We start from the raw sequence: 71,040 nt of genomic DNA, 5'->3' as shown, positions 1-71,040 counted from the left end.
GCAAGGCACGTAGCAACCTATTCCTCTCTCCTAGAGACCCCCTCCCCTAATGTATCCCTTTGACCTAGTACTTTTCCACCGACATTACCACTTTTAGACTGCCATACAAGGCCCGCTACTGAAAATTATCCAATGAACTTACGCCAGCCTATAATATGTTAATTTTGTGGTTTTGCCCTTTAAAAGCTGTGTGAGGGGCCAGCGCCGTGGCTCAATAGGCTAATCCTCCACCTTGCGGCGCCGGCACACCGGGTTCTAGTCCCGGTTAGGGCGCCGGATTCTGTCCCGGTTGCCCCTCTTCCAGGCCAGCTCTCTGCTATGGCCAGGGAGTGCAGTGGAGGATGGCCCAGGTGCTTGGGCCCTGCACCCCATGGGAGACCAGGAAAAGCACCTGGATCCTGGCTCCTGCCATCGGATCAGCGCGGTGCGCCAGCTGCAGCGGCGGCCATTGGAGGGTGAACCAACGGCAAAAGGAAGACCTTTCTCTCTCTGTCTCTCTCTCTCACTGTCCACTCTGCCTGTCAAAAAAAAAAAAAAAAAAAAAAAAAAAAAAGCTGTGTGAGATAGCTGCTCGGGGCTCCTCTCGCTTGCTTGCTGCTTGCAGCAGTAGAGGGCCCATTTGTACAAATGAAATAAATTACCTCCTGTTCTATTGCATCGTCTGGTCTGGAGTCTGTGTTTCTGGGGTCGTCACAAGAGGACACCGCTTTTGGGGTCCTACACTATAGGCTTCCTAGCCCAGATACAGGCCTAGATGCTCTTCCACGTGGCTGGTTCCTGGTGCTTGGTATGACCCCCTATTCACCTCTCTCTCTTAAATAAAGCTCTCACTCTCCTATGCATCTTTCTCACTAAATAAAAGCCTAAAATGTACCATGCTGCCTCGTTTATCTGTGCCGATATTTAGAATTCTTCTCTAAATATTAGGCAAAAACCCTCTTGGGCTTATTAATATTGGGGATTTAGTAATAAGCCCGTGGTGAAATCGTATGCCACCCCAAATTCCGGTGGCACATCTGGCACCCTGGATAGCGTTTCTAAGGAACTTTAAGGGGCCACATTTCAGTGTGAATTTTAGGGGGTCTTGTCCACTTTCACATGGTATGAATTTGTACCATCAGAGATGGAATATCAGAGATAAACAGGAACGGTGCATTAATGACAAGTGAGAGCCTTATACCCAAATAAATAATGTTCATTGCTGTGCATTACCCAAGAATTGGTCACAGTCCAGAAAAACATGTCTCCTGTGAATCTAAACAAATAGTGACAGAGCTTCCTTGCCTGGAAGCAGGTCCCCTGCCCTGAGGCACTTCTGAGCCCCTGCGTTCTCTCTATAACCAGCTCAGTCCACGCCTGTATTCCTTGCCTCTGCATTCTTTCCCAACTAACCCGGCCCACAAAAACCTGTGCAGACTAGCTCAGCTGCACCCACTGCCCTCCGCTCCAGACTTTTAGCCTAACCTAAGCATTCTAAGACCCAGGCTGCCGGAAGTCTGGGCTTCCAGCCTCCTGCTCCCTCTGGGTGCAAGCCACCAGTCAGCCACCTCCGCCAATTTATTACCCTTGGATAGATTCATCCGGGCTGTGAGTTTTTATCCCACCTCCTCTCTGTTCTGCCCCTCTGTCTTTACAGAGTAGGGGGAAAAATAAAACATACAGGACTGTTAGAAATAACCATGGAACTTGTAACGTCCTCTGCCTTGAAATCGTGGGAAGTGTAATTTCATATTTGAGGCACAAATGAATCAGAGTCTTTACCAGATTCCTTCCTCGTAATGACAAGACAGGAAAATGTTTTTCTTAAGTCTTGGTTTTCCATTTCTAAAATGCATATATAGATATAGACCACTGTGTTGCTGCGCACAGTGTTTCTTTCTGCTGTCCTTGGCTCTCTCTCCTGAGTCTCTCAGTAACAATTATTTGACAAGAGTTGAAGGAAAAAAAAATGTCATTGTGTCCACTCCAATCTAGAATATATCTAATTTGTAACATCCGCATGCAGATTGAGTATGATGTACAGTCTATCAGGCTGCTTCTTTACCAAAGTTTGGAGTAGAATAAGGCAAGATGCAATGATTTATTGCTGTTCTGTAGTGACTTCAGTGTGCTAATTTCACAGCTGTAAATGAGTGGGAAGATAAAGGATGGGTGAGAAATATATATCTTTATTTAGAAAAGTGGAAGAGAACAACTTAGGAAAGGGAGTGTTGGAAAGGAGCGCAGGGTAATCCCAGATGCCCAGGCGGATCAACCTGAGGAGCACAGTGGACTGACTCAACGTCCGCCATGCCTCCTGGGAAAGTCTTCAGGACACGCACAAGCTGCTCCTAACTCAGTTTCAGGAATGCAAACTTACTACAAGCCCTTTAGTGAGATCTCTTCTGTTTAACTACTAAAGGGATTTTTTACGACATGATTCTTTTAAAGGGAAAATTAAAAGGGATTATGAGAGGAAAGCATTGATCCTAGTGGCTAAGAAGTACATGTTTCACATTGGAGTCTCTAGGTTCAATTCACAGCTCCAGACTAGCTTCTTGCTAACACAGAGCCTGAAAGGCAGAAGTGATGGTTCAAGTCACTGAGTTCTTGCCACCAATGTGTGATGACTGGGTTGCCTCTGTGGCTCCCAGTTTCATCCCTAGTCCAGTCCTGGCTGTTGTATGTATTTGAAAAATGAGCTGGAAGAATAGATTTCCCTCTCTCTCTCTCTCTCTCTCTCTCTCTCTCTCTCCATTTCAAATAAATAGGAGGGAACACTACTATAATTCAGATGTAATTGCATCAAGATGCAGCTGAATTTTATTGGAACTTGTCAATCCACTTGTGAAATTCATATGGAAATTAAAAGACTCAGAATTGACAAGGCAATCTTGTAAAAGAAAGCAGAGGAAATGGAGGGTGTAAACTTAGATAATTCAATTTATCCTAGAAGCATGACAGTGTAGCATAGGTACAAGTCTAGAAAAATTGGTCAGTTGAACAGAAACACATAAACGTCATCTGTAAGATAACACTATGGTCCAGTGAAGGAAAGAATGTGATTTGTAAAAACTGGGGCTGCGCAGCTCTGTCAACTTGGAAAAAAATTATATCTTGACCTCAATCTTCTACTACACACAAAAATCAATTCCAGATGAATAATATATCCAAATGTGATATACAGAAGAAAACATTAAAATAATGTCTTCCATCACACTGAGGAAGGCAAAAATATTTTAAACACAACAAAAATGTGTCGATAATAGAGGAATGAATGATGAATAGGACTATACTAAAATGAACTCTGTTCATTGAAAAAAAACTCTTAAGCTAGTTAGAGGGGCTGACACTGTGGCATGGTGGGTAAAGCCGACGCCTGTGGTGCATTGATTCGAGTCCCAGCTGCTCCACTTCTGATCCAGCTCTCTGCTGTGGCCTGGGAAAGCAGTAGAAGATGGCCCAAGTCCTTGGGCCCCTGCACCCGCATGGGAGACCCAAAAGAAGCTCCTGGTTCCTGATTTCAGATCAGCGCAGCTCCAACCGTTGCAGCTGTTTGGGGAGTGAATCAGCAGATGGAAGATATCTCTTTCTTTTTCTCCTTCTTTCTATATCTCTGCAGTTCAAATAAATAAATCTAGAAAATAATGTTCATGATAGCAGAACTCTACCTGACAGCCCTCCAAGGATGATTTTCACATGTTTACCAGTAATTTAAATAGATACATTGTGGTATATTTGTCATCTGAAATACAATACAGCCATGAAATTTGGTGAACATCAAGTTCAGGTCACAATATGGAACATTCCATAAGCACTATATCGAGTAAATGAAGACAGACATCAAATAGCCAATATCTCATTATTCCTTTAAGCTCAAAAGCACCGAGAGTAAATTTTGGAGGTTGAAGTTGAAACAGCAGCTACCTCGGAAGAGGAAGAGAGAATCAGCCAGGGAAGCGGACAGGGAGGCGCTGCTGGAGTTCTACCAGGAAATGCTTACTTCTGCACCAGGGATGAGCCGGGTCTCCGTGTCCATGTGATGGAAATTCACTGAGCTGTGCATTTATGACTTGGGGATGTTTTCATTTGAATGCCAAACATCAAAACAGCTTAGTCATTTTCTAAAATTCAAATACATATGGGAAGAGTTGGATTGGTCTGCATTTCAAGTATTCAACATCCTTGCGTTGTCCAATTAGCCAAACCTGAAAATTTCTAATAAAGAAATTTTACTTGTATAGCTGACTATAGTAATGTCATAAACATTTACCCTATATTTGCTATTAGTCCTTCATCTATAGAGTAGAAACTACAAAAATAATTCAAAGAGGGCTAGCAGTTCAATTGCAAAGATGAAACAGAAGCAAACTTTTGGTTGGTCAGCATTGTGCACGGTGGGTACAGCTCCTGCCTGCATGGCCAGTGTCCCACATTGGCTCCAGCTGCCCCACTTCCAACCCGCAGCAACTACATGCTAGCAAATACAACTGAATGGATTTGTGTGAAATGTGAAATAAAATGTTTGTTAGCTCCATATTCTAAATTCTTTTGATGCTCTTATGTCCACTGTTCTTATTTTTACATAAAATTTTAAACATAAAAAATAGAGCAATTATCATGACGCCTTGCTAGCGAGGAAACCAGCTTGGAGAGAAAGGACCGCAGCAGAGTGGGTAAGCCCTGGTCTCTCCAGGTCCCAGGTGAGTACTTCCACGTCTCTCTCACAGCTGCCAGAACAACACATGCGTTCGAGGTTCTTAATGAAGACACTGAGGGAAATAAAAAGGGAATAAACACCTAATATGGCCATACTCAGAACAGTTTCAATGTTGTTTGAAACCTCAGCAAGTACCTCCTAACTGCATTCCAAGCTTACAACGTGTGCACTCACAGCTCAAGGGAAGCTTTCCAGCCAAAGCAGCGCCCTGTGGTGCTTTCTCTCCAGCCCTGGCTCTTTCCAGGTTTGTTAGTGGGGGCAAGCCTTTCTTTGCTTCTGACTTAGATATGTTTCTACCACATTCTGATTTTATCAGAGAGGAACCAAATTATCCATACACAGGCACAAACTTAAAAAAGCAGCTGGTTTTAAAATGCTTTATTACATTGGTTTTAGTATCCTTAATAAATACAAGTAAAGTAACAATATGGTTTGGTCGTCAAGGAAATAATACATTTCTGAATCCTCACAAAATCGTCTACACTGTGTGCAGACTGGAACTCGTTATGGTTTCATTTCTTCATGCGCACCCACCGTAAGCAGGAGGGTGCGGCTGCTCTGCAGTCTGAATGCACAGGGCAAACTAACCTTCAAAGTGAAGCCCAAGCTAACTGCAGTCAAACACCACCTGGAAGACCAGAGGCGTAGAATGGCATTATGGGAAAGCTCACAGTCGTTCAAGTTCAGGGCTACTGACATCCACATTTTTACATTGAAATTACAAGGAAATTCACATTCAGTTAACTTACAAGGAAATTAGACACGCTTCAGAAACAGTAACCTCTATATTTAGAGCCCCAACCCAGACAGTTATTTGTAGTCTTCTCAAAAAACTTTGTGTTAGGTGGTTATTTTTCCTGAAAATTTTATAACCTATTTTAATAATTCAAAAATGAGAGTTACATTTGTTTATATAGTCAGCTTAACAGAAAGGTAGTTAACTTGAGTTTTTGAGTAGGAATGAAGGGAGGTATTTAACGGCTTCACTTTTTTTTAAAAGCACTACTGTATAGGGAAAACGGTTTTCGAACAGTGAACATAAACACAGATACCAGTCCTACAACGACACCGCCAGCCGACTCGCCTTTGTCGATCAGTTGTTTTCCTGCATTAAAGCAGCCTTCACAGCGGCCACGATGTGTCCGGCGCTGATTCCAAACGCATCCAGCAGCTCCCTGGGCCTCCCGCTGCGAGGCACGCCCGACACCGCCAGCAGGTGCACGCGGACGGCGGGCTCCCTGGCGACGGCCGCACACACCGCCTCTCCGAGGCCGCCCTCGCGGTAGTGATCCTCCACGGTGACCACCCGGCCTCCCGTGGCTCCGGCGCTGGAGATGATGGTGGCGGCGTCCAGGGGTTTGACGGTGAAGAGGTCAATGACCCGGACGGAAACCCCTTCTTGAGAAAGCTCCTCGGCGGCCGCTAAGGCCTCGTGCAGGGTGACCCCAGCTCCGACCACCGTGACCTTGTCATCGGCGCTGTGGCGGACGACCTTGGCCTGTCCAATCTCGAAGCGCTCCTGCGCGGCGTAGATGACGGCGGTGTCCGGGCGGCTGGTGCGGATGAAGCACATCCCTTTGGCCTTGGCCGCCAGGTGCACGGCGTGCTCCGTGGACACGGCGTCGCTGGGGTAGAAGACGGTGCAGCCGGGGACGCTCCGGAACATGGCCAGGTCCTCCAGCGCCATCTGGGAGGGCCCGTCTTCCCCCACGGACACGCCGCAGTGCGAACCCACAAGGTTGATGTTGGCTTGCGAGATGGCCGCCATCCTGATCTGATCGAAGGCTCGCGTCAGGAAGGCGCCAAAGGTGCAGGCGAACGCGACAGCCCGGCCCCGCGCGGCGCAGCCCAAGGCCACGCTCACCATGTTCTGCTCCGCCACGAAGCACTCGACGAAGCGCTCCGGGTGCTCCTGCTTGAAGAGGTCGGAAAAGGTGGAGTTCTGCGTGTCGCCGTCCAGGACGACCACCCTGTCGTTGGCACGGCCCAGTTTGGCCAGAGCCAAGCCACACGCCTTCCGGGTGGACATCTGGTCGCCGACCCGGTAAGCGGGCGGGGAGGGCATCCGGATGTCCGCGATGCTGACGGGCGGGGAGTCCTCCACGGGGGGCCGGGGGCTGCAGGGGCCCTGCGTCTGCATCTGACTCTCCAGGCGCGCGATGGCCGCCTCGGCCGCTTCCCTGGGCAGCGCTTTCCCGTGCCAGCTGCCGGCGTCTTCCACGCTCAGAACGCCCCGGCCCTTGAAGGTCTTGGCGACGACGGCCGTGGGCTTGTCCTGCACCTGACTCGCGCGCCGGAAGGCCCGGCACAAGGCTTCCACGTCGTGCCCGTCCACCAGGCAGGTGTTCCAGCCGAAGGCCTCGAGGCGCCGCGCGTACGCGTCGGTGCGGTGCCCCAGGGCCGTGGCGCCGCTCTGCCCCCAGCGGTTCACGTCCAGCACGGCCACCAGGTTGTCCAGGCGGTAGTGCGAGGCGAAGGCCAGCGCCTCCCACACCGAGCCCTCCGCCGTCTCCCCGTCGCCCAGCAGGCAGAACACGCGGTAGCTGGCCCGGTCCAGGTACTTGCCGGCGTAGGCCATGCCGCACGCGGCGCCCAGGCCCTGCCCGAGGGAGCCGGTGGCCACGTCCACGAAGGGCAGCCGCGGCGTGGGGTGCCCCTCCAGGGCGCAGTGCGCCTGCCGCAGGCGCAGCAGCTCCGCCTCGCCCACGGCGCCCGCCTCGGCCCAGGCGGCGTAGAGCAGCGGCGCGGCGTGGCCCTTGGACAGGACGAAGCGGTCGTTGTCCGGGTGCGCGGGCTCCGCCGGCTTGTACCTCATCGTGTGGAAGAACAGCACGGCCGCGATCTCGGCCGCGCTGCAGCACGACGTGGGGTGGCCGGAGCCGCAGGCGCACGTGGCCCTCAGCGAGCGGACCCGCAGGCGGCTGGCCGCGTCCCGCAGCGCCTGCACCGTGCCCGCATCCGGCGCGGCGTCGCGGGCGGCGGCCATGGCGGCGCCCTCGGCGGTTCCCGCACAGCGAAGGCCGTTGGGGCGCTCCGTCACGTGACCGCCGCGTCCTCGCCCCGCCCCCTGAGGGCGGAGCCCAGCGATCATAGGGCAATCGCAGCTCGAGCCCCGCCCCCCTCATCGGCGCGTGCGCAGACCTTCACACTGCGTCTCCCTCCACGTCTAGCTATATATATTAATATATTCAAAAAGAAGATAATTATTTTTCCCTTTCTATTTTTTAAACTTTTTATTAAAATTTAGCAGACATAAAAGTGTGCATATTTATAGGGCGTAAAGTAATCTTTTGCTGCATATGTACATTGCAAAGTGTTCAATTAGGGTAAACCTATCAAAAAAACAGTATTGCATTTGTGTTATGGGGAAGTGTATGGTACATTATCTTTGCGATAGAAACTCAGAACTTTCTTTGATCTAGCTATAACTTAATGCACTTTTTAAAAATTCTATTTATTTACTTATTTGGAAGGCAGAGGGAAAAGTGGAGGTGGGGGGAGATGAAGAGGGGCAGGAAGGGAGAGCGAGCTTGGTCTGCCATCCGCCAGTTCACTCCCAGAAGCCTGCAATGGCAGGGGCTGCTTCAGGCCAGAGCCACGAGCTGGGAATGCCATCCGGCTGTCCCACGTGGGTGGTGGGGCGAGGACTTGGGCCTTACCAGTCCATCAGCAGGGAGCCGGGCGGAAGAGAGGCAGCTGGGGCTCTAGCTGGGGCTGTGACTGGAGTGGGTGCTGACCTGGCAACCTGCTTCGCCAGCTGGGCCTTCAGCTCAGTACCCATGTCCAGCTTTTCCTTTTCTCCCCTTCTCCCTTCCCTCTCAGGCCCTTCAGCCTCTGTGAGATCACTGTTCTTTTTAGAATCCACACGAGTGAGACCACATGGCACTCGCCTTTCTGTAGTTGGCGTCATGCACGTGACATAATAGCCTCCAGGGCCTTCCATGTCGCTGTGAGTGACAAGATCCCAGTCTTTTTATGAATAAACAGTATTCCACTGTGTATATGGACCACATTTATTTTAATCCATTCATCACTGAATGGGCACTTTACTTTGTTTCCAATTTTTAGTTAATGCGAATAGTGCTGCAATAACCATGGGAGTGTAGCTGTCTCTTCAAAAGATTGATTTCATCTCCCTTGGGTATCTGCACAGTATTAGCATTGCTGTATGTTATGGCACTTTTATTTCCGTTTTTTGAGGAACCTCTGTACTATTTTCTACAATGGTTGCAGTGATTTACATTACTACCAGTAGTGATTATATATAAGGGGCTATTTATGAGGTCTTTTATGCAGTAACACTATAAATGAAATATCTTTGCTCTTTTATTTCAGAAAATTAGTAGAAAGGATCCACAATCACTTTTAATATAACCAATATCTCAACAGTCTTCAACAGAGCAACTAAAAATTCTGAATTTGAGACTTGAAAATAGAAAGACAATGACTACTTTGGACAAAAGCTACAGAAGAACAAGTCTACAACCACTGAATGGCAGCGTACCTAGAGTTGCAGTGTTCCTAGTGGGCCCTAAAGTACTGTTATCACGTAAAACTAACCGGGGGCTATTATATGAGACAGCTCCAGCTTCCTACCTGAGCACAAACAGAAGTCTAACTCAACAAAAACAATGAAATGAAACTTAAGATTACACAACCTGAAACCACCAGGGAACTTCTAACTGGGGAACTTTCCATTCAAATGACCCAGATAAGGTTAGTGCCGTCCTTTATCCAATAACATAATTTCTTTGCCTTTCTTCCATTTCCACCCTATAAAAATCTTCTCTAATGGCCTTTTGGGTGGATTTTGCAAGCTGCTTGTGGCCTGGAGCTGCCTGATTCATAAATTACTGAAAGCTCAAATGGACTCCGGTATATTAATGTGCTTCAGTTCATATTTTACAAATACAAACTGAGTTCTAAAATAATTTTTAAGACAAAAATTAACTTAGTTATAAAACTAAATTTGTGTCACAGCTTGTCATAAAAAAATAAAAAAATAAAAACCAAAAATGAAAGCCCAATGATAGTACATCATATTCTGCCACACTGCTAAGTTAAATATCTTGGTTCTTGAGCAATGATTTCTAACTTGGACTTCACAATCCAATCACATACTTTATTTATTTGAGAGATAGAGTTACAGAGAGAGGGAGAGACAGAGAGAAAGGTCTTCTATCCGCTAGTTCACTCCCCAATTGGCCGCAATGGCCAGAGTTGTGCCAGTCTGAAGCCAGGAGCCAGGAGCTTCTTCCGGGTCTCCCATGTGGGTGCAGGGGCCCAGGCATTTGGGCCATCTTCCACTGCTTTCCCAGGCCATAGCAGAGAGCTGGACTGGAAGAGGAGCAGCCAGGTCATGAACGGGTGGCCATATGGATGCCAGTGCCGCAGGCTGAGGTTAGCCTATTACACTACAGCACCTGCCCCTGCAACACATACTTTAAAGAAAAACAGAGCAGTGGCTGCATTCTACCCAAAGTTAATTCGAATTTCTGGAGCTGGAGTTTAGGATGCTACACTTCTAATGTATATATTAATTTTAACCAAGGTCATGGTTATGAACGGATAATCTAGGGATAAACGTAGGCTGATGGCTTTCAGTATTAGTGTATTTTAGAATCACCTGGAAAGCTCTTCAAAAATATCCTACCCAGACTGACTTCCATACCAGTTAAATTAATTTCTTGGCTGGCGCCCTGGCTCACTAGACTAATCCTCCGCCTGCGGCGCTGGCACCCCGGGTTCTAGTCCCAGTCGGGGCGCCGGATTCTGTCCCAGTTGCCCCTCTTCCAGGCCAGCTCTCTGCTGTGGCCCGGGAGTGCAGTGGAGGATGGCCCAAGTCCTTAGGCCCTGCACCGCATGGGAGACCGGGAGAAAGCATTTGGCTCGTGGCTTCGGATCAGCGCAGCGCTGGCCGCAGCGGCCATTTGGGGGGTGAACCAACGGCAAAGGAAGACCTTTCTCTCTCTCTCACTAACTCTGTCTGTCAAAAAAAAAAAAAAAAAAAAGTCAATTTCTGTGTGATGGATACAGGCAGTAATTTTCAGGTCTCCCTAGATGATTGCAGTCTTCAGCAGGGGTGGTAAGCACCCAGCTCAGGGACTGTTGTTACTCTTTATATTTGTTGTCTCTTGACAACGAATTGTATCTCAGGAAAATATGTAAGTAGCATGTGCTGTTTCAACTAGTTCTGTCATTTTAATTTTTAAGGATGCATGTCACAATAAACAGTATATGTGCTGCAGAAGCGAGCGCAGAAACAAGATTCTAAGCCTCGCTGAAGGAATGTTGGATGTGTACAGACCTCAAGAGGTCATCCTGTAGTCATCTCTCCCATGCACTTTGCAAATTAATGTTTTCTTATCTTTTCAGACAAAATGAGAGAACATATAAGTAGTCTACAGTAGAACTGGCAGTAGAGAAGGTTGAAATTAGAGGGGAAAAATAATCCCAGCTTCTTAATAGCAAGTTAGTAAGGGTTGACAGGGAAGCAGTTAATATAAACAAAGGTAGCTCACTATTGCTTTGGCTGGAGAGAGCTCTAATAAATCCACATAACTAGTAAAACATGATAATATAAAAATTATCTACAATTCACTGTTCACATGGGAAAAAAAAGATGAGAGAAATAGGAATTACTTGACATTTCTGTCCAAGCTTCCAAATTCTTTTATTTATTTAAACTGTTGCACAACTATTTCCTAAAATATTAAATAGAAAACATTTTTAACATTAGTAAAGGTCAATTTTGTTAAGAAAAGAATGTGGTCTTGGATTTGATGTGAATGTGAATTTTTCTCCGTCATTCTTTGAGGTGGTGGATATTTTTGCACTATATACAAAATAATTTTTAAAGCATTTGTTAAGTATGAAGAGTTTTGATACTGTTTAAAGGGAAGGGTTGGAAGTTTTATATATATAAGTTATATATATATATAAATATATATGCACATTATTAGTAATTAGTTTCTTTGAACATTTTAGCCTTTCAAAATATATCTTAAAATATGCAATTGACAATAATCATTTAAGTATAAAGTATGCATAAAAAATTTGGTAAAGAAAAATTACCCAATGTGGCTGTGAACAGAACTCAAATAAATCAAAACATGGCATTACCTTCTTGTTCTCCTATTTAGAATTAGAGACCATTACTGACAAAAGGCCAACCCAAAACTGTAAGCCAGCATGCCAAAATTGAAGTTGTGTTGGAGAAAAGTCCATTATTCATTTTTCAGATCAGTTTGGAAGCCAGTCAAATATTTCCTGCAAATAGAAAAAATTACTCTTTTATTAATCTTGGTTTATTTGCAGAAGTCGGGCATAGCAAACTCAAGTGCCTGTGCGGCTGGAGGTTGAGTAACATGAATGTGGGAACATTGGGGGTAATGTAAGAGGGCTGGAGGGGCTTGTGGCAAACTCAGGAATACAGCTCTGCTAAAGGCATTTGAAACTGAGAAGTGTGTGAACATTTTGTTGGACTAATAAAATAGACCTTCACGCTGCCCATTGTAAGCCCTGATTTAAAGCCTGTTTTAAAAACAACAAATTTCTTATTTTTCCTTCCTTAAATTTTCCACTGTAATTTTTATAGTATGGCATTTTGTGGTGTTTATTTTTATAGGACATATTTATTTTTATAATATGTATTTATTGTACTGTGTACTTCTAATGGAAGCAAAACCTAGCAGGTAACTAATGAAAGTAGCTATGGAGGGGAAAATATAAATAGCAGGAATTGGAAGTACAATTTCTACTGGCTGCAGAGGAGAAAACATAACACACAATTACTGATTACTCAGGAAGTCTGTTCAATTTGGGAAAACATACATTTTCACTAGGTAAAGGTGAGTAACGCTGAGTGGAGCACTGAAGTTTTAATTACATCTCATCTGAGCTGTTGAGTTTTGTTAAAATGGAATGATAGAACATATACTAGTGTTGAATTCATCTTTTCTTCCCATTGATGCAGAAAAAAAAGTGTTATACCTTTCTGGATTGTTGTTTTGAAAATTATACCAGTTGTTATTGCTACCTCTCTTACTTTTCCCATAGTTTATATAAGCCCTATTTGGAGGCAGAGGATGAAGGGAAAAGGAGAGACAGCAACATATTTAGGAAACAAGGATCAGCCCCCAACACCAGGGAATAATCATAACTGCTCTAAGACCAAAATCACACCACCATTTCGTTTTTTTGGTAACAGGGTCGTATGCATATCAGTCCTGGACAACACAACATTATTATTATTTTATTGTTATTGTTACATTGTCTCTTGGAACATTACAATTTTTAGGCTTGGTACAGGGAGTCAAGAATAGGAAAGAGTCAAATAATCTACCGTATTTATCTGCTCTCTGGCCTAGTTTGTTAAGTATGATACAAATGTAAAAACAATATCATTGGATATATTTCCCTATAGAATAAAAACATTTTCTAAAATTTTGTTTATTTGAAAGGCAGAATGACAGAGAGAGAGAGAGAGAGATCTTCCATCTGCTGGTTCACTCCCCAAATGGTTACAATGGCCAGGGCTGGGCCACTCTGAAACCAGGAACCCAGAGCTTCATCGGGGTCTCTCAAATGGGGTCTCCCAAATGGGTAGCAAGGGTCCAGGTACTTGAGCCATCTTCTCTGTCTTCCCACGCACATTAGCAGGAAGTTGGATCAAAAGCAAGGACAAAAAGACAAAAACACTTTGGATTATCTGGGACTCGAGTTGGCACTCCAGTTTGGGATGCCAGAGTTGTAGGTGGTGGCTTAACTCACTGTGTCAAAGCCCCAACCCCAGATTAGTAACATTTTGTGGAGACAATTCCTGTCTCTAGCTGTAGCCTGTTTTTTTGTTGGTTGGTTGGTTGGTTGTTTTTTTTTGTTGTTATTATTATTTTAACTGAAATACGAGGAGCTTTTTGGGAAGGAGAGGTTTATTACAGCTTATGGTCTGAGGTGACAGGATCATGTGGTGTCCGATCAAGGCTGGTCACGGTGGGTGCAGAGCCATGGAGGGGCAGGAAGCAGGGAGAGAGAACCTGCGCTGAGTTGGAACTCAAATAATGCTACTTCTCAAGAGAATACCCTCCAAGCACACCCCGCCAACATCCCAAAGACCTCCCATCGGCCCCACCTCTCAGATGCCATCATTACGTCAAATCTCCAGTGCAGGCGTACACCTTCCGGATAGGTTAACGCCAGGGAGACCTCGGAGACACCAGACGCGTTTATCGGCTTTTCAGCTTCCACTTTATTTTTCAGCAGACTCGCGTTACATGTCGCGAACGCCCGCCCTGTTACCGGCATTCATTCACAACTCCTTCATTCACCACTCCCGCTTACTACTCGCATTCATTCACAGCTCCCGCCTGTTACCAGCGTTCATTCATAACTCCCACCTGTTTCCGGCATTCATTCACAACTCCGCCTGTTACCGGCGTTCATTCATTACTCCGTCTTTTACCAGCGTTCATTCATTCCTCCCTCTTTTACCAGCGTTCATTCATCCCTCCGTCTTTTACCAGTGTTCATTCATTCCTCTGTCTTTTACCAGCGTTCATTCACTACCCCCGCCCACCGTCCACCTATTTATATATATCATTCACGGAAAACATGTTACCAACTAAGTGTGGGAAACATGCAATAACAGGATGCTTAAAGTCAAAACAGGATCTTGCAATTAGCAACGGGCAGGGTGGAAAAAGCCCAGCACTAAACTTCTTGTGCTTGTACATGTCGGAAGGGGCACAGCTGGCCAGGCTGTCCCGTTCCCCGACACTCCAGCCTTAATCTCATTAACATTAAGACATTCACTTCAAATATCTTCATGAGTATTGGGGAGACAAGTCCTATTGTAATAAAACTACTGAAATAATAATAATGACCTAGTACTAGACTGCTACAAGCATCACTAACTTTTGAAAAATAAAGATAATGAAAATAATAGTAGATTAATTTTTAAAAATTCAAAGTACTGGACCTGGATGTGTTACTGAGGGTGAGTCAGTATGATGAACTTAAGTCTATGGGCAGAGCACCTTAATTCATTCTACAAACTCTTTTTGTCTAGAAACTACTACTGTGTGCACTAAGCACTGGACGTGTACTTGTGCCACATTCCACTTCACCCCTTCCCACCCCCAGAACAAACTCAACCCTCAGCTGAGATTTTATTTTATTTTACCTCAGTAAGATTTCATGAGTTACAAGTTGCAAACAATAACAACAGTTACGATAATGTACTTAATCAACACATCATTGCGTTCTGGTACATGTGTGCACTTTACTGCCAGGATCCAAATATGCGAGTATTTATGTCAACTCAAAGCATCACTTAGTGCATTTTGCCTTCAGTCACTCTCCTGCTGGCTACCCGAGGTCTCACGGATCTGCTTTCTGCCTCAGGCTCACTTCCTTTGTTTTTCTGTCTCCCCTCTCCTGAACTTCACTTTGAGTGGTTTCTACTGTTGGGCTTTCAGGCTCACTGATACTTCTGCTATAAATCCCACTCACTAAATTTTTCCTCTCAAACATCCCTGGGAGTTTATTTCTTTTTTAATAACTTCCTTTACTCATAAATTTTGTATTTATTCTTGTAGCATATTTTAAAAGCTGTCTTAAAGTTTTTAATTGCAAAGCCTATTATTTCGGTCTCTGATTCTATTGACTGATTTTTTCCTCTATGTTATTAAATTATACTGTTTTGTTTTTTGAAATTTCTGAAGTTTCTTATTATTAAATGCTTGACATTATTGGGGATGCTGGATTTTATTTTATTGCATGCTTTGAAAGAGTGCTGGACTTCATTCTGTAGGCAGCTGTTCCTTTTAGCAGTTTTAAATCTCCTAGGGCCAATCTGGATTTTATGCTTGTCTCTGGTATAGCCGCCGCTCTCCAGGGCTCTGCTGAGTGCCCGAGTCAACACTGTCCTTCCAGGCTGGCGGGTCAGGACTCAGGTGCGCCTCAGCCCTGAGGGAACAATGGGAACTGAGTATTGCTGCTCTCAATGCCCATTTGTCAGGCTCTAGAAGTCTGCTTCAGGCAAGGCTGCCCTTTCGGAGACTTCTGTGCCCAGGCTCTTTTCCCCCTCATACACATTCTGCCTTCACAATGGCAGCCAATTCAGCCCCTCGAGCTCCCGTCTCTGTTCCTTTGTCTCAGCAAGCTCTCCGGGCTGTGTCCCTTATCCTCCCTGTAGCACGGTGCGGAACTGCTTGCAAGAAGAAAGGCAGAAAGATGATATGTTTTCTTATTGCAGAGCTCAAGGTCTTGGGCTACCTGTTTTGCAATGTATTGTTTTGCATGGTTTGTCTGGTTTTATATTTACTTATAGCCTATTCCAGTTACTCTAGCATAGTCTTGGAATGGTAGTATGACATGTGCTGAATGTTATCCTCCAGGGCATATACTCTCCCAATATGCACCACCCTCTGTTGCCTAACACCCTTCCGATTGACATTTGCATTGGAGTTTAGGATTCCTAACAATACCAGTTATTATCAGTCTTTCTGATGTCATTGAAAAAAGGATGTGTCCTTAATAAGTCTTAATTGTTAGAATGATCAAAAAATTCTATTGTTATGCTTTATTAAATTCCCTCGAAAATTTAGATTGCTCTGTTAAGTGCAAAAATCGCTTTCACTTGAATGATTTTAAATTAAGTTCTCTAAAATATACCAAATAACTACCTTTCTTCATATAAAGGGTACATGGGCATTAACCTTTTCTTTGATGACTAATGGTCATCATTATGAGCACAGGTTATTATGTTCTATTGAAATTCAATCAAATAAATCAAAATAACTTTGACACTGGTACTTGAGGAAGGTTATTCCAACATCTTTGTGTGGTATAAATGTCCAGTTTTTATTACTGCATTGTAGTGTGCTTTCAGGTTATATGAAGGTGGCAGAAAAATGGCAAAAAGGAGAAAAAACGGTGGCTCAAGTAAGATTATCTGTGCTTCACAGGAAGTGCAGAGGCTGGGGCTGGGCACTCAGCTTAGTAGTTACGATATGATATCCACATCCCGCCTCTAAGTCTCTGGGTCCTCCTGCCGGCTCTCGCCCCTGGTTAGTTTCCTGCCCATGCACATTCTAGAGGGCACTGCTGATGACTCAGAGGGCTGGGTTCCTGACACAAACACGGGCCACTTGGGCTGAGTTCCTGGCTCCCAGTTTGGTCCCAGCCAGGAGGCCATTGTGGGCATTTTGGGGGGTAACTTAGTGAATGAGAGCCCTCTAATCTATCTATCTATCCGTTTATCTATGTATCCATCTATCTATCTATTTATCAATCATGTATTTCTGTCTCTGTCTTTTTTTCTTTGCTTCTCAGCTAAAGGTCAAGGGGCCAGCAATGTGTGGGCATCCCATTTTGGAGTGCAGGTTCCAGTCCTGGCTGCTGCACTTCTAATCCATCTCCCTTCTGCTGTACCTGGGAAGGCAGGGCATGATGGACCAAGTACTCAACACCTGCTATCCATGTAGGAGACTGGATGGAGTTCCTGGCACCTGCCTTTGGCCTGGCCCAGCCATTTGGGGAGTGCATCAATAGATGGAAGACCTCTCTTCCTGTTTTTCCCTCTTTCTTTGAAACTCTGCCTTTCAAATACTTTTTTTTTTTAATTAAAAAAAATCTGAAACCAAGTTAGAAGAGGAGGAGGAGGAAGAAGAAGAGGAGCAGAAGAAAGGATGAGGAGGAGAGAAAGGGAAGGAGAAGAAAAATAGGAGGAGGAAGAATAAGGAGGAGGAGGAGGAAAAAGAAGAAGAAAGGACGAGGAAGGGAAGGGGAAGAAGAAGAGGAGGAGGAGAGGGAGGAGGAGGAGAGGGAGGAGGGGGAGGAAGAGATGTTCCAAGGCCCTGGCTTGCCAGGCTTATCTGCTCAACATGTTTTACAAGGCCCCAGATCCTTCTTTCTGGTTGCCCAGTGATTGGCTCAGGTGTTACACTCATGTGCAGAGTTGAAGCCAGATACAATCTTGCCTAGCCTCTCAACTCGGGAAGGAACAAAAAGGGGACCCAAGGGGGCAAGCCATTTCTTCTTCAGGAAGTGATCCAAAATGGTAAAATTCACTTCCCCTTTCCCACTGATGAGAATTTACGTGACTAGCCACATCCATCATTAAGGGACATTACACATGTTAAAACGTAGGGTGGGAGTTTATAATAGTAAGACAAAAGCAAAAACCAATACCAGCAGGCAATCCGTCTCCACTGCCTGTAATTATAGCATTAAATTTTTGGCTGTGCTGTATAGACAAATAACCTTGTAACACTGTTATTATAGTGTTTTCAAGTCCAAAACAGTTTATCTTTAAAGCAATGTTTTGCATGCAGTAGAATCATAGTGTTAGAGTTGGATTGCTCTTGCCACCCCAAAAACGCTCCAAGAGACCTTCTCTCATGCAATTAACAAAGGGTAAGGTTTATTGATGATCCGGCATGTCGGGGCCCCGTCTCAGTACAGGCGGGTGGCCTCGAATAGTCTTGGGTTGGGGTTTTTATACACGTTTAAACAAAGAAAACCAATCATTGCATAGATCAGACAGAGGTACAGAGTAAACAATTGATACAAGTTAAGTGATTTTACAACCAGTTGATTTATGAATACAGGATATCGAGTAAGGGCTTGATTAGACATCAGAGAACCATATGGCCTATACAGGGAGGATCAAAAAGCCTCCTATTGCCAAAAGGGAGGGCCACACAACAAACACAACAAGGTTGCAGGAACTGCCTTGATGATACCTAGGAATGCAGCCGAATGGCGATAAGGGACACATGGTGGGGTCAGGGTTCCAGGAGGCAAAGAGATAAACAGTGACTTCTTCTATCTTACTTAGGTGAAACTAAGGTTACCCTTACATTGGGGTAATTTACTGACTAACTAACTTTAAAGAGAATGGCTCTGCAGAGCAAGTCTAAGGAGGTCAGGAAAGTTCACCAGAGGAGGGGAGGGGGAGCTGGAGCAGCTTTTAACTTTTTTAACCCTTCAATAGTCAGTTTCTTCCATTGAATAGCATTTTTCTGCATACTTAATAGATAACAACCTACAGAGGAGTCATAATCATGGAACTCCCGATACTGGATTCAAATCTAAGAGGGAGGACAGGGTAGGCACACACATGATTACAGCAGGCGTTCACGACTGTCGAGTGTGACATCAGGGAGAGGAACAAGTACCACTCTCAGCTTGTGACCAGGAAGGTATCTGAAGAGGAAATCGCTGACACAAGCGTTTGTGGGGTGGGTAGAATTTTGATTGGAGTAAATGTGAGGGCAAGGCAGTGAGGGAGCTGCCACAGTGGAGAAAGGATTTAGGATCGGAAAGGAGGAGATTCGTGCTGAGAAACAGCAAGGGGGAAGCAGGGGGGCAGATTTGGAAACAGATTTTGAAACAGAGCCAAGTGGGTTGTTGCCTGTTTCGTTTGTTCTGCAGTTGGGTTTAGGGTGAAATACAGTGGAAGAATTTTTAACTTCTGAATGTCTTGGTTGTAGTAGTGTCTTGGAATTGTTTTGCAGTACAGGAAAGACTGCTGGAGATGGGGAGGGCGAAGGTAGGAAGGTGAGCTGATTGCAGTAATGCAGAAGTTACATCATGAAAGCCAATGAACTAGGGAATTCTTTCATTGACACCATGAAAATTAGAGAAGTAAATGGCAATACTGAGTATTTAATTTAATGTAAGCAAGTGGAATTATTTGACAAAGAACAAGAAGTGAAGAAAGCGGTAGATATGCTTTGGTGAGTATTAGGTTTCTGAGTCTCTTGTAAAAAGATGCCATAAAGTACATGGCTTAAACAGCAAAATCTTGGGGCCAGCGTTGTGGTGTAGCAGATTAAGCTGCCACCTGCAACACTGGCATCTCATTTGGGCACCGGTTTGAGTTTTGGATGCTCCACTTATGATCCCACTCCCTGCTAATGTGCCTGAGAAAGCAGCGGAAGATGGCCTAAGCACTTGGGCCCCTGTACTCACATGGGAGACCTGTAGGATACTGCTGGTTCTTGGCTTCAGCCTGGACCAGCCCTGGTTATTGCAGCCATCTGGAGAGTGAGCCAGTGGATGGAAGACGTCTCTCTCTCTCTCTTTCCTTCTCTCTGTAGCTCTGCCTTTCTAATAAATAAATAAATATTTTTTTAAAAAAAGATTTGATTATTTCTTTGAAAGTCAGAGTTACACAGAGAGAGATGGAGAGGCAGAGAGAAAGAGAGAGAGAGAGAGAAAGAGAGAGAGAGGTCTTCCATCTGCCGGTTCATTCCCCAATTGGCTGTAACAGCCGGAGCTCTGCCAATTCAAAGCTAGGATCCAGGCGCTTCCTCCAGGTCTCCCATGCGGGTACAGGGCTCCAAGCACTTGGGCCATCTTCCAGTGCTTTCCCAGGCCATAGCAGAGAGCTGGATTGGAACGAGAGCAGTCAGGATTCAAACTAGTGCCCATATGGGATGCCAGCACTGCAGGTGGTGGCCTTACCCACTATGCCACAGCGCCGGCCCCCAAAACAAATCTTTTTTTTTTTTAAAGGAATCTTAGTGACTCACAGAATCTAAAAGCCAAAAGCCAATAGATGAGCAGAGTTGGTTCTTTGAGGAGCTTGAGGGCTGGACCTTTCCCTAGCCCCTGTTCTTGGTGTGTGGATGGTCATCTCCACGCGTCTGCACATCATCTTCACTCCGTACACGTACAGGTACATGTCTCTGTGGCTAAATTTCCCCTTTTGTGGGGCCAGTGCTGTGGCATAGTAGGCTAAACCTCTGCCTGTAGCGCCAGCATTCCTTCTGGGTCTCCCATGCCGGTGCAGGGGCACAAGCTCTCTGGCCGTTCCCAATGCTCTCCCAGGCCTTTAGCAAAGAGCTGGATCGGAGGTGGAGCAGCTGGGACTTGGACTGGCACCTGTGTGGAATGCCAGCACCACAAGTGGAGGTTTAGCCTACTATGCCATAGTACTGACCCCTCCACATAAAATTTTACGTGGATGTTGTAATGTACACTGATGTATAACTCATTTTTCCTACTGCACCTGTCTACAATTTTTTCCATATAGATACAACTAGATCTCACTTTTTTAAACAACAGCAAAAAATCACACCTATGTAACTAGTGTCGCGAGTTCGACGGGCTTCGGAGCTGAGCAAGGGAAACATGTGACCACAAGATGGCAGTAGAACACAATTTTTTTGTGAGGCGCTTTGCCAGCTGTGTGAGTGATGTGGCAAGGAGAGTCTCTTGCAGCGAAGAGACCTTGCCAAAACGTGGGCACAAAGGCCACCACCGAAGAGGAGAGAGGAAGGCTGAGGGGGAGTTTGGAAAGGGGTGATGTGTCCTGGTGAGGCCATGCAGCAAGGGGTGGGCAGAGGCTTGAAGGGCAGCAATGGCTAGACCCTCGCTTCCCTTATCTGTGGTATCTATGCCTAGCAGAAGCTGGGTGCACAGAGCATACAGGCCCAAGATGGCTTACCCATTGCTTTGGGGGGCTATCTTTAAGATAATTAGAGATGTAAGATTTTGAGTACCCGCTGTCAAGCTTCTGACTTCATAGGCTCCAGCCTGCTGTGAACAATGTGAGGCCAGCACACGGGGGCCAAACAGCCAGCTCCTTACTGAAGGCATTTCACTGTTTATTTTTAGCAAAAATAAAATAAAAATAAAAGTCACGGCCGGCGCCGCGGCTCACTAGGCTAATCCTCCGCCTAGCGGCGCCGGCACACCGGGTTCTAGTCCCGGTCGGGGCGCCGGATTCTGTCCCGGTTGCTCCTCTTCCAGTCCAGCTCTCTGCTGTGGCCAGGGAGTGCAGTGGAGGATGGCCCAGGTCCTTGGGCCCTGCACACCATGGGAGACCAGGAAAAATCACCTGGCTCCTGGCTCCTGCCATCGGATCAGCACGGTGCGCTGGCCACAGCGTGCTGGCCGCGGCGGCCATTAGAGGGTGAACCAACGGCAAAGGAAGACCTTTCTCTCTGTCTCTCTCTCTCACTGTCCACTCTGCCTGTCAAAAAAATAAATAAATAAAAAAAATTAAAAAAAAGTCACAGACAAGTGCAAAGAAAAAGTACTGATTTACAAAAGGCTGATTTTATCAACAGAACTGGGACACCTGTTTGTATGGAGAGAGACAGCGACAAGTAGCACCGTCTCCTCCCAGATCAACTCTGAAAAGTGACAGACACGGGAAGGGATTGGCTGCTGAGAGCAAAACTGCAGTTGTGAGAAACGCCCAGGAAGAGGGACACCAGTGGGCGGCGAGGGCGGAAGCGAGTGCAGAATGCAGGGGGAGAGGGGAGCGCGGCGTCTCGCGGGGAGCATGAGATGTTGCAGCTTCGGCTCTTGTCTCCTGTGCTCCACTTTAGTCTTGGGAAATACTGCTGGGCTCCCCGTGCTCTGAGGCACCGTCAGAGGAGGCCAGGTCTCGAGGCCCACCTCGGGTAGGGAGCTGATGGAAACAGGAGCGGGAGGAGCCGTGCCTATGTGCGTCCTTGCCTCCCACCCTCCTGTCAGCAGACGCTCTGGGGCCCTGGTGCTCGCTCCTCCGGGACTGACCCTTCTCTTTCTTAAATTCTCCAAGGGAGACGCAACCAAGTGACTTAGCGCACTTCCCCAACACACAGTGCAGGACAAGACAGCTGATTCCATCAGTGGAATAAATGCAATGCTGCAGGTGCAGAGAGTCTCTCCTTGACCGGGTAACCACCATACAAAGCAGTTTAATCCACACTGAATACCGCATGCCACAGGAGGTCCATTTACTGGAATAGATACTCATAATAAATGCGATATATATCTTAAAGAGTTAAAGAATGTTGGCATGTACAAAAGGATATGACATTGCTTTAAAAAGCAGGTGTAAGTAGTGTAATTAAAAAAAAAAAATGGGTGGAGGGGCCAGCGCTGTGGCGTAGTGCGCAAGGCTGCCGCCTGCAGTGCCAGCATCCCATATGGGCTTATATTGGTTCGAGTCCTGGCTGCTCCTCTTCTGATCCAGCTCTCTGCTATGTCCTGGGAAAGCAGTAGAAGATGACTCAAGTCCTTGGAGCCCTGCACCTACGTGGGAGACCTGGAAGAAGCTCCTGGCTCCTGGCTTTGGATCAATGCAGCTCCAGCCATTGCAGCCATCTGGGGAGTGAACCAGCGGATGGAAGACCTCTCTGTCTCTCTCTGCCTCTCCTCTCTCTGTGTAACTCTTCCAAATAAATAAGTAAATCTTTAAAAAGGGGGTGGAGGGAGGCAGCATGGAGCTTTGGAGTGCCTGAGTACCCTGCCTGGCCTCCGGGCAGGGGGTGTGGAGGAGAAGGGGACTGAGGGAGCCCCCGGAAGTGGAGATAGTTAAGGTCCCGGAAGAGATGATGAGAAGCCGCACGAAAGGACGGGGAGCAGCGGCTCCACTTGGGAACTGCCCTTCCCAGGGAGCCCTTGGCACCACAAGACGGATGTGAGAGGGAGCCCTTTGTCCCAGGAAGTCCCTGAGAGCCCCGGGGAGAAGCTGAAGGAAATGGAAGATAAAGTGACTAGTCCACAGAAAGCTGCAGAAGCAAAATTAAAAGCGAGGTATCCTCATCTGGGACAAAAGCCTGGAGGTTCAGATTTCTTAAGGAAAAACAACTGCACAAAGGGCAAAAATATTTTGATTCTGGGGATTACAATGTGGCCAAAACAAAAATGAAGAAAAAACAACATCCTACTGCAGCCCCGGATCAAAAGAAGGTTGCCGGTGACCGTATTCCCACTCCACGGGACCTTGCGCAACGGGCGCCGTGCCTTGTCGCCAGCAAGCTGGCCGGCTGATTACAAAGCTGAACTGCAGGAATCTTCTAATTCCCGTCACTTCTCCTTATATGTTACCCAGCCACTTACTACTTCCTTTCATTCTCTAAATCAGGCGGGACTGACAACTTTGCGGTTACAGTCGTGTGTGCTGCTATTGTAAGGGAATAGACAGGTGTGGAGTTTCTGATTAAACAGTGCACTGACAAAAAAGACATGTTAGAGCAACATAATAGACTTGAAAATAATTGTATGTATTACCTAACTCGTAGTGTAGGTTCCAACAAGTAACAAGTTTTACAATTTTAATAGTTTGGCCATACTTACTGCATCTTAATTATAGATTTGTATGTTAATCTTATTTAACAGAACCTCTATTGTATTGGTTTTTTTTTTTTTCTGTATTTTTCTTTTGGATTTGTTAGACAAGTTTAAGACCACAAGTTGTAAGGAAAGTCAGATCATTCAAACACAGCTAGATGAGGCTCCGAAAGATTTGTTTTTCTGTGCTTGAACTTATTTGGCCTTACACTCGTTTCAGCTTTTTTTCTTCTTTAAAGAATAATTTATTTGAAAGACAGAGTTACAGAGAGGCAGAGAGAGAGAGAGGTCTTCCATCCGCTGGTTCACTCCCCAAATGGCTGCAACAGCTGGAGCTGGGCTGATCGAAGCCAGGTACCAGGAGCTTCTTCAGGGTCTCCCACACAGGTGCAGGGGTTGGGCCATCTTCTACTGCTTCCCCAGGCCATAGTGGAGAGCTGGATCGGAAGTGGAGCAGCCAGGACTCGAACCAGTGCCTATGTGGGATGCCAGCACTGCAGGCAGTGGATTTACCCTCCATGCCAAAGTGCCAGCCCCAACCTGTTTCACAGTTTTACTTGGGCAATATTTGCCCATTCTGGTGTAACTTTGTTACCCTAGTGCTTAACAGCTGCTGTTGAAGCTAGCATTCTTACTCAGTTCTAAAACTCAGTTCTAAAACAACCTTTTGTTGTTGAAGATGTGAATGACATATGCATGTGCATGGACTGTTAAATTCACTTCTGTGCCCTTTTTGTAAATACAATAATTATGCACCTTTCAAAAAATAAAAATGGCGTGAAGTGGAACATATAGGAGTATGATGTTATCAAAGAACAGAATATAGAGCACAGGATAAAATTAGGAACCCTCTCAGGGGGCGGAAGAAATGAATAAACAGGTGGAAAATAGAAGGGGGAAGAATCGGGAGACCAGAATTATCAGTATTGACCATGTGAATTCCAGAAGGGGCCAGTTAGTACCCACGAAGTGTAAGAAAATATCGGTATCTTCTCAGCTGCAGTGGAACTGATGAGCAGACAACAGGTATTGCTAACTAAGTCCATAAAGACAATTAAACCACCTACAAAGGAAAAAGGTCCCATAATAAAACTGGATTCAAGAAACAATGAGCCAATATATTTGTGATCAGAAAATTTTTTAACGTGTGAAGTATAGCATACAAATATAAAGATGCGTAAAATATAAATGTGAAGCATAAAGAATAATTATAAAGTAAACATCAAGGTAACTATCACACAGGTATTGCTGACTACCTATATGTTAAAAAATGGTATAATTCGGCCGGCGCTGCGGCTCACTAGGCTAATCCTCCGCCTTGCGGCGCTGGCACACCGGGTTCTAGTCCCGGTCGGGGCGCCGGATTCTGTCCCGGTTGCTCCTCTTCCAGGCCAGCTCTCTGCTGTGGCCCGGGAGTGCAGTGGAGGATGGCCCAAGTGCTTGGGCCCCTGCACCCACATGGGAGACCAGGAGAAGTACCTGGCTCCTGGCTCCTGCCATCGGATCAGCGCGGTGCGCCGGCCGCAGCGGCCATTGGAGGGTGAACCAACGGCAAAGGAAGACCTTTCTCTCTGTCTCTCTCTCTCACTGTCCACTCTGCCTGTCCAAAAAAAAAAAAGTATAATTCGGGGCTGGCGCTGTGGCTTTGCAAGTAAAGCCGCCACCTGCAGTGCCGGCATCCCATTTAGGCACTGGCGCAAGTCCGCCTGATCCAACCTTTGATCCAGCTCTCTGCTGTGACTTGTGAATGCAGTGGAAGATGGCCCAAGTGCTCGTGCCCCTGCACCCGTGTAGGAGACCCGGAAGAAGCTCCTGGCTCCTGGCTCCTGGTTCCTGGCTCCTGGCTCCTGACTTTGCATCGGCCCACCTCCAGCTGTTGCAGCCATTTGGGGAGTGAGTCAGCAGATGGAAAAGCTCTTTCTCTCTCTCTTTTTCTTTCTTTCTTTTTTGACAGGCAGATTTAGTGAGAGAGAGACAGAGAGTTATAGACGGTGAGAGACAGAGAGAAAGGTCTTCCTTCCATTGGTTCACTCCCCTAATGGCCACTATGGCCAGCGCACTATGCCAATCCAAAGCCAGGAGCCAGGTGCCTCTCCTGGTCTCCCATGCAGGTGAAGGCACCCAAGCACTTGGGCCATCCTCCACTGCCTTCCCAGGCCACAGCAGAGGGCTGGACTGGAAGAGGAGCGACCAGGACTAGAACCCGGCGCCCATATGGGATGCTGGTGCTGCAGGTGGAGGATTAGCCCACAAGTGAGCCACGGCGCCAGCCTGACCCTGCCTTTCAAATAAGTAAATTGAGGCCAGCCAGTGGGGCAGGGAGTCAGACATAGGTAGAACGTCTTTCACAAGCAAACTGCCAGCGGTGGCTAGAAAGCCTGACTCCAGGCCATCTGGCATCTCCCCCACTAATAGCTTCTGGTGCTGTGTGTGTGACCTGTGGCCTTCTGACACCTTCGGGGCAGAGGCAGTATTTCACTCAGAGCTGGCAGGGGAAGGGGCTGAGCAGCTGGGGAGAGTCAGACTGCTCCAGGAGACCCAGGCTATCTTGTGTGCCCTTACGGCTTTAAAGCACACCTTCAGGGCGGGTGCAATCATTCACCCAGAGCTAGCAGAGTTGGAGGGGGGGCTGAGTCCCTAAGGAGATGGACAGTGTCCAGGGGACTCTGGCTATCTCCATGAGCACCAAGCCAATCAACATACAGTATATGAAACCCCTGTCCAATGGGCACCCCCTATAGGATAACCCAGTGAACAGATAGTACAGCCTTAAAAACCCAGGACACTTCCTCAAAGCCAGTGTCCCGCTCTGGCAGTCCTCCTGGTCTCTTTGACCAGATGCTTTCTCTATCGCTTGCCAATCAAATAAAAGTTTCTGCCTCTTTGCAAATTGTCTCCCGGCTTTATATTTCTATACTAAGCTGAGGAAAAGAACCCATGATACTCGCTCTGGCAACCACCCTCCCTGTGACTGGTGACATAAATATTTTTTTAAAAAAGGTATAATTCATTTAGCCTCATTTTGAAGTTTATATAGATAGTATTACATAGTATTTGCATTTTTTAAAAGATTTATTTACTTGAAAGTCAGAGTTACACAGAGAGAGAAGGAGAGGCAGAGAGAGAGAGAGAGAGGTCTTCCATCTGCTGGTTCACTCCCCAATTGGCCAAGACGGCCGGAACTGCACCGGTCTGGATCAGGAGCGTCTTCTGGGTCTTCCACGTGGGTGCAGGGGCGCAAGCACTTGGGCCATCTTCTACTGCTTTCCCAGGCCATAGCAGAGAGCTGGATTGGAAGTGGAGCAGCCGGGACTTGAACCAGCGCCCATATGGGATGATGGCACTCAAGGCGGTGGCTTTTACCTGCTACGCCACAGCACTGGCCCCGCTTTGCACATATTTTGTATATTGCTTCTCTTAAACTATGATTAAAATCATCTGTGCTGTTTAGCATAACTGTAGTTTTTTCATTTAATTGTTCTATACAATTTAGCACAGTTTGTTGTTATGTTAATGAATTTTTTTCCTGATTTGTTATGAAAATCACGGCTGCTGTTCTTATGTGTATGTCCTGAGACAGGTGCTGGCGTTCTAGGACATGTACCCATGAAGGACACTGCTAGCTTAGAGGACGAATACCTTTCAACTTTGTGGATAGTGCCACAACGTTTCACAAAGTGATGAACAGACTCGTTGTAGTCAGAACCAAGACGTGATACCCACTATAACTGCTTCTAATCCATGTGTTTATCATGTTGAAGTGCTGTTCTATTCTTATTTACATGTAAAATAAAATTTTAAAATTCCGAGTCTGTAATTCTAATGTGGGAAAGTATTTGAGTAACTGTCAGAAGACATTTGGTTCATTTTCAAATAAAGTGTTTAGCTGTGAATAGACAACTAGCTAACAAAACAGCTTGCAGAAGTGTGGAAAGTCACAAGTAGCTCGCTAGCATCACAGCTAGTTACATGCACCTGCAGAGTTCTCAGGAAACAGGATGGTGGGCGTGACCAAAACAGCTGCGGCAAATGCCAGAAGAGTGGAACGCTGTAGTACTCAGCATAAAGGTGCTAGAAGAACAAGTATAGGAAGGAGAAAAATGAAAGTCCAAAAATCTGGAAAGCAGAGAATTTGTTAAAAATGCGTGGGCTGATATTGAATGCCTCAAGGGGCAACAGAACCATGACTTAACAGAGGCTCTAGGCCAGCGCCGCGGCTCACTAGGCTAATCCTCCGCCTTGCGGCACCGGCACACCGGGTTCTAGTCCAGGTCGGGGCGCCAGATTCTGTCCCGGTTGCCCCTCTTCCAGGCTAGCTCTCTGCTGTGGCCCGGGAGTGCAGTGAGGATGGCCCAAGTGCTTGGGCCCTGCACCCCCTGGGAGACCAGGAGAAGCACCTGGCTCCTGGTTTCGGATCAGTGCGGTGCGCTGGCCATGGCGGCCATTGGAGGGTGAACCAACAGCAAAGGAAGACCTTTCTCTCTGTCTCTCTCTCTCACTGTCCACTCTGCCTGTCAAAACAAACAAACAAACAAACAAACAAAAAAAAACAAAAACAAACAAACCAGAGGCTCTCATAAGCTGTGCAGTCATGCAGATCAGTATGTGCAAAAAGGGAATTCAGGTTTGGGCCACTGCTAAGGAAAGCTTTAGCAAGATAAAATCCTGTGAAAGGAGTCTCTTTTCGAAGTGCCCCCAAACAGAAGCATAAGTAAAAGATTAAGTGTTATAATTTAGAACAAGTTAGGGAGGGGTTAAGTGGAGATGGATTTAGCCCGGTATTAGAAAAGTACCTGGGAATCTGCCCCTGCCAAAACCAAAAAGGCAGTTTTTTGGGACAGTTTTTGGGACTGAGCTGTTACTGCAGTTGACATGACTGGATGAAGCTTTTCACGGATGGTTCACCCCAGGTAATAGAGGGCAGAATGTGAAGGTGGAAGGCTACACAGGAGTTGATCAGCTCCAATCTGTTCTCTAAACCCAGCTGTACAGTTCCTTAAGGGCCAAGAAGGTCTAAATCCTTTTGGGAAAATCTGGAAGAGGCCTTATGAGGGACATAAAGGGGGTCACTGGGGTCCCAAGCTGTGTATGATAGGCTATAGAAAACAAGCCCTCATGAGCTGGCCCTGTGGTGAGGTGCATTAACCCACAACCTGCAGTGGCAGCATCCCATATGAGCATGGGTTTGTGTCCTGGCTGCTCCACTTCCAATCCGGCTTCCTGCTAATACACCTGGGAACTGCAGCAGCAGGTGGTCCAAGTGCTTGGGCCCCTGCCACCCACATGGGAGACCCAGAAGTTGTTCCTGGCTCCTGGCTTCAGCCTGGCTCGCCCTGGCTGTTGTGGCCATTTAGGGAGTCAGCCAGAGTCACCTGTGTGTCTCTCCCTATCTATGTAACTCTGCCTTTCAAATAAATATTAAAAAAAAAAAAACTGCAGAAAGAAGAACTCCTGGGTTAAGGCCATTTTAGAGGATACCTAGACTGGGCCTGGTATAAAATCAGACATCGGGAGTCATTTCATCATTCTCCCTGGCATCTTCCCCCTTCAGGAAAAGGACTCTGTACTCAGACTCCACTCCTGAGTTCATGGTTCATCACTTCCAGCTGGGTGACTGAGTGTTGATGAAGACACTTTTCAACCCAGTTCCCAGGTGGGAAGGCCTCTATCATGTGCTCCTGACCACCAAGAAGGCCATATGAACTGCTGAAAAGAGTGGACACAAGTCAAAGGACGGGTGAATGAAAGCCAAAAATAGGCAAAAGACCTGTCGGGAGTGTGTAGGTCACCCGAGGAGCCCTTATGGATTGCCTCGAAGTAAAGAACTGTGGGAGAGAGGAGATCAGTTGGGACAGCTTTTCTTTTTCTTTTTTTTTTTTTTATTTTTTGACAGGCAGAGTGGACAGTGAGAGAGAGAGACAGAGAGAAAGGTCTTCCTTTGCCATTGGTTCACCCTCCAATGGCCGCCGCGGCCGGCGCACCGCGCTGATCCGATGGCAGGAGCCAGGAGCCAGGTGCTTTTCCTGGTCTCCCATGGGGTGCAGGGCCCAAGCACTTGGGCCATCCTCCACTGCACTCCCGGGCCACAGCAGAGAGCTGGCCTGGAAGAGGGGCAACCGGGACAGAATCCGGCGCCCCGACCGGGACTAGAACCCGGTGTGCCGGCGCCGCTAGGCGGAGGATTAGCCTAGTGATCCGCGGCGCCGGCGGGACAGCTTTTCTAAACTGGTCCAGGGTATGGAACTAGGAATGCCTGGGTAGAATGGGCCACATTTCCAGTAAAGGTCCCCAGCTGGATGTCTTCAGGCACAGGTGGTTCCGTGTCCCATAGGGTGGGATAAATGCAGTGCATGCTGGTTGTCCACACGAGGAGGAGGCATGCAGGAACAAGACTTGAAAAGGCCTGTCATTGCTTCTGCATGCACTGTGAAGATCAGACTAGGGTAATGCCTTCTTTCTCCATAGGAAACATGGACTGTATCTTTTGCCTTTCCAGGCAGGAGGCCACGTTCAGTGAACCCATGGGAGAACTGCTGACCTGCACTCAAATCCTGCATGTGACTGGTGAGCCTGACCATGGTTATTATTCAGCCCTCCTTCTACTCAGGGCTGGCGTCTGGTGGTATTGTGGAAAGAAGCAGCTCCATGTTTTTGTGCTGTTCAGTTGGACCGAGACTTGTGCTTTAGTTCAGTTGGGCTTTCCTTTACCTTGGCACTCCATGAAATACTCAAAGGTAAAGAGATGGTCATCAAAATAGAAAAGATAGGACTGAAAATTGTAAAAAGAAACAGATTGTAAGAAGTAAAGATGTTTGGTTCGTTGTCAAAGTAATGTGTCTGCCTGTGAGTAGAAAACTAGTATCAAAACAGATTGCAGGTGTGTGGAAAGTGATACGTAGCTAGCATTACAGCTAGGTAACATGCACCTGGAAAGTTCTTAGGTTAGCAGGATGCTGGGAGTGGCCCAAACGGCTGAAGCCAATGACAGAAAGTGTAACTACTCTCAGCCAATGAGAAACTGGGGGACCTGTGTTCTTTTTTTTTTTTTTTTTTTTTTTTTTTGACAGGCAGAGTGGACAGTGAGAGAGAGAAACAGAGAGAAAGGTCTTCCTTTGCCGTTAGTTCACCCTCCAATGGCCGCCGCGGCCAGTGCGCTGTGGCCAGCGCACCACGCTGATCCGATGGCAGGAGCCAGGTGCTTCTCCTGGTCTCCCATGGGGTGCAGGGCCCAAGCACTTGGGCCATCCTCCACTGCACTCCCGGGCCACAGCAGAGAGCTGGCCTGGAAGAGGGGCAACCGGGACAGAATCCGGCGCCCCAACCGGGACTAGAACCCGGTGTGCCGGCGCCGCTAGGCGGAGGATTAGCCTAGTGAGCTGCGGCGCCGGCCGGACCTGTGTTCTAGGGAATAAGTTGCTCGCTGAAATTGCACTGGTCGTTCCAGCCTCCATACCAGACACTCAGCTGTGTAAGACTGGTAATGAAGTCTGGTTTTTGCTGCACTTCAAGTCCAAGTCCATCCTTTGTATGCACAGGTAAGGGTGTTCCTCACAGCAACCATTTTTTAAAGTGATTATGAAATTATTCAGGCTTTCTGTTTTTGTCTATTATGATTGGCTATATTTTTCCAAGAACTTATCTATTAAATTTTAAAAATGAATGGCACACATTCATTCACTTGCTAACAGTTTTCTTTTATTAAGTTGCATAATCTGAATTGATACCATGTTTCAAATCTGATATTGGTTATGGGGGGGGATGAGAGATTGAGGGAGAGAATCAATGCTGTAGGGATTTATCAACTTGATTATTTAAAAATCTCCCATCTTGGCCGGCACCGCGGCTCACTAGGCTAATCCTCCGCCTGCGGCACCGGCACTCCAGATTCTGTCCCTGTTGCCCTCTTCCAGGCCAGCTCTCTGCTGTGGCCTGGGAGTGCAGTGGAGGATGGCCCAAGTGCTTGGGCCCTGCACCCACATGGGAGACCAGGAAGAAGTACCTGGCTCCTGGCTTCAGATCGGTGCAGCTCTAGCCGTAGTGGCCATTTGGGGGGGGGGGGGCTGAACCAATGGAAGGAAGACCTTTCTCTCCGTTTCTCTCTCTCACTGTCTAACTGCCTGTCCAAAAAAAAAAAAAAAAACCCTCCCATCTTTTGGCTGTGGTCTTCTCAGTTGTTATTTCAAGAACTTCTGCCTTTATTCTACTTTCTCTCTTTGACTTTTTTTTTTCTGAACTGTTTACTATTGGTACTCAGTTCACTAATTTACAGCCCTTTTTTAAAAAAAAAGATTTATTTTATTTATTTGAGAGGTAGAGACAGAGGGAGGTCTTTATCCACTGGTTTACCCCCAAAATGGCCGCAACAGCCGGAGCTGGGCCAGGCAGAAGGCAGGAGCCAGGAGCTTCTTCCAGGGCTCCCACGTGGATATGGGGCCCAAGGACTTGAGCCATTTTCCAGAGCTTTCCCAGGTGTGTTAGCAGGTAGCCGGATCAGAAGTGGAGCAGCCAGGACTAGAACTGGCACCCCTGTGGGATGCTGGTGCCACAGGCCGGGGCTTTAACTCACTGTGTTACAGTGCTGGCTCTGCCAGTGTTTTCTAATTATATTGCAGGCTCAAATACTTGAGCTAAAAGAGCTAATTTTTAAAAAAGAGATGTATTTATTTAATGGCAGAGTGACAGAGGGAGGAAAATGATCTTCATTCCCTGGTTCAGTCTCCAAATGACCACAATGGCTGGTGCTGGGCCAGGCCAAAGCGAGGAGCCAGGAACTACATCCAGGTCTCCCAGATGACTGGGAATTATGCCGGTATTCCTACTGTGTCAATACCTTATCCCTTACCTATACATATATACGTGCACATCTTGGTGTATTTGTTGAAGTACAGGAAATTATCTCTGAAGATGTTCGCAATCATTTATAATGGTTATGGTGGGGGTGGAGTGTTGAGTGGGAGAGAAGGGGAATTCATTCTGCTTACCAAATGGTGCTTTTTACCTATTAAACTATTAAATATTAGCTATCAATATTTTTACTGTTAAGCTGTACAAATTGCATTTGCTATAGTGTATATTGAACATGTCCAAAATCAATATTATATACGGTTGACTGTGGAAAATATGAAGTCTTTATTTTCAAAACCCACTAAAATGGAAAAAAAGTTTAGGGTCTGTCTTACTGAGTTGTTGTTAACTTTTAAATTTAGGAAAAAAAAATTATCCATTTTTTGAAGTCAAGAACGCTGATAGAAACAGCCGCAATAGCCGGAATGATGCTCAATAGATTTTCAGTCGTGGGTGACTCGGGTTGACTGACATTGAACCAAACTTCGGGAAAGCACTAGGATGGAGTCACAGGAGTGGTTAGAGCATGGAGCTAGGGTGTAAACTATGGATTAATCGGGATCTCAGTATTGTCTGTGTACACAGCACCTACTGCAAGGGTTTCCTAACTCGCACAGAGCGCACTTGAGTGTGCTGGCCATTCACTGTCTAGCAGTGGATGTGGGCGTGAAGCACAGTAACGTGGCGCACACCTACTCCCTGCCTGGGACTTCTTCCTGTGCTAGGCTTTCTGACGTCCAGCTCTCTGCTCACTACCATTTCCAAGACTTTCTGTGGACCACCCTGTGTGAAACGGGGTTGATTTCCGTGGTGTATTGTAAACACTGTGTGTTCCGTCTTTAAGTCCTGCTAAGGTACTACTAACTTACCAAGGGATACATAGGTCTTTAAGTCCTGCTAAGGTACTACTAACTTATTAAGGGATACATAGGTCTTTAAGTCCTGCTAAGGTACTACTAACTTACCAAGGGATACATAGGTCTTTAAGTCCTGCTAAGGTACAGTATACTAACTTACTAAGGGATACATAGGTCTTTAAGTCCTGATAAGGTACAGTATACTAACTTACTAAGGGATAGGTAAACGCTGGCGTGGGTACTACTGGATAGCTTCATCTAAAGGAACACCTGTCTGTGTTTGGCGCCCTTCTCGCCTCCCTGGAATAGGACCCCAGCGAGGGGTAGGACATGGTGGCAGTGGCAATGCCTGGCGCCTACGTAAGGCCTTGTCGGATGAGCCCCCAGAAACAGAGCCTTGCACGCTGGGAGAAGGGGACAGAGACACAGGGTCCCAGGCCTTGAAGAGCAGGGAGACAGGGTGGCCGGGTGGAGTGGAGGGGCGGCCTCGGCCCGCAGGCACAGGGAGCGCCCCGGAGCGCGCACGCCTCCCAGGACCTCGCCGCCCTGCGCCGGGACTGCAAGGACAAGGCCCTGAGCCAGACTGCGTCTGCAAGCCGGGTTAATCCCCCACTCGGCGGTCGGCAGCTCCGGCCCCAGGTTTCCTCCCGGCGCGCCTGGCGAGCACGCACAGCGGGTTGCGCTCGGCGCTGAGGGCTTGAACGCCCACCACGGGCCAAAAACGACGACCGGCCGCCTGTTTCCGGGGGACGGTGCAGCAGAACGCACATCCGGCCCTCCGCTTCCGGCTGCCGGCCGGGGCTTCCGGTTTCCGGCCGGCGCTTCCGCGACTGCACGTAGTTGGCGCGGGCAGAGTTGGCGCGTCCGCCGCGGCAGGTGCCGGCTGCGTGATTTCCCAGGCGTGGAGCGGGGAGGCCCCCGGCGGCCGCGAGGACGCCGCGATGGTAGGCCCTGATGTCGCTGGGGAGGTTTCCTCGAGCGCCCTTCGGGCCGGCGTGCGGAGCTTGGGCTCGGGGGGACCTGCCCCGCGGCAGTGTGGCCGCTCGCTGACGCGGGGTCCGGGCGGTTCAGGAAACCCCTGGCAGCGCCGGCTCGGCACCCCTGTGCCCCGCGTGGCCGCATGCACCCGGCGGGCTGCACCCGCTCCCGCCCGCGGCTGCCTCTGAGCCCCCGGTGCCGTCCCGGCTCGGACGCGGTCTGGTGTGTGTGTGTGGGGGGGAGCGAGTAGCCAGCGTGTCTAAACTCGCTTTATGAATAACAGTCCTCGATGAGCAGGTGGGGGGGGGGGGGGCGTATCTCCAGAAAGCTCCCTCTGACGCGGTGTGTGTCTCTGTTCTCCCTTGTCGGTAGTCACGCCTGCCACTTCGGGAGCTGCAGCCTTCGCTGACACTGTACACCTGCCCCTGCCAGGGTTCAGTCTGTCACCAGGCTGTGCAGTGCCCCCGCCCTCCCTCTCTCACTGCACGTACTGAAAGGCGGAGTGCAGAGGAGCGAGGTCTTCCATCCTTGGGTTCACTCCCCAGGCGGCTGCAGCGGCCGGAGCTGGGCCGGGACACAGCCGGGCGCAGGGGCCCAGGGAGCTGCATGGGAAGTGCAGTGGCTGCGGCTGGGGGCTCCACGCAGCCCATGTGGGTGCCGGTGCTGCGGGCCGCAGCGCGGGCCTCGCCTGCCTGCCTTGTCCCTCTTGGCATGGACGGTCACTTTGTCTGCAGCTGTGTGTGTGTGTGTGTGTGTGTGTGTTTTGCTGTATTGTACACTTTATAAATTCAGGCTCACGGTGCTGGACTTCCAGCCCCTTGTGATTCCTCTTAACGGAGTGGAATAGTAGAGCAGTGTCTCGTGATCACGTGTGAGCGGTGGAAAAGGTCGACAGGCACTGTTCTGTGGCTGTTGACTGTCCCAGCGTCGCTGTCAGTGACTGTATGGAATCCTCTTGCCTGGATGTGAAAGTCAGTCTGTGTACGTCTGTTTTTCTCGTGAGTGCGTCTCTGGCCCTGTCACTTTTCTGGTGCAGCGTCATCGGTGGTGGTGTCTTCTGTTGCCAGCTCTTCACCCGTGTGCTCAGTTCCTGTGGGAATGCCTGCTGGGCAGGATTGGTTAAGTATCTGCAGGGTCACCCTTGGCCACCTGAGAGGTTGGTTGGACCCCCGAGAAGACCAAGACCTGCAGGTGTTCGAATCCCTTCTCTAGAATGGTGTTGCATATTCAGGTGACCTGCGTCCTCCCATAGGCATTAACTCACTGCTGGATTATTTTAAAACCCAATACGATGCACGTGCTCTGTAAATAGCTGTGAGACTGCATTTTTTTAGGAATAATCATAAGAAAAGGGCCTGTACATGTTCACAGATGCAACTTTAGTTTTAAATATTTTCTGTCTTTGAATGGTTGAATCTGCAGATGTAGAACTTGCCTTTGAGAGTTTGTTCATGAGCTATTTAAAAAATTTGTGAGGTACTTTTTTTTAAACATTTACTTGCTTGAAGGCAGAGCAGCAGGGGGGAGAAAGAACCCTTCCATTTACTGATACACTCTCCAGATAGTCTCAGTATCAAGATCCGGGCCAGGCGCGAGCCAGGAACTCCTCCTGGTCTCCCACATGTTAGCAGGGGCCCAAGTACTTGCACCATCATTACACCGCCGTCTCAGGGGTGTGAGGAGGGAGTGGGGTTGGAAGCAGAGCTGCTAGGGGCTGAACAGGTGCTCGGAAGTGGGTTGGCTGGGTCGCGGGCCACGGCTTAACGTGCACAGCACCATCCTTGCTCTTAACATCTTAGATCTGCAGTAAGCCCAGTGTCAGACTGAGGTGGCAGTGAATGCTCGCCCAGGGCATCGTTGTACTGTTTTCCAACTGATTTCAGCCGCATAGGACACACTTGCTGTCTAAGTGACCCGCTGTTGGGCTAACAGGTGGCTAACTAAATGAGCACTGAACTTGCGGATTAGCTTGCTAAATGGCAAATGCTGTGCAAAGTTTCGTGAGATCTGAAAAGGTTTTTCTTGACTCCATTCTTGAATCCACTTGAATCTTAAGTGATTCGTAGATGAGTGGTTGGGGTTTAGGAAGCTTATGTGTGAAATCATGTCATCGCTTCTAAGTTCCAGTTGTCATTAGCTATTTGGCATTGTTACCTGAGGAAAATGTGCTAAGGTTCATCACGGTAGACTCACTGTGGTGGAGGCGGGGAGTGCAGATTTTTCATTAGTCCCTCCCATTCTTCCATTTCATCACTGGTGTTGAATGACTTGTGTGTCATTTATTGGTGGTGTTTAAGGGTGTTTAGTGTTTAAGATGTTAGAAACTTTCTCAGCTGTATGCATGGTTTTAGCCTTAGGCTTTTTTCCTTCAAATGTACATATATCTGTGTGCCTTAAATTGTGGGGAAGACATACATTTAATGGGGTATTGGTTTTCTGACTGGAATATAATTTTTCCAAACATTCTGTTACGTCTGTGAAAACAGTACTTTTGCTTTATCTTTGAAAGTAAGACTTGGGGCTTCTTGCTTTCTGAATTCTTATTTGAAGTGGAGAGAGACAGGCAAACAGAGCTCTCCCACCCAGTGGTACATTTCCTAAATACTGGCGACAGCTGGGACAGGGTTCAGCTGACACCAGGATCTAGGAAGTGGCTGCAGGTCTCCCGGGTGTGTGTGTGGCAGCAACGCAGCTACTGGAGCCATCAGTGCTGCCTCCTGTGGCGCACACTAGCAGGAAGCTGGAGTCGGGAGTGGAGGCAGGACGTGAACTGGGCACTGCAGTATGAGATGGAGATGGCCCAAGTGGTGTCTTACTTGTTTGGATGCTCACCCTCACATTTGGGGCTTCTGAAAACATGCTTATTTTCTATAGAAAATACACCTTAAGCCTTCTTTTTAAATTTTGTTGTGTTTACATTTTGTATTGTGGTATGGATCATTGAATGCTGTACAAAATAACTGGAGAAACCATGACTGATGGGGATGAATTGGTTTGTGGAAGCTTATTTAGCTTGAACAGACTGCTTAGAATAAAATTTGACAGTTTTACTTAAGGTTTTCACTGAAGCATTTTTAAACTTTTTAATGTATTGAAAAAACAATGTTTTGAAAGATAGTAAATTGTATTATACATGTATATCATTCATATCTGGCTTTCAGGTAACTTTTTCATGAATAAATTATTTAACGAACCATAACTACAGTGGAGTCAGAATGTTATTTCAGATTCTTTGTAGTAAGTCATGGAAGTTCTACAAGACTTTCTAAACTATCTGGCCATTTTCCCATACAAAGTGTATTAAGTTCTTTTTAAATCTTTACAGGAGAATTGTGTTGACTTGGATGTACTACTGAAACAATTAGGTAACTTCAGTTTGAGTCTTAGTGGATTTGGAGACTGTCTTCATTTTTAAAGCATTTGTGCAGTGAAGATAATCTTTTCAAAGAGTACATCTTTGCTTTATTTTTGGTATTGTGTTATCTGTCCCTGTGTAGTGAGTTAACCTAAAATTCAGTGGCTTAAAACAGTAACCTTTACTGGCTCAGCTTCTGTGGGGTGACTTCTGCCTCAGGGCTTCTCCCAAGCTTGCAGGGAAGGTGTCATCCTGTGGTCCGGGGCACTGCCCTAGAGGAGAGGAGAGGTGCACTGCTAGCTGGCGCGCCTGGTTCCGTGAGACTCGGCACCCTGTGCACTGCTGCACTGAGGACCTCCGCTCGCTCGCTCTTTTTTTTCCCCCTTTGGGGAGGAGAGGAGACAGAGCTTCTACCCACTGGTTAACTCCCCCAATTCTGGCCCTTTAGCTGGAACTCAGTCCAGGTCTCCTCCATGGGTAGTAGGAATCTAAATAGCTGAGCCATCACTGCTGTGTCTCGGGATGTATACTAGCACGGAAGCTGAAATCGGAAGCCCAGCCAAGGGGTGGAGCCTAGGTGCTGTGGTGTGGGAGTCAGGTGTCCTGACCAGCTGTTAACTGTTGAGCTAACACTTACCTTAGGGCCTCTGTTCTTCACTGGTTATTAACTGGAAGCCTCCCTCAGTTACTTGTCATGAGGGCCATGACAGCTCATCTGTATCAGAGTGAGCCAAGAGATAAAGCAAGAAAGATTGAGCAACTCAAAGCCAGAGACCTATTATAGTCTGTCTTGGCACTGAAATCCTATGTTTACAAAATTCTGATTGAAAGTGAGTTGCAAGGGTGAACATTTGGTGCAGCAGATGAGTTCCTATTGGGAATGCTGCAACCCATATCAGTGTTAAGGCCCAGCTTTGCTCCCAGTTCCAGGTTCCTGCTAATGCACACCCTAGAAAGCAGCAAGTGACAGCTTACGGCACTGGGTCCCTGCCACCCACTTGGGAGACAGGGTGGGATTCTGGGCTCCTGATGTTGGCCTGGCCTAGTCCAGCTGTTAGAGAGATCTTTCATCCGCTTGTTCTGGTTCTGTATTGCCCTGCCTTCAAATAACATTTTGTTAAAAAATGAGTTATTAGGTTCTAGCCCATACCGAATGCGAGGCTGGGGGAATTACAAAAGGACATGATTTCTCAGAAGGCGGGGTTTACTGGGATATCTTAGTGGCAGCCTACCACAGAATCTGAAAGTTTTATGTGCTATGTGTTTCCGGGGTAGACTCGGCTCAAAATACTTTACGCCTCTTTCTCTCCTCCACCCACCGTGTGCTGCAGAGAGACACACAAAAGCATACATAATTTGTTGTTTGTGATGCTTCTACTCTTTATTCCCCTGTACCACTAACCAACTTCCAGTGGCACCTCGGGTTTCAGACTTGGACATATATTCTGAGTTTTATCAAAGTGACCAGAGCACTCTGAATAGTTGTTAAAGAAATAAATATTGTGAGTGAGAATTGGTCATTTTAATTCTGCCTAGAGTTTTACAACAGAAATGATTTTGAGCTGCATTTTATCAAAGGGCAGGTAAGGAAAAGGGTTTTGCAGGCAGTTAGAGCCACGTGCAGCCTAAAGTTAGGACATGTCACAGTGTGTTCTGAATGCTGAGTTCACTAAAAGTGGCTGAAGGGTCTTTAGTGGAGGAGTTTGAAAGAACGCTAGAGAAGCAAGTCGGGGATAGTTTTCGGTACTAAAGGATTAGAACCTAACTATAATGTTAGTGGGACTGTTTTAGTGGAGAAAGGTTTGCACAACTACTATTTTAAGAGAAGCTCTGTGACTTCATTGAAAAAAGGTCTAGCCAAGAGAACCTAAAGGGTATCCTGAAGGATGAGGACTGGCTCAAGGCGATCATGACAGTTGTTATGAAAGGAAGATTCTAGCACACTTGGTAGTTTTGAGGGCTAAGTACACTAGAGGCTGCCAGCAATCCCTTATTATATTCTTCTATTCTTTCATAACCCTTTTCTTCACAGATTCATGTTTGCAAGGTAGAGTTTATTCTCAAAATATCCTTATCACATCTCCCTTCTTCCTATTCCACCCCTGTGTGTCCAATTTTTATTTTAGACTAAAGATTGTATTTACTGGTCTACTTTATTACTAAATTTTAGACGTGAGCCAAAGACTGTACATGTTCCTAAATCATGGCCTTCAGAAGATGGGCTATGCCTTCCATGTTGCTTGGCTATTTTGACGGGCTGGACTGTAGAGCTTTTCATTGGCTGTAGTGCAGCTATCTTGACTCTAAAGATTATAGCTTAAAGTATGTAGAAAACAAGATAGAAGGAGCCTGGATCCCTGAGGGTTTTGCAGAATAGAGCCTCCAACTCTTTGTTGTAGGTGAGAACTAAACTAGCTGGGTAAAGGCACTATTATTTCGGGCTTCTATTATAGAGATTCAAACCTGATCCCTAAATAATACAGGTGGGGTAAGGCAGAGTTTTGTGTAGGAATAAAAAAAATGATGAGTCTTGTTTGGGGCCTGAAGGTATTGTGACCTACCTAACTGGCAGAAGGCTTGGTTGGAAACATGTTTTGTTTGCATTTGGATGTGCTAATTTTGAGGTGCTTTTTGATTGCTGTGTTCATAATTTGAATAGACCGTGAGCACACCCTTGATTTCTGTTTGGTTCACTGTCTCTCCCTTTCATGGGCAACGCCTGTAATCAAATTTCCCTCTGTTCATTATGCCTCCTTCCTCTTAATTGTAATGTGAATTTTCAGCTCCGAGTCTCCCCACTCTCTGTGTTCTCTGTACCTTCTTTGAAGATCGAGCAGTTGAAGAGCTGAGCTTGACTCCTTTTCTATTTCTTTTTGTCCTATCATGGAAGAGTAGTTCTGAATGTAGTTGTTATTAGTGGAACTGAAGACTACTAGAAAGCCTGGCTTACCTCATGCCTAGTGTAGCATTTCTGGCACACTGTATTTTTTGTTACTTTACTGTTATTACAGTTTATTTCTGAAGAAAATGTGTAACTGGCGTCATGTATGTCTGTATATGTCACAGTGTTTTCCTGCCTTTTAGCCTAAAGCACTGAAGGGAAAAGGTGCAGGGCGAGAGAAAAAAGTCGTCCATCCATACAGTAGGAAAGCTGCTCAGATTACAAGAGAGTCCCACAAGCAAGAAAAAAAGGAAAAGTAAGTGTCTTTTTAGCATTGTGTTATATGTTGCTATAAAGGCCTTTGTATATTTATTGTTCAGACATGTTTGCCTTCCTCAATACTGTCCTGTCTTCCTTTAATATCTGCTGTGTATGCTCTGTGCGCTGAAGACAAAACTGAACGAGGCACTCTGCTTTTACAGAGCCTGTCTAAAACCAGGGTGCATCAAAGGAAATTGAGAGAGCTCATGGGACGGTGCTCAAGGGAGGGGTTCTGTTTTAGTGGACAGTCTTGGGAGGCTTCTGAAGTTGAATTGGAGCAGGGAGCTGGGAGGGGATGAGCCATTGTTAGATTAGGCGTCTACTGTATATAGACAAATGAGAGACACAGTTGGATATTTTGGGCCCAGTGTTCAGGAGATAGGTTAGGGATGTTGACACAAATTTAGGAACCGTTGGCTTCCCTGTGGAATTTCAAGCCATGAGACTGGGAAAGATCACCTTATGAGTAACCAGATGGGAACAGGGATTGAATCCAGAGGCCTGCTGCCATTAGAGATGGGGAAAAGGAGGAGGATCCTACAAGTGAGGCTCAGAAATGAAGACAAGTTGAATAGAGTCAATGATTTTTTTTTTAAACAAGGCTTGCCTCTTAAAGAATTTATTTTTATTTGAAAGGCTGACATTGGCTGGCGCCGCGGCTCACTAGGCTAATCCTCCGCCTGTGGCACCGGCACTCCGGGTTCTAGTCCCGATCGGGGTGCTAGACTCTGTCCTGGTTGCTGCAGTCCAGTTCTCTGCTGTGGCCCAGGAGGGCAGTGGAGGATGGCCCAAATCCTTGGGCCCTGCACCTGCGTGGGAGACCAGGAGGAAGCACCTGGCTCCTGGCTTCAGATCGGCACAACGCGCCGGCCGTAGTGGCCATTTGGGGGCGGAACCAACAGAAGGAAGACCTTTCTCTCTCTCTCTCTAATTCTGCCTGTCCAAAAAAAAAAAAAAAAAAAAGGCTGACATATATATATATATACACACACACACACACAGAGGATTCTCCCATCCATTGATTGACTGGGGGAGAGATGGGGAGGGAGGAAGAGAATGAGTTCCCTTTTGCTGGTTCACTATAACATACCTACAACAGCTGGGGCCTCAACCAGATTGGAGCCTGGAACCTGACACCCCTATGGAGTACACAATTAAGTCATCACCACTTTTTCTATTCCTTTGCTTCCCTTTCCAGCCCCCCCGCCCCCCCCCCCTTTTTTTTTTAAAATCTGGAATAATTTTTCTGCATGCTCAGGTCTTAGCCTGAAGATTACCTACTCTGGAAAAGCTTCCCAAATTCTAAAAAGACTTATAAATGCTTTTAAAAAATGCTGCTGTAGCTCTGTATGAGGGAACTTTATAAAGTTCATGGAAAATGTAAACATTGAAAAAATTATTCATGGATTTCAAAAAATACTTTTACATCAAAATAAACTTTACCTTTCCATTGCATCAAAATAGTTTGCCTTTCCATGAACTTTTTGAAATTCCCTCATATACTTCACCATGGTCTTATTTGGCCTTTGGTCATATTTATGTGATCCCTTTGACATTTAGTTATACCTATATGGTCAATTCCACACTTAATATGATCACTTTATCACATAAGATGGGATTAGTGCCATCCAACTTAATGAGATTTGGAGTCCCATGGCAAGTTTTTAGCTTCACCCTTAGGGGTAATTCTGGGGGAATGCGTGCCTATCTGTACAGCTCCTCCCTCTCTCATTGCCACTCTTATTTTTAACTGGGATCTATTTTCAATAGACTTAATACACTTATGATTAATTCTATATTAAGTAAAGAGTTCAACCAATGGTATTAAGTAGAAAAAATAAAATGAAATAATAAACTGTTCCTTGATAGTCAAGGCAAGGCCTCTTTAAGTAATTGCTTCTCATAGTGTCAGTTTTACTTCTACAGATTACCTTTTAGGTGCTCAGTTATCACAGATCAGGGAGAATATATGGTTATTGTCCTTTTGGGACTGACTTATTTAAGTATGTTGTTTTCCAGATTCATCTATTTTGTTGCAAATAACTGGGTTTGATTTTTTTTTTCTTTCTGTTTTTGGCTGCTAAGCAGTATTCCATAGAGTACATATCCCATAGTTTTTTTTTTTTTTTTTTTTTTTCTTTTTTTTTAATCCAGTCTTTGGTTGATGGGCATTTAGGTTGATTCCTTTTCTTAGCTATTGTGAATTGAGCTGCAATAAACACAGAGGTGCTGATGACTTTCATTTGTTGATGTTACTCTGAGGAGTGGGATGGCTGTCATATGGTAGGACTATAGTCAGATTTCTGACGTGTCTCCAAATTGTGTTCCATAGTGGTTTTACTAGTTTGCATTCCCACCAACAGTGGATTAGGGTACCTTTTTCCCCACATCATCGCCAGCACTTGTTGCTTGTTGATTTCTGTATGAAAGCCATTCTAACTGGGGTGGGGTGTCATGTTGTCTTCCTTATTCTTGTTTTTTCTCTGCTCTGTCAATGTATTCTCACACTCACCTGCTCTCCTCAGAAGAGACCACTGCCTTGGTGCTAGCCCCAGTGGGTACAATACTGAGCAGCCAGCGCTGCCACAAGAACCACCCAAAGGATTGCTGCTGTCCTTGGTGTGAGCATGGGTTCCACTGCAGTGACCCTCCCCATGGAATCGGGGAGCCCCCCACTGACTGCCCAAGGTCCCGGTTACATCCAGCACCTTCCCATGCAGCCACAGTGTTCAGTCCTGGCACATCAGGCTTCCACAGTCGCGAGCACCCAGGCCCATGAGTTCTCTCAGCCAGACTCGGTGTCTCCTGTCGGGAATGAGCTGGCACAGCTGTTAGGTCTGTCCAAAATGGCGCCCGCGCTCTCTTGGTAGTTATAGGACACCAGTGCCTGTTGGTGGGGGAGAGAGAAATGTGCCCACCTCCCCTTTTTTTCCTCTTCTAAGTTGTGGGGTACACTGTCCCCCACAGGCTCCAAGCTGAACTCATGCCAGGCTCTTCATGCAACTTAGTGGTTTGGGCTGCTACAGTCTGGCCTTGCTTCACTCTCCAAAGCTGGTTCTGAGGCTCTGAGCTCCAGGGATCCAGAGTTGTACACATCCACGCCCTCCGCGTAGGTCCACAGTGTCTATAAATTGTGTGGCGTTTCCTCTGGAATTTCTCCCTAACTCTTCTCTGAAATTGCACTCTGTACTTTTTTTTTTTTTTTAAACTATCTTCCCCTAGACTAGAGCAGTAAACGCCCTCCCTATTCCGTCACCTCGGAAAAATCCTGAGAGTAGATCTTTGAGTTTGTTGCTGTATCCCTAGGGGCTAGTGTGAAGTTGGGCAAAGATGGTGTCCAGTAGTGTCTTGAATGGATGAGTATGTAGAAGATCAGTAAGAGCAGTCTTGTTTCCTACACTGTTTCTGAGAATAGATTTTTTCCTTTTGTCATAATTCTTTTCAAGTAAGTATCCTATTTTTGTCTGTTTTGTTGAAGTTTAAAAGGGGCCGCCAAGACCAGAAGGCATCTAGAAGGTGCTCATTGCACTGGGAACACGTGTTCCACAGTTTAAAAACCCGCCACAGCATTTCTAATCCAACCAGACTCTTACATTGCCTTTTTTTTTTTTTTTTTTGATAGAGTGGACAGTGAGAGAGAGAAGTCTTCCTTTTTCCGTTGGTTCACCCCCAAATGGCCGCCACGGCTGGCGCGCCGATCCTGAAGCCAGGAACCAGGTGCTTCTCCTGGTCTCCCATGCGGGTGCAGGGCCCAAGCACTTGGGCCATCCTCCACTGCACTCCCTGGCCACAGCAGAGAGCTGGCCTGGAAGAGGAGCAACCGGGACAGAATCCGACGTCCCGACCAGGACTAGAACCCGGGGTGCTGGCGCTGCAGGCAGAGGATTAGCCTAGTGAGCTACGGTGCCGGCCAGACTCTTACATTCTTGAAATTAGGCTTTCTTGAGACATCGAGGGCCTAAAAAAAAAAGTTCACAGGTAACACTTTGTTTAAAAGAGAAGCGTGGGGGCCGGCGCTGTGGCGCAGCGGGTGAACGCCCTGGCCAGAGGTGCCGGCATCCCATATGGGCGCCGGTTCTAGTCCTGGCTGCTCTTCTTCCGATCCAGCTCTGCTATGGCCTGGGAGAGCAGTAGAGGATGGCTCAAGTCCTTGGGCCCCTGCACCCACGTGGGAGAGCCGGTGGAAACTCCTGGCTTCGGTTCGGTGCAGCTCCGGCTGTTGCGGCCATCTGGGGAGTGAACCAGCGGATGGAAGACCCCTCTCTCTCTCTGCCTCTCCTCTCTCTGTGTACCTCTGACTTTCAAATAAATAAATCTATTTTACAAAAGAGAAGCATGGTATGCAGTATTTAAGTGTCTGCAGTCATGGCATAGTAGGTTAGGTTGCTGGCATCCCATATAGGCACAAGTTCAACTCCTGGCTGCTCCACTTCCAATTGAGCTCCCTGCTAATGCGACTGGGAAAGCAGTAGAAGATGGCCCAAGTGCTTGGGGCCCTGCACTCTTGTTGGAAACTGGAAGAAATTCCTGGTTTAGGCCTGGCCGCAACCACTAGGGCTGGGCCATTTCTTTTTCTTTTTTTTTTTTTTTTTCTTTTGACAGGCAGAGTTAGAGAGAAAGGTCTTCCTTCTGTTGGTTCACTCCCACATATGGCTGCTATGGCTGGTGCTGTGTCGATCCTAAGCCAGGAGCCAGGTGCTTCCTCCTGGTCTCCCATGGGGTGCAGGGCCCAAGCACTTGGGCCATCCTCCACTGCACTCCCTGGCCACAGCAGAGAGCTGGACTGGAAGAGGAGCAACCGGGACAGAACCGGCACCCCAACCAGGACTAGAACCCGGGGTGCTGGCACCACAGGCAGAGGATTAGCCTAGTGAGCCGTGGCGCTGGCCGGTTGTGACCCTTTCAAGAGTAAACCAGTAGATGGAAGTTTTCTGTCTCTGCCTGACTCTGTATCTCTGGCTTTCAAATAAATAAATCTTTAAATAAAATTCATCTTTGTGAAAGTATGCTCTTTGTATTAAAGCTCTTTGGGCAGGTTTTTGTTTTTGACAGATTTATAAAACTTGCTTTGCATCTTTTCTAACATCTATGTACTTTTTATTCCAAGATTGAAGAATGAAAAGGCTTTGCGTCTTAACCTTATTGGTAAGTGGGTTTATGTATTGGAATTCTAATTAGAGCATCGTGAATTTCGGACTTTTTTCTTTCTTTTTATTCCCATAGTGAAGTACTACTTTTATTGAAGTGAATTTTCTTTACCAGATTGCCAAATGAAATAAATCAGTCATTCAACTATGAGGATGAAAGTTAATGGTTTCTAGTTCAGTGTTGTATTGAGTTTATCTGTGTAGCTACCTGTCTACTTGCATCTGGCTATCTGAAGTTTAAATATTGATTCCTAACCTTTGGGCTGTGGAAGTCATGGCCTAGGTATTATGGTAACAGTGGTTCATGTTAACTGATGTGGACACAGACATCTTTGTGTATCTCAGTGTCTGTCTTATTTTGAATTTTTGGTTAAATGTATTGTTTTTACTAATGAGAGCTTTTTTTAAAAAAATGACTTTAAGTCTGTATTTCAAAAATTAAGGATTTTTGAACCATCATCTTTAGTGTTTCCCCAGGTGATAGAATAGTATTTTTATTTGGAGTTTTGTATGCTGGGCAAGGCTGCTTCTTGAGATTTTTTAATTTAAAAACTTATTTATTTGAAAGAGTTGCGGGGGCAGAGGCAGGGAAAGGTGTACCTTTCATCTGCTGATTGACTCCTCAAAGGGCTGGGCCAGGACAGAGCAGGGAACTTTATCTGCATCTCCCAGGCCATTAGCAGGGAGCTGGATTGGTAGTGGGACAGCCAGGATACAAACCGGTGCCCATGAGGGATGCCAGCGCTGCAGATGGCAGCTTAATCCATGGTCAGATTTACTCAAGGATGAGTTCTGCTGGCCCGTTACAGTGTGTGTCAGACACTTTCCACAGGACCTGGTAGCTGTTGCAGCTTTCATGTGTTTATTAACTTGGTGGCTCTGTGAAGCTGTTTGATCACTTATCTGTAAAGGGGGTAATACTATACTAATCCTCATAGGGTTGTAGAACTCTAGCATAGTGCCTGCAGCTTATTGGCTGTTCAGCAGATACTAATCAGGTTTTCACATTTGATAATTCTGTCCTCTTGTAAATTTGTGAAACTTCATATTTTTTAAAACTTTTGTATCTATATCAAATAAGAAGAGTATTGTTGCCATCCATCCATAAAATTGACAGTTTTCGTCAATCTGCTTTAATTCCCTTTGAGCCCTTACATGACTTTATACCTAACTGGAAGTATGTCTGTTGTATATTGATGTTGAGAATTATGAATAATGCCTCTTGGCTTAAATGATGTCTTGTGGTGCTAAACTACCTTGGCGCTGTTGTTTACAGGAGAAAAACTTCAGTGGTTTCAAAGTCATCTGGATCCCCAGAAGGTGAAATACTCAAAGAAGGATGCTTGTAACTTAATTGAAAGGTAAATGCTGGGCACATTAGGAGCGATGTGACAAGAAAGGTAATTTCCCGGATCTCCCAGCCTGGGTCTGGAAGAAACAGAGTCCTATCCTGGATGCGTAGAAAAGCAAATGGGCTCTGTCGGGTCCTGGCTTGGCCACTTCAGCAGGTTATAACCTCCTGAGTCAGCAAAGACTCCCTACAGGAGTGTCTCTGACATTGGCACCACGTAGGCAGAGGTTCGTAGAGTGAGGTGAAGTAATTTGCAGTCTCTAACCCAAGACAAAAGTATCCTAAGGGCACAGAGGTGAGAGCAAAGAAAATGTACTTGGTGATTTCCAGATGTTTAATGTGACTGGAGTAGTAAGTTGAGAGAGGATGGTGTGGCAAGCACAATCATGGACAGCCAGCTTATGCAAGATCTCGGTGTCCGTCGAATCAGAGTGTGGACCTTATCTAAGGACATTAGTAGCCACAGGAGGCTTTTGCATCAGGCCCTGAGATGTTCCTGTTCGAACTTTAGAAAGATCAGTCCCAAGAATGAAAACGAGTCCTGAGAGGGAACACACTGTGGCGGGGAGAACACTGACAGGCCACTGCAGCGACCTAGGCAAGAGGTGACGGTGGCCTGGGAACGATCCCCAGGAAGGTGGAAGTCTCAGTCTTCACTAAAAGCTTAGAAAAGATGGCATCTATTTCCTTGCCTAGACAGCTGAATAAATGATGGTGCTGTCTCCTGAGGTACAGAGCCCCGGGGATGAAATGAGTTTGGTTGGGGTGGGTGAGGCAGGGTGATGACAAATTGATTTACTCTGAAATTTTAAGTTTTAATTAGCGTGTAACAGGTTCAATATGGTTTGTAGATGCAATCCTGAGAACATAATGATCCTCTTTCCCTCCTGCTCTCTCCCATTTTCCTTCCTTTTCACTTTTTTTAGTTTTTGAAATAACATTTTAAATTTATGTTATAGTATAAAAGCTTACTACTTCCCTAAATGAAGTTTAACAAAGTAAAGACCCTATTTTAGTGGAAACATAGACAATGGTTATAAACAGTCATTTCATGGGAAAATGACTACTTCTCTTATACATAATAAATTTTAAAGTAATCAGATCATGAAAACTATAGTAGTATAACATTCTGAACCATTAGTTTGAAAAAGAGATAAAGTTTGACAAAACCATACTAGCAACAGTGCTGGTAACACAGGCATTTCTTGTGTGTGTGTGTGTGTGTGTGTGTGTGTGTTTAATATTAGCTATCGCATATAAGGGAGAATGTGTGGTATTTGTCTTTGGTGTATGGATTGTTTCACTCAACATGTTCACCAGTAGTATCCATTTTACTGCAAATGGAATAGCATTCTTTTTCATAGCTGAATAATATTCCATGGTATGTATATACCACATCTTTGTGATCAGTCATCTATGGACACCTTGGTTGTTCCAAACTTGAGCTGTTGTGAACAGTGCTGCTATAGACATGGTGGTGCAGATACCTCTTCGATATAGTATGTTCATGTCTTTTTGGTACATACCAAGTAGTGAGATTGCTGGATCATCTGGCAAGTCTGTTCTAGGTATTTTTTTTTTTAATTTTTAATTTGTTTTTAACAGATTCAATGTGATTTGTACATAAAATTCTAAGAACATAATGGTATTCCCATCCTCCCTCCCTCCCCTTCCTCCCTCTTCTCACCCTTTTTTCCTTCTCTGTATCGCGTGCCCCCCGTCAGTCACTCGCTGTTTTTGTCATTTACTGTTTTTGAGATAACATGTTTTTAAATTACATTAAATAGGCTTAATATTTCAGCAAATAGGTTTAACAAGTAAAAAGCAGACGCTGTTTCAGTGGGAATATAGACAAGAGCTATAAATGACAATCGAATTGAAAAATGACCATTTCCACTTCTTCCATTATGAAGTAAATGTTAAAGTAATCACAGATCATTAATTATAGTAGTATATCATTCGTGTGTGTGTGTGTGTGTATGTGCGTGTGCCCGCCAATGTAGTAGCATTTATGAAATTTCATGGAAATTTTTAAACATTAGATATTTTTACCATTTCTTTATGTTCTCAATAATTAGACCATTAATATCTCAAATGGTAACTAGTGAGCTGGAGCACCTTGTTATTTCTATACTTTGAAAGTCCCCACCATCAAAACTCACGCTGACATATAATCTTTATTGTAAGGTATGGGGAGGACTTCTAAGAAAAGATTAGGTAATAAGGGTATGAGCTTATAATGGATTAATCCATTTATGGATTTATCAGTTACTGGTTTGTTATTAAAGCCAGTTCAGCTCTCTTGCTTGCATGGTTCCCTTCTCATGTGATGCCTTGAATCGCCTCAAGACCCTTAAAAGCATCCCACTGGCAACAAGATCTTTACCAGACCAGATGTGCACTTAGATTTATTTTTTTACCTAGAAACCTTTTATTTAAGGTATACAAACATTATGTATTTCATATATATAAATTTAGAAATTCAGTGATTGTTCCAACCCTACCCTCAATCCTACCTGTACTCTCACGCTTCTTCCTCCTCCCTTTCCTATTCCCATTATCTTTTACTGAGATCCATTTTCAATTAGCTTTACACATGCAAGATTAATCCTACAGGCTGGCGCCGTGGCTCAATAGGCTAATCCTCCTAATCCTCCGCCTGCGGTGCTGGCACTCCAGGTTCTAGTCCCAGTTGGGGCGCCGGATTCTGTCCTGGTGGCTCCTCTTCCTGTCCAGCTCTCTGCTGTGGCCCGGGAAGGCAGTGGAGGATGGCCCAGGTCCTTGGGTCCTGCACCCGCATGGGAGACCACCTGGCTCCTGGCTTTGGATCAGCACGGTGTGCCGGCCACAGTGCGCTGGCCACAGCGGCCATTGCCTGGGAGGGGGGTGAACCAATGGAAAAGGAAGACCTTTGTCTCTGTCCTCTGTCTCTCTCTCACTGTCCACTCTGCCTGTCCAAAAAAAAAAAAAAAAAAAAAAAATTTAATCCTACACTGGCTTCAATAAATAGTATGGGGAAAAAACTTCCTCAACAGTCAAGATGAGGGCTGTTCAAAGTCATTGGGTCTCAAAGTATCAGTTACAATTCTATAGATAATCTTTTAGATACTCTATTAGTTCCCATGGATCAAGGAAAATATATGGTATTTGTCTTTTTGGGACTAGCTTATTTGACTTAGTATAATGTTTTACAGTTGTATCCATTTTGTTGCAAATGACAAGGTTTCATTCTTTTATCACTGAGTAGTATTCCATGGTGTACAATAATTTGTGTAGTATTCAGTTGACAGACATCTGGGTTGATTAACCATTGTGAATTGAGCTGCAGTGAACATGGAGGTACAGATAACTTTGATATACTGATTTATTTTCACTTGAGTGAATTCTCAGGAGTGGGATGGCTGGATCTGTATTCAGATTTCTGAGGTATCCCCCTGTTGTCTTCCAAAGTGGCTGGGCCAGTTTACATTCCACCACCAGTGGATTAGAATACCTTTTTTTTTTTTTTTCCCCCTCACCAGCATTTGTTTGTTGACTTCTGTAGGATAGGCATTCTCACTGAGGTGAGGGGAAATCTCATTGTGGTTTTGATTTGCATTTCCCTGTTGGCTAGTGATCCTGAGCATTTTTTTATGTGTCTGTTGGCCATTTGAATTTCTTCTTTTGAAAAATACCTGTTTAAGTCCTTTGCCCATTTAATAATGAGTGGGTTGTTTTGCTACTGTTGAGTTTCTTGCTCTTTATAAAGCTGGCTATTAATCCTTTATTAGTTGCATACTTTGCAAATAATTTCTCCCATTCTGTGGGTTACCTCGTTACTTTGCTGAGTGATTCTTTTGCAATACAGAAGCTTTTCAGCTTGATGTAATCCCATTTGTGGATTTTGGCTTTGTTTGTGCTGCTGTGGTCTCTTCTAAGAATCCATGTATGCTAATGTCTTGCAAGGATTCCCCAGTGTTCCGTAGTAATTTGATGGTATCAGGTTTTAGATCTACATCTTTGATCCACTTTGAGTAGATTTTTTTTTTTGTAAGGTGACTTTATGTAGGGGTCTTACTTCATATTTTGCATGTGTAATGTAGGCAGGCATGCAGGATAAAATTGATCAAGTTTGAGCTGGAAGACCACACCTCATGCCCCTACCTGGCCACATCTGTGTGCTGACTGGCCAATCAGGTTACTTAATCATTCCCCTTTGGACATAGTTTGAAGGCTAGCCCTTTATTTTGGCCTTTAACCATTGTGGACTCATGCTGCCCTGTGCCTCCAAGGTGCGTGGCCTTTGGGCCACCCGCCCCATGCTTCTTGGCCTACGTGCTCCTTCACATGACTGGCTCCTGGTACTTGGGATGAATCCAGATTTCTCTCTCTCTAGTCTTTAGGGCCCTCACTCTCCTATGTATTTCTCCCACTGACTAAAAACCTTAAAACTTATGCTGCCTCACTCATGTATCCTGGAATTCAGAATTCTTCTCTGAATATTAGGCAAGAACCCACACAGCCTTATTAATATTGGGAATTTATTGATAAGCACACGGTAATACAGCATGGCATCCCATATTCCAATATCGTGTGGAGATCATTTTCCCAGCACCATTTGTTAGAGATTGTCCTCGCTCCAGGGATTGATTTTTGGCTCCTTTGTCTAAGCTAAGTTGGTTGTAGATGCGTGAATTGATTTCTGGAGCTTATATAGATGCATGAATTGATTTCTGGAGCTTATATTCTGTTCCATTTGTCTGTCCATCTGTTTGGCAGCACCAGGCTGTTGTGTCCTTTAGCATGTCTTGAAGTCTGGTATTGTGATGCCTCTGCTTTGTTTTTGTTGTTAGCTATTTGGGGTCTCCTGTGTTTCCATATGAACTTCAGCATGGTTTTGTTCTAGATCTGAGAAGAATGTCATTGGTATTTTGATGGGGATTACATTGAATCTATCACTTGCTTTCAGTAGTATGGACATATTGATGAAAATGTTTCTTCCAATCCATGAACATGGAAGATTTTTCTGCTTTCTTGTGTCATCTGTATCTTCCCTTAATGCTTTGTGATTTTCATTGTAGAGATATTTGATGTCTTTCATTAAATTTATTACAAGATATTTAATTTTTTTGTAGCTACTGTGAATGGATTGATCTTAGAAGTTCTTTCTCAGTCATGACATTGTCTGTATATACAAAGGCTATTGTTTTTTGTGTCAGAGTTTGGTAAAGTGGAAGGATCTAAAAATAAGTTCTAATAGTCTCTTAGTGGAATCTTTTGATTCTTGTATATATGGGATCATGTCATCTGCAAATAGGAAATTTGTATCCCTTTGATTTCTTTTTCTTCCCTAAGGGTTCTACCTAAAACTTCCAGGACTATATTAAATAGCAATGGTGAGACTGGGCATCCTTGTCTTGTTCTGAATCTTAGTGGGAATGTTTCTAACTTTTCCCTATTCAAAAATACGCTGGCTTTGGATTTGTCAAACTGCCTTGATTGTGTTGAGGAATGTTCCATCTATACCCAGTTTGCTTAAGGTTTTTATTATGAAAGAATGTTGTATTTTATCAAATGGCTTTCTCTGCATGTATTGAGATGATCCTATGGTTTTTGTTCTCCAGTTTGTTAATGTGATATATCATATTTATTGATGCAAATGTTGAACCATCCCTGAACCAGGGATAAATCTCGTTGGTCCAGTTGAGTGATCTTTCTGATGTGTTGTTGAATTCAATTGGCTAGAGTTTTGTTAAGAATTTTTGTGTCTATGTTCATCACAGAAATTGGTCTGTAGTTCCCTTGCTCTGTTATCTTTTCAGGGTTTAGGAATTAAGGTGTTGCTGCCTTCATAGAAGGTGTTTGGGAGGATTCCCTCCCTTTCAGTTGTTTGTAATAGCTTGAGCAGAATTGAGTTAGTTCTTCTTTAAATGTCTGGTAGAATTCAGGAGTGAAGGCATCTGGTACTGGATTTCCTTTGTTGGGAGGGTCTTTATCACTGATTCAATGCCTGTCTTGGTTATGGGTCTGTTTAGGTTTTCTCTCTTCATACCTCAATTTAGGTATTTTTTAGGGTCATTTAGCTCTGTTTCTTTGCTGATTTTCTGTCTAGTTGATCTGGCCATTGATGAAAATGGGGTGTTGAAGTCCCTCATTACTATTGTGCTGGTGTCTGTGACTCCATTTAGGTCCATTAATATTTTAAATGGCCAGATGCCCTGTAACTGGGTGCATATACATTTACTATAGTCATATCTTCCTGTTGAATTGATCGTTTAATCCTTACATAGTGGCTTTCTTTGTCTCTCAACAGTTTTTGTGTTAGGGTCTATTTTATCTTCTATTAGGCTGGCAAAACTTACCTTTTTTGGCTTTCCATTAGGATGAAATATCTTTTTCCATCCTTTCACTTTGTGTGTGTCTTTGTTGGTGAGGTTTGTTTGCTTGTGAGGTTTATATCTTGTAGGCAGCAGATAGATCGGTCTTGATTTTTAATCCATTCATCCAGTCTGTATCTTTTAAGTGGAGAGTTGAGGCCATCTATATTCAAAGTTACTATTGATACATGACAACTTGGCCCTGTCATTTTTCCATAAATTCTCCTATTGTTAATTTTGGATTTCTTTAATACTTTTACTGAGGGATTTCTCTGCCTTCACATTCTTGCATAATAATGGTAACTTTTCTGTGTTTTTATGTGTAGCACATCCGTAAGCACTTTTTGTAAGGGTGGGCAAGTAGCAATGTATTCTTTGAATTTGTTTGTTATTCCCCCATTGTTCATAAATGAGAGCTTTGCAGGGTACAGTATTCTGGGTGGACAGTCTCCTAGTATATAGGGTTTCTGATGAGAAGTCAGCTGCGAGTCTGATTGGAGATCCTCTGAAAGTAACCTGGCATTTCTCTTGTGCACATTTTAGAATCTTAGTTTTACCCTGGAGAGTTTGATTACAATGTGTAATGGTGAGGATCTTTTCTGGTCATGTCTGTTAGAAGTTTTACATGCTTCCTGTGTTTGGATGTCCCTTACTCAAGATTAGGGAAATTTTCTGTAATTATTTGACTAAAAAGGCTTTCAGGAACTCCTAAGACTTGTATGTTTGTTTGATTGTATCCCATATATCTCCAACACTGTTTTTAAGTTTGCTGTTTTCTTATTGTTTTCTTGGCTGGACTATAAGATTTTTTTCCTCGTGAAATCTAAGACTTTCCACCGCAGTTTGTGTGCAATCTATTGAATTCTGCATGTCTAATAGTTCAAAATCTCAACTTCATGTGACATTTTCATTCATATCATGTACGATTTTCTTCCATGGATTTGTTTGATTGCTTTTGAGCAGTTACAGGATTCATTTTTTGAATTCACTTCCAGCATTCCTCAATCTCTTCATCTTCATATTCTTAAATTGCATTTTTTTTTTTGTGGCGGGGGGGGGGGTTTCATGGTATCTTGTTGCTTGAATTTCTATGTTTTTAGGGATTTGTGTGTTGGCTTTTATCTTTGAGCTATGCCTCTGTGGCTTAGTGGGATGTCTGTACTTTGAGTGAATATTGAAAGGTGTGGCCAGGGAGCAATGGTCAGTACTCCAGGGTGAAGTGTCCAGGGTAACAAACCAAAGTTGGGCGTAGTAGATTTCACTGCCTCAGTGTTAGGCCCTGGTGTGTTATGTGCCACCATGTGAACCGCACAAATGATGTGCCCAGGCTTCCCTGTGAGCCCAGTGAGCATGTGGAGCTGCTCCTGGCCATTGCCCAGAGACCCAGCTTCTCCCTGCACCTTCATGTAGAACCGCTGAGTCCCCATGGCCTCGGCACACAAGGCTCCCACGGTGACTGGGTGCAGGGACTTTGGTTGGCCCTGTCAGCCTGCTGCATCAGCAGAGGCAGGTGTTCCCTGAGACAGCTCTGCCTAGGCGTCCTGATCCCAGGAGGCTGCAGGCTCCTCGCCAGCCTACGCGGTTGCCCAGCCCCCTCTCAGCCAGGCTCAGTCAGTGGGGACTATGGATTTTTTTCCCTCTGCTAGAATCACTGGATCACAGGAGTACAGAAGAGCCGCTGGCTGAATGTAGCTCCACCACTGCCTCCTGTACTGCTGTGAGGGTGGCGTCCTGTGTCAGCCAGTGGCTGGGTGTGCACAAGGGCTTACACAGTTGGCCTGCAGACCCAAAATGGTGCCCACCCTTTCTCAGCAAGGCAGCTCGAGCTGTTGTGGGGAAGTTGGCCTGAGACAAATGTGCCCCCTCTCCTTCACCTAGGTCTGCGGGCAGCTGCTAGCTCCAAGGCTCCATCCCTGACTCAAGCCATGCTCTCCCCCCAGTTAAATCACCACCGGTTGCCGGAGTCTGGTTCACCTCCATCTCCAAGCTGCCGCCTTCTCTGGCTCTAGGTCACCAAAGTCGTGCACTGAGCCTGCATTTGTGCTGCACGTCCACACCCTCCACAGAGGTCCACGGGGTTCCTCCTCCTCCCCTGAAAGTGCACTTCCTACACCCCTTTCTTTCACTGTTTATCCCTTGTCTAGCGCATCACGTCTCTCCCTAATCTGCCATCTTAGCAGTATCAATTGTGTGTGTGTGTGTGTGTGTGTGTGTGTTTTTTTTTTTTTTTACTTATTTTTTGGTCTGGAAGATCTGTCCATTGTTGAGTGAGGTGTTGAAGTCAGCCAACATTATCGTATTGGCATCTGTCTCCCCATCTAGCTCTATTATTTGCTTTATATATCTAGATGCTCTTGGGTTGGGTGCATATATATTTGTGATATGTCTTCTTGCTGAATTGAACTTATCAAAATACATGCTCTTGTTTACCTTGTTTTGCAGTTTTTGACCTGAGTCTGTTTCATCTGATGCCAGAGTCGCTATTCCTGCTCATTTTTAGTTTCCCTTTGCCTGATGTATCTTTCTCCAACCCTTCTCTTAGTGTCTGTGTGTATCTTTGTGAAATGAGTTTCTTCTAGGCAGGATATAGTGGGGTCACAGATTTTTATCCATTCAGCCAACGTGTATCCTGATGAGAGACTTTATTTAAATTCAGTGTTACTGTTGATAAGAACTAAGACCTGTCAGTTTGTTAATTGGATAATGATTCTGCCTGCTGTGTTAGTGAATTTGGTGCTGTCCAGTGTGTTCATGTTTAATCTAATGCATGATGCCCTTCAGAATGTCTAGTAAGACTGGCCTGGTGCTGGTGAATTCTGTTTTTGCTTATCTGGAAAATACTTTGTCTTTGTTTGTTTTTGAGTTTATTTATTTGAAAGAGTTACAGAGAAGGAGAGGCAGAGGCCAAGTGAGAAGTCTTCCATTCGCTGATTCACTCTCCAAATGGCCACAATGGCAAGGACTGGGCTGGGCCAAGGCCAGGAACTTCATCCAAGTCTCCCACATGGGTACAGGGTCCCAAGCACTTGGGCCATCTGCTGCTGCTTTCCCAGGCACATTAGTAGGGAGCTGGGTCGGAAGTGGAGCAGTCGGGACTCAAACGGCATCCATATAGGATGCTGGTGCTGCAGACTCAGGCTTGACCTATGCCACGGCACCTTTTCCTCTCCTTAACTTCTTTCATTTTTAAAAATCTTTATTTTAAAGGTGGAGCTAGAGCTAAGGAGATGGATCTTCCATACTCTGGCTTACTCTCCAAATGGCCCCAATGGCTGGGGCTGGACCAGGCTGAAGCCAGGAGCCTGGAGCTTCTTCCAGGTCTCCCTCGCGGATTCAGGTGCCCCGGGACTAGGGCCGTCCTCCACTGCTTTCCCAAGTAACTGGATCAGAAGTAGAGCAGCCAGTACTTGAACCGGCACCCATATGGGATGCCAACACTGTAGACGGTGGCTTAGCCTGCTGTGCCGCAGTGCTGGGCTCCCTTCTGTACTTTTTTTTTTTTAAAGGAATTTTATTTTTATTTATTTATTTATTTATTTTTTTTGGACAGGCAGAGTGGACAGTGAGAGAGAGAGACAGAGAGAAAGGTCTTCCTTTGCCGTTGGTTCACCCTCCAATGGCCGCCGCGGCCGGCGTACCGTGCTGATCCGATGGCAGGAGCCAGGAGCCAGGTGCTTTTCCTGGTCTCCCATGGGGTGCAGGGCCCAAGCACCTGGGCCATCCTCCACTGCACTCCCGGGCCACAGCAGAGAGCTGGCCTGGAAGAGGGGCAACCGGGACAGAATCCGGCGCCCCGACCGGGACTAGAACCCTGTGTGCTGGCGCCGCAAGGTGGAGGATTAGCCTGTTGAGCCGCGGCGCCGGCCTCCCTTCTGTACTTTTAAGGGATAACTTCACTAGATATAATATCCTTGGTTAGAAGTTTCATTTTTCATTTTTTTTTCTTAAGACGTCTATATCTTCCCAGTCTGTTTTAGCTTATAGTGGATCCACTTAGAAATCTGATGTAAATAATACTGATTTCCCTTTATATGTAATTTCATGCTTTTCTGTTAGTTTCTTTAGGATTTTGTCCTTTAAGTTTTGACAATTTGACTAATACAATCAAGAAAATCTTTTCTTTTTTTGCTTGGGGTTCTTTGAGCTTCTTGTGTCTAGGTGTCCACGTCTTCCTCAAGGCCTGGCAAATTTTCAGCTATATCTTTTAGCAGATTCTCTGGAATGAGAAGGCCATGCCAAGATGGCCACTGGCAAGGGAGCGTCAGTTACTCAGGAATGGCTTCAGAAACCCTCTGGGAAACCACCTGGCAATGAAGCCTGCCTGGCAACGGGCTGTGATTTGATTGGTTAGGGCATAAACTGCCCCTTGACTGGATTGGCTGCCTTGCTGTCTAAGCTGAAATAAACGAGTCTGCCCCGGCTCCCCTCTGGCCCGCTTTCACCGACTCCTGTGGTCTGTGTGATGACTCCGTGCCTCTTGCCCCCACCACGCTCCTCCTCTCAGAATGAATCCACAGCAACAATTCTCAACCATTTTTTCTTTACCTCACCTTCATGTGTACTCATAATAAGAATATTTAGTCGTGTGATAGTATCCCATATTTCATGTAGATTTTAATAACTTTCTATTTCTGTCTGATGGGGTTATTTCAGAATTCCTGGCCTGGAGATCAGAGGTTCTTTCCTGCACTTGGTCTATTCTGTTAAAGCACTCAGTCACCGGTTGAAGATTTCATCTGCAAAACTTCGTTGGATTCTTCTTAAAGGGTTCTATCTCCTTAGTGGATTTTCATTAATACACTCATTAATTTCCTCGTTTCTTAATCAACCTGGATTCTCTTGCATCTCATTGAGTTTCTTTACAATCATGTTGAGTTCTGTGTCTGTCATTTCATACATTCGCTTCGTCTCAGGGTCTAAGTTTGAGGATTATTATGTTCATTTGGAGGCTTCATGCTACCTTGTTTCTTCAAGTCTTCGGTGTCCCAATGTTGACATATTTGGATCTGGTGTGATCATCCCTTCTTTATGGAGTCAGGTTTTATTGTAAAACATTGTATGGTTTAGTTGGAATGCAAGGTATCACTTGGCTTGTTTCTTTGGCTTTGTTTCTAGGTGAGCCCAGGAGTGTAGTCTGGGTGATTTCCTTTGTCCTAATGTCAGGCGTGTCTAAGTGACACAGTAGTCCAGTCTGCTGTAGTTTGTAGTGATAGACGTGTGAACATGGGTTACCTAGGGTGTGTATCTCTGGTCCACAGAGAGTTCAGTATCAGTCTCTCTGGTGATGGTGAAAGCCAGGGCCTTGCTCTTGGTGTTGAGGGAGAAAATTGTGGCTGCCCCCTTGTGATGCCGATGCTTGTGGCACCCATTGCTGTGGCTGTAGGACTATGTGATGCAAAGGGACTCTTCTGCAGGTCCTGCCAGGAGTGCCCAATTGGTGCTGTAGCTTATATTACCATCAGCCCTGGTCCTAGGACTAGGGGATGTGAGCTGGACCCTGCTTAGTCCTACAAGGGATACAGCAGATTCTGCTCTGGAGGGCATGAGTCCAGAGGAGGGGAGTGCAGGTTGGTTCTTCATTGAGAAAGTTAGAACTAGTTGTTATAGTCCAGGCGTTGTAGTTTATAAAGGGGTCATTACCCAGATCTTCCAGGGTGAAGATGGATTTTTCTTTGGCCACTTTTGATGTTAGCTCCCAGAAGCTAAGGTGAGCTCACATAAACTGTGTTACCGCAGCTGTGGGGCTAATGCCCCGGAACTCCTGCAGTTGCAGGACACAGGGCATCTGACTTGTGCCCTGACTCAGACTCTGGTGCTGGTGGACGTGGAACAGAGGACACTGCTGGACTTCCTGCTGCCAAGCATGCCGCTCTGCAGGGGTCGGGGAGGGGAAGGAGACGACGTGGCTTCCTTGCTGCAAGCCCAGAAGTTGCTCAGACCCTAGTCAGCTTCTCAGGGTGAAGTGGAAGTCAGCAGGTGTTGGTAGAATTCCCTCTGCGCTGACACTGAGTGGCAGGCATGTGGGAGTTTCTCCCTACCTTAATGCGGTAAGATGGCGGCACACAGCAGCCATGTCTGTATTGCCTTTTGTCCTACAGAGTCTTGGTTTCGTTAGTTCTTTGCTGAAAATTTTCAGACCCTGGAAGTATGGTCCTTTTGAGTATTCCAGAGCAGCTGAAGTCGGTGTGCCTCCACCCTGTTCAGCCATCTTGGATCTTCCGACTCGGTTTATTTTTTAAATATTTATTTGAAAGAATTGTTGGGAGAGACGGAGAGAGGCCCTCCATCTGCTGATTCGTTCCCCAGATGGCCACAACAGCAAGGGCTTGGCCAGGCCGAAGCCAGGAGCTTCTTCTAGGTCTCCTCCTTGGGTGCAGGGGCCAAGCACTTGGGCCGTCTTCTGTGTTGTTGTTGTTGTTGTTGTTTTTCCCTTTTCTTTTTTAAAGATTTATTTATTGGAAAGTCAGAGTTACACAGAGAGAGAAGGAGAGGCAGAGAGAGAGAGAGGTCTTCCCTCCACTGGTTCACTCCCCAGTTGGCTAAAATAGCTGGAGCTGCACTGATCTGAAGCCAAGAGCCAGGAGCTTTGTCCAGGTCTCCCACGAGGGTGCAGGGGCCCAAGGAGTTGGGGCAACCTCTACTGCTTTCCCAGGCCATAGCAGAGAGCTGGATCAGAAGTGGAGCAGCCAGGACTCAACCAGCACCCACATGGGATGCCGGCACTGCAGGTGGTGGCTTCACTCACCAAGTCACAGCGCTGAACCCCACCCCCCACGCCCAATTTCTGGTTCTTTGTCAGGCCATTAGCAGGGAGCTGGATTGGAAGTGGAGCAGTTGGGACACAATCAGTGCCCAAATGGAATGCCAGCGTCACAGGCGGTGGCTTAACCTGCTGTGCCAGAAAAATGTCCCCAACGGGTTTACTTTTGATGTGTTACAGGGGAAACCATGAGGGGACATCTAAATGGAGATGTCCAGTAGGTGATTAAATATGAGTGTCTGTGATTCAACATGCCTTCAATAGTAGCATGTGATTTTTGTCACTGAAAATAAGAAATGCTCACATTATCCAGGGAAGGGGTATAGAGATCTGAGGATGTGAACAGAGGAATAATAAAAACGTAAAGGACGGGTGAGGGCTAAGGATTAAATGTTAACTGAATTAACACAGGCTCTAACCTGTATTGTTGGAATGCAAATCATATCCTTGTTTTTCAGGTATTTAAATCGATTCAGCAGTGAGCTGGAGCAGATTGAGTTACATAACAGCATCAAAGACAGACAGGGAAGGCGGCACTGTTCCCGGGAGACGGTCATCAAGCAGACGATGGAGCGTGAGCGGCAGCAGTATGAAGGCTACGGCCTGGGTATGCTCATTGCAGTTCTGTTTCTCTTAAACACATAGCAAGACAAATTATGGTACATAATTTCCTTATCCACAGTCTTCAGTTGATGGACATCTGGATTGATTGCATATCTTAGCTATTATAAATTGAAATGAATATGGGGGTACAGATCGCCTTTTAATATGCTGATTTCATTTCCTTTGGGTAAATTCCCAGGTGTGGGGTGGCTGGGTCATATGGTAGGACTATACCCAGATTTGAGATGCCTCCATACTGTCTTCCCTAGTGGCTGGACCAGTTCACATTCCCACCAACAGTGGATTAGGGTGCCTTTTTCTCTGCATCCTCACCAGCATTTGTTGCTTGGCTTTCATAGAGAAATTAGCATTCTAATAGGGTGAGGTGAAACCCACTTGTGGTTTTGATTTGCATTTCCCTGATGGCTAGTGATCCTGAGCATTTTTTTTGTGTCTGGCCATTTGAATTTCCTCGCTTGAAAAATGTTTTAGGTCCTTTGCCCACTTCTTGACTGGGTTGTTTTATAGTTGTTGAGTCTCTTGATCTCTTTATATATGCTGGTTATTAATCCTTTATCAGTTTGTCATGAATTGCCTTGATTGTGTTGAGGAATTTTTCTATACCCAATTTGCTTAATGTTTTCAACATGAAAGGATGTTGTATTTTATCAAATGCTTTCTCTGCTTCTGTTGAGATAACCATATGGCTTTTTGTCTTCAGTTTGTTAAAATGATGTATTATATCTATTGATTTGTGAGGGTTGACCCATCCGTGCATACTGGGGAGAAATGCCACTTGGTTCAGGTGAATGATCTTTGATGTGTCCTTGGATTCGATTGGCTAGTATTTGTTTGGAATTTTTGCATCTATGTTTGTCAGAGATACTGGTCTGTAGATCTCATTCTCTGTCATGTCTTTTTTCTGGTTTAAGGATTAAGGCCATGCAGGCTTCATAGAAGGAGTTTGAGAACAATCCCTCCCTTTAAATTGTTTTTGAATAGCTTGAGAATAATTGGAATTAATTCCTCTTTAACTATCTGCTGGAATTCAGCAGTGAAGCTTCAGGACCTGGGTTTTTCTTTGTTGGAAGGGTCTTTACCACTGATTCAATCTCTATTTTGGTTATTGGTCTGTTGATGTTTTATTTCTTCATGAGTCTATTTAGGTAGGTTGTGTATGTCCAGGAATTTATCTGTTTCTTGTGGGTTTCCCAGTTTGTTGCTTTATAGCTGTTTGTAGTAATTCCTGATGATTATTTTTATTTCTGTGGTATCTGTTAAATATCCTTTTTCACCTCTGATTTTATTCATTTGTCTTTTTTTTTTTTTCTCCACTGATTGGTTGGGCCAGTGGTGTGTCAGTTTTATCTTTTGAAAAAAACTCTTCTGATCTTTTTTTGTTTCAATTTTATTTCTCCTTATTTTTAGTCATTTCTTTCCTCCTACTAGTGTGTGGTTTGGTTTGGTGGTTTTTTTTCTAGGTCCTTGAGATGCACTGTCAGCTCATTTATTTGGTAACTTTTTCCAGTTTCTTGATGTAGGTACTGATTGCTATAAACTTCCCTCTTAACACTGCTTCTGTTATAAGCCTTTTTTTTTTTTTTAAAGATTTATTTATTTGAAAGAGTTACACACAGAGAAGGAGAGGCAGAGAGAGAGGTCTTCCAACTGCTGGTTCACTCCCTATTTGGCTGCAACAGCTGGAGCTGCGCCAGTCCAAAGCCAGGAGCTTCTTCCAGGTCTTCCCACAAGGGTGCATGGGCACAAGGACATGGGCCATCTTGTACTGCTTTTCCAGGCCATAGCAGAGAGCTGTATCAGGAGTGGAGCAACTGGGATTCAAACTGGCTTGGGTGTGGGCACTGCAGGTGGCGGCTTTACCAGCTGTGTCCCAGTGCTGGCCCCATATCTCATAAGTTTTTTTATGATGTATCGTCATCACTTGTTTACAAAATTTTTTTGATTTCTCTTCTGATTTCTTCTATGACCCACTATTTATTTAGGAGCATATTGTTCAATCTCCATGTGTTTGCATATGTTCTTGAGATTTATGAGTTGTTGGTTTTGAGCTTCAATTCATTGTGATCAGAGAGGTGCATGGTATGATTTTTTTGTTGTTGTTAATTTGCTGAGACTTTCTTTATGGCCTAGTATACGGTCTATGCTAGAGAAAAGAAAATTCCATGCACTGCTAAGAATGTGTGTTCTGCAACTATTGGGTGGTATGTTCTGTATGTATCAGGTCCATTTGGTTCATAGTGTTGATTAGCTTTGCTGTTTTGGCTTTTTCCCCCCCCTGGCTGATCTATCCTTTGAAAGTGGGTGTTGAAGTCCCCCATTACTATAATATTGGAATCTATTTTTCCCTTTACCTCTGTTACCAGTTCTTTTAAATAGCCAGGTTCCCTGTAATTGGATGCACATACATTTTTATTTTTATTTTTTTGGAAATGCAGAGTTAGAGACAGACAGGGAGAAAGGTCTTCCTTTTTCCGTTGGTTCACCCCCCAAGTGGCTTCTGTGGCTGGTGCACTGCACCGATCTGAAGCCAGGAGCCAGGTGCTTCCTCCTGGTCTCCCGTGTGGGGGTGCACATACATTTATTATAGCCATGTCTTCCTGTTGTATTGATCCCTTAATCATGACATAGTGTTCTTATCTGTCTCTTTACAGTTTTCGTGTTAAAGGCTATTTTGTCTGATAATAGGATGGCTACACCTGCCCTTTTTTTTCTTTCCATTAGCATGGAATATCTTTCCATTCTTTCACTTTTAGTCTGCATGTATCTTTATTGATGAGGTCTTGTTTTTTTAATCCATTTGGCCAGTCTGTATCTTTTAACTGGAGAGTGGAGGTCATTTACATTCGTAGTATCTATTAATAAGTCACTACTCGGCCCTGCCATTTTTCTGTGAGTACTCCTGTCATTTAGTTTGGATTTTATTTTTACTTTTACTGGGGGATTTTCTGTCTTGGCATTCTTTCATGATAGTTTTTTTTTCTGAGTTTGTGTGTGTATCTTTTGTAAGGCTGGATGAGTGGTGACAAAGTCTTTGAATTTCTGTTAGTTATGGAATGTCTTTGTTCTACCTTCATTTATAAATGAAAGCTTTTTGGGTTAAAAGCTTCTTCATAATGAGTTTTTTGGGTTGACAGTTCTTTATCTCTTAAGACTTGGACTATATCTTGCCACTGACTTCTAGCCTGTACGTTTTCTGATGAAGTCAGCTGTGAGTCTAATTGGAAATCTTCTGAAAGTAACCTGGCATTTCTCTCGTGCATATTTTAGAATCTTTATGCAAATTTTTACTGCAGCGTGTTGTGGTGAAGATCTTTTCTGGTCATGTCAGGAGTTCTATCTGCTTTCTCTATTTGAACATTGCTATCTTTCTCCAAAGTGGGCAAGTTTTCTGTAATTACTTCACTAAAAAGGCCTTCTAGTACCTTCTTCCCACACCTTCAGGCACTCCTAAGACCCATCCATATGTTGGGTCATTGGATAGATCCCATAGATCTCAAACTATTCTCTAATTTGTTTTTTGGTCTGACTAAAATTTCCAGAGATTTGTCTTCAAGTTCAGATATTCATTGTGCTTCAGCAACTCTGTCTTTCCACTGCATTTTTTGATATATTGAATTCTTCATTTCCAATATTTCATTTTGATTTCTTTTAAAACCTCAATTTTATGGGAAAAATATTCATATCATATGGTTTGCTTTTGTTCTTGGTTTTGCTTCTGATTGCATTTGAGTAGGTAACTTTTTGAATTCCATTTTTGGCATTTCCTCAATCTCTTCATTTTCACATTCTGATACTGAGATGTTCTTTTTGTGTGTGTGTGTGGTGGGGGGGTCATGGTGTCTTCCTTACTCTGCTGTCTTCCTTATTCTTGTTTCTTGAATTTCTTCATTTATTTCTAGGCATTTGTTGAACTTTTTTTTCTTCCTCTGATGGCTTTTATCTTTGAGCTGTGCCTCTGTGGCTTAGTGGAATGTCTACACTTTTAGTAAATACCAAGGAGTGCATGGTGGGTGTGGCCAGGGAGCTCTGCTCAGTGCTCCAGGATGGGGTGAGTATCCAGGGTAACACCCACGTTGGGTGTGGTAGCTCTCTGATAACTGGAAGGAGAGGAACGGTCACCTGTGTGGGCGTGACCACCCCTTCTCTAAGCTGAGGAGTGCCCAGGTGTTAGCCCCCGTGTGTGCATCTGCACTGCTGGATGAACCACATAAGCTCTGAGATTGTGTGGCGGCACTCTGATTGCCCAGAACCCAGCTACACCTACCTCCTCTCACATAGTCACAATGTCTTCTCAGTCTCACCACCTGCCTGTGTCCAGAAATGGCACCAGCCCTCCCACTGCTGGCTGCAGGTCACTGCCGTAACGGGGAGAGGAGAGAGATGCTGCTTCACCCCCCTCCCCCCCCTTTGTGAGGGATCTGAGCCAGACCCAGAAATGGTGCAGTTCTTCCTCCAGCTGTCCCGTGCAGTCTGATCTCGCTGGTTTACCTGGGTGGGTGCTTTCTCCCCCAGATCCAAGCGGCTGGGTTCTTTGTTTCGCTGCTCTTCTCTCCGTGTCTGTTCTTCGTTTTGTTGCTCCTACTCCATGTCTGCAACCTCCACGTGGGTCTGGGCCATCTCTACTGCTTTCATGACCTCCCCTGCAGCCCTTCTCTGAGAGTGCACCTTCTCCACTTTCGCTTAGCCTAAATCGGATCACACTGTTGCTGATCCACCATCATGGAACCCCCTAGTACACTTCACTTGTTGTATGCAGTTTGTAGTGATCAAAGTAGTTGGCAGATGCAGAGAAAAGGGATTTTTTTTTTTAAATGATTTACTTATTTGAAAGAGTGACAGGGAGAGGGAGACCTTCTGTCTGCTGGTTTACTTCCCAAATGGCCACAGCAGTCAGGGCTGGGCCAGGTTAACCCAGGAGCCTGGAACTCTGTGTGGGTCTCCCATATGGGATACAGGACCCCAAGCATTTGGGCCACCTTCTGCTGCCTTCTCAGGTGCAGTCGCCAGAATCTGGATCAGAAACAGGTGTCTTTGTCACAAGACGTTTAACCTCCTGCACCGGAAAAAGGAATTCACACTGTTGGTGGGAATATAAGTTAGTACAGTTGGTTATGGGAAATAGTACGGGGGTCGTTAAAACCTAATAGATTATGCCAGGTATCCCACGTCTGGGTATATATGCAAAGGAAATTAAGTTATCAGAAATACCCAGACTCCTGTGTTTGCTGCAGTAAAAATCACAGTGTGACATGAATCAAATGCCTGTGAGTAGTTGAATTAATAAAGAAAATGTGGAAGGTGTGCACAGAAGAATACTGTTGAACCATTTAAAAAGAAAAAAAGATGTCGGCCTGTCTGTAGCGGCTCTGCAGCACAAGGGGAAGATGTAGTTCAGGGACCTACGAGTCTTTCACGACTGGCTAGAAGGAGCTCGACAGCTCTGACGGGGGTGGAGATTCTCACTGCCCTGCCTTGGTCTGTGCATCGTGTACTCCTGCAAATATTGAAGCATCCATTGCATTCCACAGCCGTAACTGTGTTGTTAAACTTCTCACGGCCGGCGCCGTGGCTCACTAGGCTAATCCTCCACCTGTGGCTCTGGCACCCCGGGTTCTAGTCCCAGTTGGGGCGCTGGATTCTGTCCTGATTGCTCTTCTTCCTGTCCAGCTCTCTGCTGTGGCCCGGGAAGGCAGTGGAGGATGGCCCAGGTCCTTGGGCCCTGCACCCCATGGGAGACCAGGAGGAAGCACCTGGCTCCTGGCTTCAGATCAGTGCAACGCGCCGGCCATAGCAGCCATTTGGGGGTGAACCAACAGAAAAAGGAAGATCTTTCTCTCTCTCTCTCTCTCAGCGTCTAACTCTGTCAAAAAAACAAAAACAAAAAAACAAAAAAAAAGACTTTTTTTAAAGTCTAAATCACCTATTAAACTTGGCCATTTATACTTTTCATGTTAATTATAGCTATATGGTTTTTTGTTGAATCCAAGATGATTTAAGAAATTAAAAATGGTACAATTTGGAAAATGTTGCCTACTAGATATAAATTATTTTCTTTTCCAGAGATTCCAGACATTATAACAGCAAGTAACCTGAAGACATTTAGGTGAGTGTCTCTTACTGTTGTTCCTGTGAAGATGTATATAAAATACATGAGCATGAACTTTGGAGTCTAGACATTGCAGCTAAAAGAAAATCGGGAGTTTATTTTAACCTTTTCTCTGTTATCGAAAGAATAATTCACAGTTGTATTTATTTGAATCACTTAATACACACCAAAATGATAACAACATGGTATTAATCGTTTTTCCCAATAGTTTAAAGTACTTTAAAGGACTTGATGCTACAGTTCCTCCCAGGTTCTTATTTTTTAAAAAGATAATATTACAACAGCAGGATTGATAGAACACTTCAGTTTTGTTTTTAAACACTGGTTCTCTGACACCAAAAAAAAAAAAAAAAGACTACTGATCATTTAGGTCTTAAATAAGCCATTGTGATTGATCTTAATTTTGTTAAGATTAGTTTGAAATCAGTTATACTGCTTGGAACTGATTTTGTAACATTAAACTTATTTTATAGTATTTTTATGGTTCTGAATTTCTAAAAACTAAATTAGCTAATACAACTCATCATATTTGAGTAGTTTGCATTTTAGCTCACACAAATCATGTCTATAATTTAGATACATGAAGCTTAAGATTTTTTGTGCCCTAAATGTTTTGTGTCTATAAAGTTACTCAAATATGAAATTTAAAATATACTGCATATTCTGCCTCTAAATAAAATGGAAAACAGGAGTTGTGCAGATCTGGCTCAGTTAGGGCTGGTTAGAGTTCAGTTCTCGGCTGTCTCCGCCTTGCTCCTAAAGTGATCGAACGTAGAATTGTCACAGAAAGGACTGAGACTGAAGATGGGAAACCTTGTTATTATGAGGAGACAGTTGCTTGATTATTGAAACCTAAGTTGGATGTGCTGCTGTGTGGAAGATCCTCTTGTGACTGGGTATTTAAGGTTTGCCACGTCTGACATGCTTCTGACTTTTATGGCTTTGCCATCATGTAGCCTGGTGGAGGTGGACTTCAGGGTTAGAGATGATAAAAGAATGGAGCGAAGACCGTTTCTGCTACTATTTTTATGTATTTTGAAATTTTGATTATGTGGGATTCTCTGGCAATTGTTAATATTGTAGTTTAATAAATGTGGAAAACATCTTAGTTCATAGGATATTGGTTTTTATTTCCTGGTTCATTAAAATGTGTAAATTTATAAAAACTGCTCTGCTACTTTTAGTTTTGAATCTTGACTAACTTCTACTTTTCCATCTAAGTTCCTACCAACACTCAGTGCCCTTTATTTTATCCAGGGAATGGGATTTTGATCTGAAGAAACTGCCAAACATTAAAATGAGAAAAATTTGTGCTAATGATGCCATTCCCAGGAAGTGCAAGAAGAAAACCACTGTAACCGTAGATGGAGACTTGGGAGACTTGGGAGACTTGGGAGACTTGGACCTGAAAGATGAAGCAAGTGACTCAGACGAGGAAATGACTGCGGTGGCCTGACTGTCTGCAGTTGGGTTGCAAATAGAGCTGCAAGTCCCACTCACAGGTTGGGTAAACAGTCGCATAGAAGAATTTGCTGTTGGATTCTTTTATGAAAATCCCGTTTCACAAATGGTGTGAACGTCTATTTCAGTGTGGAGGTGGCTTTTCATTCACATTACGTGGCTACAGTGGAAACGACTTGCTGAAGCTTTCATTGGAGTTGTAGGGAGCAATACGGGGACAAAAATGTTTTAATTTTTTTCCTCATGTGTTTAGGACTGCTTGATCTCACATTTGTGGAATGAACAATGACCTGTTTCCTATTGATTACTGTGGATATTTTTTGAGTTAGGACAGCAAAAGTGCCTTCCAGTGGTAATGCCATACTAACTCTACCCTTAACCGTATTTTCTTGCTTTGTCAAAGAGGGGGATGGTGTGGTATGGAATTGCATATTCATTATATATTCATTGTCTTCTGAGCCAAAGTGAAATGGTAAAATAATTAAAACTGTTGATCTCCCACACCTAACCTGAAGTCCTTTATCCCCTTTGTTGAAAGAGACCAGATTATTTCATTATCATGGTGTAATTTTTTTGTGTGTGAAAAGTGATAGATTGGATACAGAAGTAAAGATTAGATCACCAATGATTGTGTTTTTCTTCCAAGAGATAGGTTAACTTGAAATATAATTCAGTGTTTCAAATATCATGAAAAATGTACAATTTTATCACAGAGCTTGTTACATGCAAGCTCTGTGATAATCTTTATAATTTAATCTGTATAAGTATTTCAGAGAAAACAGTGCTGTGTGAGGTTAACTCGGTATCAACTATGTTGCTTTGAATTTATTTAAAATAACTTTTTTATTTGTAAGGTTAAAATTTATTTCCATAATTCATATGATTTTTTTTTTTTGATAGAGTAGACAGAGAGGTCTTCCTTTTGCTTCCTTTTGCCGTTGGTTCACCCTCCAATGGCTGCCGCTGCCGGCGCACCGCACTGATCCGAAGCCAGGAGCCAGGTGCTTCTCCTGGTCTCCCAGGGGGTGCAGGGCACAAGCACTTGGGCCATCCTCCACTGCACTCCCTGGCCACAGCAGAGAGCTGGCCTGGAAGAGGGGCAACCAGGACAGAATCCGGCGCCCCGACCAGGACTAGAACCCGGTGTGCCGGCGCCGCAAGGTGGAGGATTAGCCTAGTGAGCCACGGCGCCGGCCCATACGATTCTAACTTGAATTTTCAGTGGTAAAACTCAGGTTGATGAGCTTTAATTTTTGTGGTTTTGTGATTGCAGTGACTACAGATAATGTTTCTTGCGTAGAGTTTTGGTTCATATTTAGTCTCAAAATAGTTATGACACTGACTTATAAAACAATTCTTACTATCTTTACTGTGATTTATCTGTTCTGATACTCAATGCTGAAGTGTTAGATAAATGAGTTGTGAAAATAGCAAATTCTTTCCCCTTAAACATTGTTGCCTAGTTCTCTCTATGCTATCTAAGTAGAAGATAAAACTAACAAGTTAAATTACCGGGAACTGGAACAGATACATAGTTGTTTTAATAAATTTTGGGAACATGATGATAAAAATCACATCACCCTTATCTGGGCCAAAATAGGCAGCGACAACTTCTCATAGTGATGCTTGTAATTTCTCCTACACAGAATGTTTTTTGGGGGTGATAACTTGGGCTACCTTTATCTAAACCCTTTTAACTCAGTAGCATATCTCGTAAGAGCCTCCGTAAGCCGAAGCTACAGAGCAGAGGAAGAGTGGCGTGCTTGGCTCTGCAGTGTGTGAGCAGCCCCAGACAGAACAGCCCACTCCGTTCAAGGACAGATGCTGCCGGGGCCCTGGCTCCCGCTCTGTATTGTCTCCTCAGAAACGCTCATTCTTAAGTCACCACTCTGCCCCTGTTGTCATGAATTCTGTGTCTTCTGTGCCCTCTCCCCATCTGCTTTAATTAGCAAATATTTGTGTTTGTAGAATGAAAGTCAAATTGGATGTCGTGCCCTCCCCATTTCTTATCCTCACGTAAGCTGCTGTATCTCCCCTGTGCTGTGTGCAGGCTCTGGGGTCACCATTCCTGCTCCTCTTGCTGTCAACCTCATGACCTTCATGTATCCACTTCGACTAGACTCTGTCACAGCTGAGCTGGGCCTCGAGTGTCCTGTGACTTTCTCCAGGAAAGTGAGGATGTGGGCGGCTTGGGTGACATTTGCTTGCCTGTTTTTCACAGAA

At 45.2% G+C, this 71,040-nt stretch overlaps 2 protein-coding genes and 1 pseudogene across 2 annotated transcripts; 2 read left to right on the top strand and 1 right to left on the bottom strand.

The window, feature by feature from the left end:
- Nucleotides 1-5,062: 5,062 nt before the first annotated feature.
- TKTL2 (transketolase like 2) lies at nt 5,063-7,805 on the bottom strand. Its single transcript, XM_008273500.4, has one exon. The coding sequence runs from the start codon at nt 7,788-7,790 to the stop codon at nt 5,793-5,795; it is 1,998 nt and encodes a 665-aa protein (XP_008271722.4). The 5' UTR covers nt 7,791-7,805; the 3' UTR covers nt 5,063-5,792.
- Nucleotides 7,806-22,945: 15,140 nt separating this feature from the next.
- On the top strand, nt 22,946-23,613 carry LOC100348522 (cAMP-regulated phosphoprotein 19 pseudogene; annotated as a pseudogene).
- A 10,640-nt stretch (nt 23,614-34,253) lies between these two features.
- On the top strand, nt 34,254-69,442 carry TMA16 (translation machinery associated 16 homolog). The gene is made up of 7 exons (XM_051831709.2): nt 34,254-34,421; nt 40,895-41,007; nt 46,120-46,157; nt 47,436-47,520; nt 61,085-61,233; nt 67,311-67,353; nt 68,614-69,442. Exons 1-7 carry the CDS (start codon nt 34,419-34,421, stop codon nt 68,810-68,812), a joined length of 630 nt encoding a protein of 209 aa, XP_051687669.2. The 5' UTR covers nt 34,254-34,418; the 3' UTR covers nt 68,813-69,442.
- The last annotated feature ends 1,598 nt before the right edge of the window (nt 69,443-71,040 follow it).

Source organism: Oryctolagus cuniculus, chromosome 8 (assembly GCF_964237555.1).
Source record: "Oryctolagus cuniculus chromosome 8, mOryCun1.1, whole genome shotgun sequence".
NCBI classification, from domain to species: Eukaryota; Metazoa; Chordata; class Mammalia; order Lagomorpha; family Leporidae; genus Oryctolagus; species Oryctolagus cuniculus.
Note: the sequence above shows the minus strand (reverse complement) of the source record. Positions and strands in the feature narration are given on the sequence as shown.

What these genes read in the sequence shown, in the direction of transcription:
- TKTL2 (XM_008273500.4), bottom strand. Translation starts at nt 7,790, where the DNA reads ATGATCGCTGGGCTCCGCCCTCAGGGGGCGGGGCGAGGACGCGGCGGT.
- TMA16 (XM_051831709.2), top strand. An exon ending in AAGCAAGAAAAAAAGGAAAA is followed by an intron (nt 41,008 to 46,119) that starts GTAAGTGTCTTT and finishes TTTTATTCCAAG; the next exon opens with ATTGAAGAATGAAAAGGCTT. An exon ending in GCTTGTAACTTAATTGAAAG is followed by an intron (nt 47,521 to 61,084) that starts GTAAATGCTGGG and finishes CTTGTTTTTCAG; the next exon opens with GTATTTAAATCGATTCAGCA.